The 72089-nt window shown below is 33.9% G+C and overlaps 1 protein-coding gene across 2 annotated transcripts; it reads right to left on the bottom strand.

Annotated features, from left to right (window-relative positions):
- Positions 1 to 14277: 14277 nt before the first annotated feature.
- On the bottom strand, positions 14278 to 70352 carry faf (ubiquitin carboxyl-terminal hydrolase-like faf). Of its 2 annotated transcripts, none has more exons than XM_080174665.1 (58): positions 70298 to 70352; positions 69782 to 69859; positions 69517 to 69640; positions 69117 to 69221; positions 68280 to 68393; positions 67317 to 67446; positions 66325 to 66404; positions 64889 to 65095; positions 62914 to 63075; positions 61178 to 61268; positions 56567 to 56715; positions 55299 to 55392; positions 54156 to 54274; positions 53006 to 53081; positions 52216 to 52305; positions 50721 to 50855; positions 50272 to 50345; positions 49741 to 49852; positions 49258 to 49383; positions 48464 to 48534; positions 47945 to 48068; positions 47242 to 47427; positions 46070 to 46321; positions 45628 to 45707; positions 43779 to 43900; positions 43219 to 43412; positions 40843 to 41000; positions 40493 to 40625; positions 40060 to 40243; positions 39389 to 39483; positions 38488 to 38571; positions 37909 to 38069; positions 37567 to 37673; positions 36938 to 37029; positions 36169 to 36408; positions 35671 to 35762; positions 34607 to 34685; positions 34271 to 34366; positions 33746 to 33866; positions 31045 to 31597; positions 30031 to 30172; positions 28448 to 28666; positions 28038 to 28117; positions 27827 to 27935; positions 26906 to 27022; positions 26260 to 26395; positions 25244 to 25369; positions 24124 to 24260; positions 23663 to 23761; positions 22967 to 23152; positions 22438 to 22506; positions 21879 to 21992; positions 21278 to 21352; positions 20597 to 20793; positions 19941 to 20085; positions 17803 to 18071; positions 17025 to 17452; positions 14278 to 16455 (listed from the first exon to the last, which is right to left on the bottom strand). In XM_080174665.1, the coding sequence occupies exons 2-57, from the start codon at positions 69849 to 69851 to the stop codon at positions 17257 to 17259; spliced, it is 7698 nt and encodes a 2565-aa protein (XP_080030791.1). In that variant the 5' UTR covers positions 69852 to 69859; positions 70298 to 70352; the 3' UTR covers positions 14278 to 16455; positions 17025 to 17256. The 2 variants fall into 2 exon arrangements, with proteins under 2 accessions (XP_080030791.1, XP_080030792.1); XM_080174666.1 differs by having other exon boundaries at positions 49258 to 49380.
- Between the last annotated feature and the right edge of the window lie 1737 nt (positions 70353 to 72089).

Here is a 72089-nt window from a genome sequence, read left to right as displayed (position 1 = left end):
TCTAAAAAGGAAGGATGAGAGGAAAAGTAGGAGAGGAAACCCCTAAAAAGCGATGGATAATAGATGTATTTTTATGACGTCACACATTACACTTTCTGCTGTCCCATTAAAACATCCTAATTCTGTAAAAACTGAAAAGAAAAAGTCTTTCGATATGCCATTGGTATATGTCGACTATTTAAAAGTGGTCGTGGCTGACATATATTCGACAAACTATTATTCAAATGCAAAGGGATAAAATGATGTAAATCCCAAATGATGATACACAAAATTAACCCTTCTGTAGATTACAATTGGTTGTTCAATAGTTTGGACACTCAACTTCATGAATCAACCAATCCAAATTCACTATAAGTCTCCAAAGTTGTTAAGCCAACCAATAAGAAAACTGATTCAAATGACAATTTGCATTACTTATTATTTTTTAAGAGGTCTTGAGAAATAGATAAATAGACAGACAGACAAACATACTACACTTTTCAAGCTTTAGAAAAAAGTAGAATAATTAATTTTATTGCCGAAATGGTTTGATTATTTTTCATTACCAATGTCATGATTAAGAAATTAGCCCCTAGACATTCATTGTCTAAATTTTGCAAGCAAAGCGTTTTAATATTTGTCCGTCCGTCCGTCCATCCGTCCTTCATCTGAAACGGGTAGCGTGCCTGCTTGCTGTCGCGTGGAAGTGTCGAGTTGGAGACGGGACAATATTTTGTCATGCTAGAGATGGTAAAGTTGAAAAACTACTGCAAAGTCTAGCGGAATACCTTGGCCTGAAACAGTCAAAACTCATGCACAGTTAAAACTATCAAATAAAGGTCGTGCAATCCAAGTTTTTATGCAAAATCGCCATTGCCCCCACCCCCCTTCCAATAAAATCCCAGATTACATGATTAAAATATCAGAATAAGCAGCCCTGTTCCTATAATAAGGTAATCATGCCAAAATCATGCATTGTCTATAAATTTTACCAGCATGGCTTTGAAACTGATTTATATCCGCTGGATTAGAACTGGTTCTCAAAAATCATGTGTCCTGTCGAATTATTGACAATTGTTCACGAATAATAAAATAAAAATAATGGACTTATTACCAGTTATGTTGGCCCGGCCTTCGGCCCCTCAGGGTCGACAAAACTTGTCTTGATCTTTAAATTTTTCATTTTACTATCCGCTGAAAGTTGTCTTTAATACAATTCGATAATAACCATAATAATTTGCCCCCGGCATATTTGTAATTTTACAGCTATTTTATTATTGTTTTTGAGAAATAAAATTATATGATATTGTTTTCTGTTAATTTTTGGTCTAGATATATTTTCTTTATACTTTTTAACAGCTTTTCTACAGTTAGTGTTCGTTCAAAGCTTTGTTTATTTAGGAATATTAGAATTAAACTTGGCATGACGATTCCTTAAACATTACGTATGTCCATTTGGTTTCCTAGTCTTTTAGAAAACAATTTATTTTATGTAAACTAAATATCCTTTTTCGCACAAAATTTACCATAAAAAAGAAGGCCTACAAATAATCTGGAATAGTCATTATTCAATAATGAACAGTTAACTCGCAGTGCACATAAATGCGCGAAAACTTATTTTACACTATGTGCGAGTACGACATGTACGTTCAGCCGTTTGACAGTTAGCAGCCTTTAAAGTTAATTGATTTTAAATATAATCGTAACCAGGAGCATTTTGCCGTAAACCGCACTAGATCCGAAATTTTACCTACAGTTGATTGAAAAGAAGAGAGATTGAATCCTACACTTTTAAACAGCAAAACTAAATTATGAATTTAAAATGTAATGTTATTTATTTTTGGTTTATGGGTTCCCATACTCGTGCCTATAATTCTAATTTATAAGTATTTACTCTGCAAATATTACATACAGGCAAATATAATTGTAGAAAAGTTGTACTTTAAGTAACTTTTTAAAGGATAAGGGTTTCTCTAGAATTTCCTTGTCGAATACAGATCCCTCCTTTATTTTGAAAAAGATAATAAGATAGTAGTAGTTTTAAGTGTATTTGTTTTTAGTAGCGAAGCTACTCTATAATTCACAATGTCCGTCCGTCCGTCTGTCCGTCCGTCTGTCCGTCCGTCCGTCTGTCCGTCCGTCTGTCCGTCCGTAATTAATGAATTGGGGGAAACGTGATTTTCTCGGCTCCTTTAAAAGATAGAGAGCTGAATTTTTTTGACAACATTCCCATCATTAAGGAGCACAATTAACTATTAAACATCAATGGCGGTCAGACTGCTTTTTAGCAGGTTTTAGGCTATTTTTTATATATTCCAAATTTTCCCCATATCTTTGGTGTTTATGGTCCGATTTTCAAAATTTTTTAAGTTAAAGATATCAAAATTAAATTTCCCGTCATTTGAAGAAAACAACAATGACGGTCAGACTGCCCTTTTGCAGGTTTTTGGCTATTTTTATATTTTTCACATTTTTCCCCATATCTTTGGTGTTTATGGTCCGATTTTCGAAATTTTTTTAGTTAAAGATATCAAAATTAAATTTCCTGTCGTTTGAAGAAAACAAAAGTGACAGTCAGACTGCCTTTTTGCAGGTTTTTGGCTATTTTTATATTTTTCACATTTTTACCCATATCTTTGGTGCTTATGGTCCAATTTTCATAAATTTTTCAGTTAAAGATATTAAAATAAAATTTCTGGCGTTTTAAGAAAAGAAACAATGGCGGCCAAACTGCCTTTTAGCAGGTTTTTGGCTATTTTTATATGTTGATATATTTCCCCATATCTTTGGCATTTTTAGTCCAATTTTAAAACTTTATTGCATTAACAGTTTCAAAATATTTTTTCCCTTTGTTATGTGCATCTAGTATGTAATTTACTTTAACCATCTTCATCATACAAAATAAAACAAGGTTTCATGTTTATTTTCTCTAATAAATCTATTATTGATTTTTATAAATACACTTTAAATCTACTTCTACGTATTCCCATCCACAATTTTTGTGCTTCGCTACTTATGGATGTTGTCATCCTTGTTTTTATTTTAAGAGAGGGTAGTTTATATTACGTAATGGCTACCCCCAGAGAGTTAATACAATGCAATAAGGCACCATAGTTTTTAGGCCCCTGCAAGGGGCATTAAGACAAACCCCGCAAAGCATCCATATAATTGATTAGAAACTTGTTCATTACAATTTCCCCAAAGTTGTTCATCCAACGAATAAGAAAATGTTGTTATAAAATCTTTAAGACTAATAAACAGCCCAATGTTCCCTCCCTCCCTTTAATTAATTACTATCTACTTACTATTTACGACCTTGTATAAATACGACTTTAACTACAAATACTTTGGTATATGTTTGTTAAGCAAATACTTACTGCTTACTTCCTTTTTTTGTAGCAAAGCTATTCTATAACACTCTTTGTCTGTCCTAAGGGAAGTATTACTTAAGAGACTGCTATTAGAGATAGAGAGTTGTTTTTTATTTGTGATGACAGATAAATATGTAATATAATTCAAAACTCACTTTATCCCGTTTTAGCTATTCTATTAAAGATAATAGTAAATTACTCTGTTGCTTTAAGAGATAGACGGCTGTTTTTTTTTTACTTTTGACCAACAAGCTAATATCTTTTAGCTCTTTTTGTTTGTCGGAAAATCAGTTAAGTTCTGGGTAGAAGGGTCTATATGAGAAATTTGATTGGTTATTATCACAAATAGCAGATATACATATTTTGTGATCAATATTAGTAACAAAGCGCATCAGTGTATTGGGAAAATGCAGGACTCAGCAACCACGAGTCAGCCTCAGTGAAACCGTCATATAATAACTTTAAAATTTAGCTGGTTTTCTAAACCTGTTCCTAAACAGACAATTAATTCTATCAGATTTTATTTGCACACAAAAGGGTTTAAATTTCAGGCTTTGGCGCGGATGCCGAGCCCTGGGGAAATTTGATTCACTTCGATATTGAAGATATGCTTCTGAGTCTTCTCGTAACTATTTTCTTGAGCAATGAGAATCTTCATTTTGTCTGTCCTACTCTTCTTGATATTTAAAATTATCATTGAGCTTCGCTTGTTATGCATTTTGTTATCATTGTTACCTTATTCTTCACAATATTTGAGCAACTCAATTTTAAATTCAATTTCCCGTATGGGTGCTTTGGATACACAAATAGTAATTAAATAAATTGTTATTATCAAAGGGACTTCCAAACTTTTTATTTTGAGTAAAATAAGGTGTTTAAAAGTTTGAGGGAGTTAAATACCCCTTTAACCCCCTTCCCATGACGTCTATTATTAGCAAAGATATTACTTAGAGTTGATGTGTTTTAAAATTTTAAAAACAGCGAACTACTTTTAAAAAGCGAAGCTTTTCCATACCAGGATAGGTTTTTATTTCCGTAAAGGATAGCTTTTGTCCATTTTTTACTCCACCATACCTCAAATTTCCATGCCTCAAATTTTTTCCCCTAAGAGAAAAAATTGATTTTGCAAGGGGGTTAGGTTATTTTTAAATTTATTTGTTATGACACCCCAAATTCCTTTTTTTTTTTTGGGGGGGGGGGGTCACCTCTTTAACCCCCCTTTTACCTTGAACGTCCCTACAAGTAATTTGAATAGCTGACCTAAATTCTAAGTGGAGAAAAAAAATTAATTTTTTCTAATAGAATTTTTTGTAATGGCTAAATAATATAAATACCATATTATATTACTGTGTCTAGGACTAAATGCGCAGCCACTATTAACGGAAGGGGACAAAGTGTCTCAAAAATCAGCCAAGTGACGTCATAAGTATAAGGGAGATGAGAGGAGAAGTGGGAAAGAAACCCCCTAAAAAGAGATGGATAATCGTTCATTTTTATGACGTCATATGGCTGATTTTAGAGACATTTTGTCCTCTTCCCTAATAACAAAGAAGCTACAATACAACAAATGAAGGTGAGATAGAAAAATTTTAACAAGGATAATAATATTTCCAGTATGGCTTCCAAACCGATTAATATCCGCTGGATTAGAACCGGCTAAAAAATTGTGTATAGCGCTTTGGCCCGTCGGGGCAAACAAAGCTGGTTTTAATCTGTTTAATCGGACATTAGATTAAAACACTAGAGGGAGAAATGGTTTAATAACTGTATCTCCCCATCGCAATCAGCTTGTGCAACCTTTCTATTTGGTCATTGAAAAAATAATGGTGTTGCTTATATTAACACAGCCAAGTAGCAGGAAATAATTTAGAAGCAGACGACGAAGGTCGTTGAAAAAGTAAGGAAGGTAGTTGTCTGTATATACATCTATACTATAGATCTGTTTTAATATCCACTGGATTAGAACCAGTTCTCAGCCATACTGAAAAATTGTGTATTGCATCGTATTACAAATAATTTTCCATGAATATTCAAAAAAAAATAATAAAATTAATACCAATTTTGTTAGCTTGGAATTTTGGCCAGTCCGGCCTAACAAAGCTAGTTTTAATCTTATATTTTTCTTCTTATCCGCAGAAAACTGTTAATAATAGTATGAGATGAAAGCACAGAAATAAAAACTAATTTGAAAATGAAATAGTGAAGATATTTCTTGCTCCTTGATAAGGGATTCTTCACCAAAAAAATACCAGCAGTGCATAATTCACATTTTCTATGATTGACAATTTCTTAGCTGTCTATCTTGAATATCAGACGAGAAAATCACCATTCCATTCTATAGCGTTACGGACTAATGGACGGACAGAAAGTGAATTATGGAGTAGCTTAACTACTAAGCGAATCATAGAGTAGCTTTGCCTTGCCTCTAGTAAGTCGGGTTAGGGTGAAATCAATAATGGCAGGAGGAGATATTGGAAGGGGGGGGGGTGCAATCGGAGGGTGAAATTGTATGCGGTGAGATATTGCCGACGGCAATTCACACTTTTTTTCAACACAAATTTAAGACGTCCCTCACTCGAAAGGATACTCTGAATTTTGTGTATTTTTTTACTATTTTCATAGGTGTGGATATTTTCCATAATGAAGTTATGTGGTTGGAGGAAAAGAAAAACATCTTTGTAAAATATACACCATAGACTATTAGACATCTAAGAGTTGGGCTAAAGGGGTGTTACCCCCCCCCCCCCCCTAAAACTTTGAAATATATTATTTCTCCTCACCCCCATAATAAAATGCCTGGACATTTCTAATATACCACCCCTGTTTATCAGCAAATCAACATGTCATTTTTGTAATAAATGTCAACAGACAATACATTAATTTTTTTCTTCCCTATCATTCTAGGTGAAGGGTTGCTTATGGATAATAAAAATAAGAATCGTACTGTCTCTTTGAGTTCTGCCCCTTCTTGTTTTCTGTTGAATTGTCTTTGATTTGTCAAGGCCGACTCACAAACACACACATAAACAAACACGTACACACAGACAAACACACACACAAATACACACACACACAAATACACACTTACACACATACACATACACACACACACAAACACAGATTTGTTTAATTATCTTCAGATTATGTAGTCGTTGTTTAGTAAATTACCAAGCTTTTAATCAAGTATGTTTTACTTACATCAGACAATCCTATTTTGTTTGTCATTTAAGATCCCGCCATAACCATAGAACCAGTTTAAGGGAAACTTTACATAGGATGGTTTTAAACTTTTTGTTCTCGAAATTTAAGTCTATGGATGGTTTTAAGCTGTATTTTTAGCCCCCCTTTTGGATACAGAGCTCCTAAATGTTAGTCTTCTTATAATACAAAGTAGTTATGCTTCTAGGCTCGCAATCGCCCTCCAAAACATTATTAGAATAGGGTCACCATGGTTGGTAAAGGTTTCTGATATTAATCCCAAATATTCTTTATTGGCTGCTTCTGTATATTTCTAAAATTTTGTGTCAGCTTAATGTTTTTTTTCTTTAATTATATGTTTGTGACTGATACAACATACATTTGTACATAATAATATAGCTAAAATTTACATAAAAAAACTGGGATCTAAAGGGATTAGACAATGGCCGATAAACTGATGTACATCCCAATGAATGTATACAAAATTACCCCATCTGTAGATTTCGATTGGTGGTCGAAACTTTTGCACATTCAACTTGCAGAACCAACCAAGTCCCAAAACTTGGTAATCCAACGAATACGAAAACGTTATTTAAAAACTTTGGGGACTAATGTAATTGTCCCCTCCCTCCAATACAATGTAAAAACAGATTCAAATAATCTAAAAATGCTTTAAACTTAATAATAGTTTATACATACATTTTTTTGTTGCATGAATCTGCTTTTTAGCTGCTTAATTGCTTTGACACAATATCATAATTTGAGCTGTATAAAGAAAAATAATACATACAATAAGATTGGAAGTTGAACTGCTTTTGCGAGCTTTGTGGCCGCTTTTATTATTTGCTTCAATTTCAAAATTTTTGTAAATATAAAAAGTACATATACATTATTCCTTGTTTTGATCATAATGTATGATTGTTGATCCACTGAAAATTGATTGCCTATTTCTTCCCTAATTTCCAAAGTTTTACAGCAGATAACCCAACTATTGCAAAACCTATTATCACAGGGAAAAGCGATATAATGCATAAACGATTTATAAATTATACATTAAAAATTTTAATTTTTCAAATTTAGATTTTTTGTGTGTGGAAGTTTGAAGCTATTTTAGCTAGTAGTAAATATTGAGATAGGATGAGGGTGCTGTGTACACAATCGGCAACTCAAATTCAGCTGACCTCATTGTTGGTTTATGTGTCTTGTGTTTTAATGATCGAGTGTGTGTAAACAGGGATCTAAAGGGATAAGACAATGGCCGATACATTGATGTGCATCCCCTATGATAATACACGAAATAACCCCATCTGTAGATTACAATTAGTGGTTGAAAAGTTTGGACACTTAACTAAATAAACCAACCAATTAAAAGTCCCAATTTTGTTATGCCAACGAATAAGAAAACGTTATTAAAAAACTGAGAGAAACTAGTGTAATAAACAGCCCATTGTCCCCTTCCTCCCTGGTATGTATGTGTGTGAGTTTTGAGTCAGGAATAAGGTATAACCAACAAGGGAATTTAATCTAAAATAATATTTGGGGGGCAAATGGAGAGGTCGTCAATTTTACGATGTGTTGGCCCCCAACGACAGCTGAAAAACACGTATAGGTTTCGTGATTTTTTTCCGAATTAATTTCGTTATTGGTATGAGCTGGTTTTGAGTAATTGCTCTTTCAGCTAATTGCCCCCTTTCATTATTCATCAGCCCTGTAATCACCCTTCGCAATGGATAAATTATATAAGTGGATATTTTATTAATAATATAGACCTTATTCATTAATCAGCTCGTTCATCAAGTAGAAGGGGAGGGGATGGGGTAAAGGGGGCAGATGAGGGTATTGTTATTTTAGCCAGATACAAGTATCACTTTTTTAGAGTACAAAAAAATCTGGTGCCATATCCAAGAAACATTACATCGATTACCTTCTCCATTGGGGCAGAATTTTATATTTTTATCAAAAATGTTATGTATACGTATGTGCAACTGAAATTATGCTGAGAATTCTAAAAAAAAATTCTGTGAACAAAAAAAATAGTAAGGTTCTTTTGTCTGTAGCTAAAGATCTATAAATCTGCATGTTGAATTTTTCAGGGGACTTTTATAAGGTTTTAATTGGTTAATTCATCAAGAAAACTGTACAAACGTTTCAACAACTAATTGTAATCTACAAAAGGGGTAATCATTGGGGATATACATTATTTATCGGCCATTGTCTTATCCCTTTAGATCCCTGTTTGACATGACAGTGTATATTAACCCAGGGATCTAAAGGGATAAGACAATGGCCGATAAATTGATGTACATACCCAATGATGGTACATAAAATTCTGTAGATAACAAAAAGTGGTTAAAACGTTTGAACACTCAACTTAGTGAACCAACCAATAAAAATTTAACAAAAGTCTCCAAAGGTATTCTACCAATAATTTATAATAAAACTTTGAAGACTAGTGTAATAAACAGACCATTGTTCCCTTCCTTCCTGATATTAACCGAATGATCCAGATGTGCTGAAAATGGATTGCCTATTTCTTCAATAATTTCCAAAGTTGTACAGCAGATAACCCAACTATTGCAAACGCTATTTTCAGCTACTCCGGTCAAAGGGAAAAGCGATATAATGTTTAAACGATTTATACATTGTACATTGAAAATTTTAAGTTTGAAGCCTTTTTAGCTAGTAGTAAATATTGAGATAGGACGCGGATGCTAGGTACACTTTCGGAAACTAAAATTCAGTACATCATGATCCGCGTATTGATTTAAATTTCTATCATTCGTGTCTTCTGAATTTAACATGACAGAACATCTTATACAGGGAGGGAGGGGACATTGGGCTGTGCATTACAAAGTCACCAAAGTTTTTTTTTAAACTATGAGGACTCTGGTTGTTTCATTAAGTTATATGTATAACCAAACATTTAACCATTAATTATAATTGTAATTTTTTTTATCACTTGGAATTTGAACCCCCAAACTTGCGAACCTAAGACTCTCATCAAATTCTAATCCGGGATCTACAGGGATAAGGCAATGGCTAATAAATTGATGTACATCCCCAATGATGATACACAAATTTACAGCTTCTGTAGATTACAATTAATGGTTCAAATATTTGGACACTCAACTTAATAAACCAGCCATTGAAAATTTAATTAAAATTTTTGAAAGTTGTTGGGCCAACTTATAAGAAAACGTTATTATAAATCTTTGAGGACTAGTGTAATAGTGATACATGGTTGTCATAATGTCAATATAAATATCATGACAGTCAGGTATAAGGTATAACCAACAAGCGAAAAAAAATACAGAATAATATTTGGGGGGGCAAATGGAGAGGTTGTTAATTTTACGATGTGTTGCCCCCCAACAACAGCTGAAAAACACGTATAGGTTTCGTGATTTTTCCCGAATTAATTAAATTGTTGGTATAAGCTGCATGACAGTAGGCACTTGTAGAACTGCATGTAAAAGATATATCAGTAATGAAAATATTATCACCCGCTGCTTCGAGTATTAACTTGGTCTATCATTCGCTAGTGGCGAGACTAGTAGAGGGGGAAGGGTAAGAATGAGTTTAATTGGGGTGTATAAAGTAAAATTGTCAATTCAATGTGATTTTTATAAGGGGTGTTTTTGTTTGTCATTACTGGGGTAGCACATTAATCTATCGTATATCAATTCCCTGATAAATTCTAACATATTGTTTTTAAATATATATACACTTATAACCAGAAAGGGAGGGGACATTGGACTATAAATTATACAGGTACCCAAAGTTTTATTATCATCAAAAACTTTGGTTACTTAGGCTGACTTTTGAATCAAAACTATTAGTGTCTAGACTTTTTAACCAATAATTTTAATTTAATGAAAGGGGTATTCTTTAATAGTATTTGGGGGTGAAAATAAATTTATCAGCCATTGTCTTATCCCTTAAGATCCCTGCTTATAACAGAGATATACCATCAAACAAGATTTGCCGTGACAGGCAACGATGAACTGAAATTAGTTTCCGAATGTGAACACATTTTCCTAGGTGTTTCCCAATCCTATCTCAATATTTGCTACTAGCTAAAAAACCTTCAAACTTAAAAAAAAAAATCAAAATTTGAATGTATAAACGATTTATACATTATACATTCAAAGTTTTAATTTTTCAAATTTAGATTTTTTTTTTGGAAGTTTGAAGGTTTTTTAGCTAGTAGCAAATATTGAGATAGGATTGGGAAACACCTAGGAAAATGTGTTCACATTCGGAAACTAATTTCAGTTCACCCAGGCAACATATAATTGACAGGGATAGAAATTAGCAAATTAAAATTATATTTTGAAAATACACAATGATAGTAAAATATAAATCCATTAAAATTTATCGTTTTTATGTAACTTTTTACAAAAACAATTTTCCTTTTTTAAAAGCGAAGCTTTTCTATAATTAGGGTCTGTCCGTCCGTCCGTACGTCCTAGACGGATAGCTTTCTTGTAAATTTAGGCATGCTAGAATTGTCGTATCGAATTCAAACTTTGCATGGTGATTCCTGTAGTAGTTAGGTACGATTTTAAAAGTGTAGCAACTCTAAAATCTTACCAAAATGTCCGTACGTCCATTTTAAGCATGTTGATTTTTAAACAAATTTTTAAGTGATCTAATTATCCGATTGTTCTGATTTTAGGTTTATTATTCTTAAGACAACAGAACTAAATAGAATTTTATAAGCAAAGCAACTGTATAATAAAAATATAAGTATGTCAGTAAACATTATCCTGTGTCAAGAAGTTTTTCAACAAATTTACTCACAATTTTGCTTTGACTTATATTCATTTATATTCTGATTATTCAGTTCTGACACTATACAAGTGTTAATGCCCTTTTGTCCTACCGTATCAGAGCTTCGCTTTTATGGATGTTGTCATCCTTGTTTATTTATGTAGGGTGATAGGTTATTATTTCAAGAGGCGATATCTCTTGTAAGAGTTGTGGTACCCTCCCTAAAAAAATTCTAAACATTCTTCGGACATGTCAGAAGCTACATTGTACATTCATTGATTAACGAAATCCTAAACATCCTATTACTTATATAAACTTTTTTATGTTTAAATATATTTTAATCTTTTAATTATATGATTTTGAACTTTATCTATATTAGCAGAAAAGTGCAATGGTGGGTGGGGTATCAAGTCAGGGATCTAAAGGGATAAGACAATGGCAAATAAACTAATGTACATCCCTATTGATGATGCACAAAATCACCCCTTTTGTAGATCACAAAAATGTTTGGACTCACAACTTATAATGAACCAACAAATCAAAATCCAAGTCCCCAAAGTTGTTAAGCTATTGAATAAGAAAACGTTGTTATTAAACTTTGGGGTCTGGTGTAATAAACAGCCCAATGACCCCTCCCTCCCTGGTAATGAAATGTTGCCCTTGTTAAAACAGTTTTTACACACAAAAAATTTCCTAAAATAATTTTTTTTCTTCCTCTCGGCGAAGAAACTTTATGATTTACGATGACTTTTACCGTCATACGCGACATGGTTTCTTTTTCGTAGCGCAGCTACTCAACAACTAGGACATATGTTACTCAAAATACTCAAAATTACTCGGCTTTACAAAATGGGGATCTTTTATTGTATTTTAATTGGTTGATTCATTCAGTTGAGTGTCCAAACGCCTCAACCACAAACTCATTGTGATCTAAAAGGGGTAATATTTTAAATTATAATTGGAAATGATTTAACGTTCATTGTCATATCCCTTTAGAGACACACAACACACTGTCCGAAACAACCCAGTTGTTTAAAAACCGCATAAAAGTGTGGTCCCTTGAAATATTTTGCCCCCGGGATATTCTGTGTTAATTACAAGTAAACCCTTTAAATTAACAACCTTTAAAACCATGTTAAAATATGCAGCGATCTAAAGGGATAAGACAATGGCGGATTAATTGATGATCAACACAAAATTACCCATCCAGTAGATTAAAATTGGTGGTTGAAACGTTTGAACTCTCAACTTAATTACCCAACTAATCAAGATTCACTGAAGTCCCCAAAATGTTAATATAAAACTTTGGGGACTCTTTTTCTTTTTTCATATTACTAACCCCTCCTGGGCTAAACAGCGCCTTAAATAACCTAACTAAAAGTTATAAAAACAAGGATGACATCATCTATAGATTGTCAGAACTGAATTAGCAGAATATTAATGCATCAGTACAAACAATATTTTAAGAAAATTTGTTGCAAAACTGCATAAATAGATGATACTGTTTAAGGACATACTTACATTTTTGGGACTTGTTTATAGAGATGCTTCGCTCATAACATTGTACCTTGTTGTAATAGGAATCAGTTTTCAAAACATCAGAAGAATCGGATAATTTTAACATACAAAAATTTGTTGTCAAAAAAGTTAAAAATCGACATGTTTAAAATGGACGTACAGACATTCTGGTATTGTTTATAGAGTTGCTACGCTTTCTTAATTGTACCTAACTACTATAGGAATCATCATGAAAAGTTTGGATTCGATAGGACAATTCTAACCTGTTTAAATTAACGAAAAGAGCTAACTCTCTGTGTCGTACGGACCGACCCTAATTATAGAAAAGCTTCGCTTTTAAAAACAATACCCACCCCCCCTTATTTTCAATTTATTTATAAAATTAGATGGGTTGGGTGGTGCATGGCAGGTACTTTAAGAGAAAGCACCTATCTTAACTTCTCTACAACAGTTACAAGCTATCAAAGGCAGATTTCAACACGAACAAAAATCTTTTAAAATAAATATATATCCTACTATTTGGGCAAAATTAGGAAAAATAGAGGAAAAGACGTTTAGAACTTAAAAAGGTTAACAACATCCTTAAAAGTGAAGCTGAACAAATAAGATAAGGAATATAAAAATATACGTAGAGTAACAATACTTTCTCCGAATCCGGTGGATAGGAACCGGTTCTCATTCATACGAAAAACTATGTCTAGCATCGTATTATATCCAGCTTTCTACGAATATAAAAATGTACAATCATAAGATTAAAACCATTTTTTTAGCCCGTGTCATCGGCACCTCAGGGCTAAAAAAACAGGTTTTAATCTTAAAATTGTTCATTCTATATCCGTGGAAAGCTGTATATAATACGATGCGAGAAATAACTATTAAATATTAAAGTAACGAATTTTTATCACGTAAGCAATTGATATTAATCTTAAAAGGTAGTTTCGTGATTTTTTCGATAATTCATCCTAGATTGACATAAAGCAAGTTACTAAAATATTTAGAAAGATAAAAATTCATATAAAGAACAGATCTATAGTATAGATATATATACAGACAACTACCTCCCTTCCTTTTTTAAAGACCTCTTTCGTCTGCTTCTAAATTATTTTCTGCTACTTGGCTGTGTTAATACAAACGACACCTGCATTGGTTGATTTTCAATGACCCAATGGAAAGGTTGCACAAGGTGGTTGCGATGGAGAGATACAGTTATTCAATCTTTGCTCCCTCTAGTGTTTTACTCTAATATATAATGCATTCTAAAAATAGATGTTAGGAACCGAAATTGATATCGAAAATATAAAAAAAACATATTTTTTACAATTCAGTTATCATTATCTTAGGATTGCTTGCATTTTCTTATTGATTTTCACCATCTGCGGACTAACATACAAATACTTAACAATTATAGAATAGCCATGCTACGAAAAAAGAAAAAAAATCTGGTAATAATCTGTATTTTTGATTAAAACCTAAACAAAGGATTTCATTTATATGAAAGCTAACACAGAAGTTCACACTACTCCCCAGAATTCGTGTTTAAAAAGTGTAAAAGAACCTTCACTAGACAGAGCGATAGGGGACAATGGGCTGTTTATTACATTAGTCTCCAAAGTTTTATAATATCGTTTATTCGTTGGCTTAACAACTTTTGGGACTTTCATAAATTTTGATTGGTTTATTCATTGAGTTGGGTGTCCAAGCGTTTCATCCACTAACTATAATTTTGTGTATCATCTTAGGGGATTTACATCAATTTAGGTCATTGTCTTATCCCTTTAGGTCCCTGAAAAGAACCTTTATTAGGACATTTTTGTTCCAACAATTAGTGTAATTAATCATTTAAATTTAACATTTTTGACCCAAAATAGGAGAATTTTTTAAGTAGTATTTAGTTTTAAGGATTTAAAGGGATAAGACAATGGCCCCATTTATGAAACAAAAAATACACCTTCTGTAGATTAAAATTAGTGGTTGAACCTTTTGAACACTAAACTTAATGAACTAACCAATAAAATTCATTAAAGTCCCCAAAGTTGTTATGCCAACGAGAAAGAAAACGTTATTAAAAATATTTGTGGACTTAAACTGCGTCCCAACTTGGTTTCCTCACACTTTTCAAAAACAAGCTCCAGGAAGGAGTGTTTATCAAATAATAATAATACTAAATAAACTTTATGATGTACGGACGGTTAAACCAGTTTATTAAAACCAGTTTTCGGCCGCAAAATAAAAGTTGTTATCCACATCTTACAAATAATTTTTACTACATTTAATTTTATAAATATCATTTATTTAAACTTCTTTTTCTAATTATAAAATGAAATTATATAAAAAAAAGGTAAATAATAAAGTAAACTAAGGTTAATGATTTGAAAATTTGAAGTATAAATTAGTTTATTACATAAAAAAAACGATTATTTTCTAAAATTTGACTATAAAGACTTCTAAAAGTTTTACCGAAGAAATGATAGTTATTTATAGCATCGTATTATAGACAGATTTCCGCGGATATTAAAATGATAAATTATAAAATTAAACCAGTTTTGTCAGCCACGAGGGGCCAAATGGTGTTAATTTTATGATTATTTTAATATTCGTAAAAATATCTGTAATGCGAGGACATGATTTTTCAGTAAAGCGGAGAACCGGTTCAAATCCAGCGGATATTAATCCGCGGTTTCGAAGCCTTACTGGATAACAAATACTTGATTTACTGTTGAATGTCACTAAAGTCCCATTTAATTACATCTTATTGATATACTAATAAATATTAGATTACAAACCGGAACAAAAATAGAAATTTTTTGATTATCTTTTTTATTTTAAGGTTTTATGACAAATAAAATTTTTTTTTTGTTGTTGTAAAAACCCTTTTTTTTATGAATTAACTGAATGTATAATTAAAGGTTTTTTTTTAGATTAAATTGCAGGGGTGTATATTTTCAAAATTGACCCTGCTCAGGGGGGGGGGGGGAAATAAAAAACTAAAAAAATGTGTGGTAGGAGGGATAAAATAAATAAAATATAGAGTTCTTCAAATATTTTTCCATTTTCTTTTACTTGGTGAGAAAAAACTAGGGGGGGGGGGGGAATTTAAAATTTTGTAGCCGGGGAAAAAAAAAATTCTTGTGCAGAATATACACCCCTGTTAGATTGTAAGAAGCCTAGATAATAATTATGATTTCAAGACTGATTTTTTATTGTTAATTCAAATTATGAAATATCTATCACAAATTGCTTTGTTTTATCATTAAAAATATATAGTTTTTGCGTAGAAAAACGGCAGAAAAAATCTCGAAAAAATACCAATTCATTAATAAATGAAAGAAATAAAAGTCATGCTTAAGTTAGCTTTCAAATATAATTAAAAATTTACTTTAATCTTAGTTGTAAAGAAATAATAATAATGACAATAATTTATTTTTTTTAGCTTACAAAATTTATATTAAGTCTAAAATGACTCTAAAATAATGAAAATCTTTTCTAATAATAAGAAAAATTTAGAAATATTCCAAATAATTATGAAAAATACATAAAATATTACATAAAGTTATACAATATACACAAAACATACCTATTATGTGTTTTTAAGGTTTTTTTTTTTAAATTTAAGTGACTGTATTTTTATATTAGTTATTTAGCTTTCCGCGGATAAATTATCAGATTAAATCAATTTTTGTTAGCCCCGAGGGACCTAAAAACCGGACTAACATAATTTTTCTGTGTGACTGAGAGCCGATAAATAATCCAGCGGTTTTGAAGCCATACTGGAAAGAAATTTACAGTAACCATTACGTCAAAAGGGGTAGTTGCACAAAGTGCATTCAAACATGATTTTAGTGAACAGCATATTTTTTTCTGTTCAAAGATTTAAACTACATTTTTAGTACATATATCTGAAAGAATTTTAATTTTCTACCAGGTAATTTTAAAAATATAAAGACTTGAAAATCATATTTTTTAGATATAAGCAACTTATATTGCTGTCATGTATTCATAAAAACAGCATGACTATTTTAGTGGTGCCTAATAGATTGCTGTTTATAGTAATACAAAATTATTTATGTTAGATAGAATTCTAGTAACTTATGCTTGCAATCAAACTCGTTTAATGCACTTAATGCAACTATCCCTTTCAAAATTGCAACATTTTTTTGGTTGTAGCCAAAATGTGAAGGCAATGACCTGTTTATGGGACAATTCAATATGCTTCGGTGCAATCAAATAATATGAATCTACATCAATTATAAATTACTTAAATTGATCAATAAATAAGAATTTCAATAAAAAAGAAATATGATTACAATAATTATAACTACTACTCTACCATTATATCAAATATTTTTAAGCAACAATCCTCAAAGTGAAGTGAATCAAGCAAAAACAGCTTGGTCGTTTTAGACAATGAACATGTGTGTTAATAATTATCATCAAAATGAGCCTGATGACCGCCCTTCTTTACCCCTCCTCCTCCCGCCCCCGCCTCGCTCTCCTCATCCCCTCTGGGAGCAGCAGCACCCCCCGCCTCTCCTGGACGCTGTCCCCCCGCCCCCGCGTCCTCCCCCTCTTCGGAGTCTTCGGGCAAGAGCTCAAATGCCTTCTCCAAAGTTGATCTAAAAAAGAAAAATTGCATTTGATTTAATAGTTTATAGTTATAGAGAGGCAATTATAAACTTACAAAGAATTTTAGAATTTCCAATACTATGGCAATCCTTTCTTAGGGATCTAAAACGATAAAATAATGTATAAATTTACTTCTTCTGCAGATTAGATTTAGTGGTTGAAATATTAAAACACTCAATTTATTGAACCCACCAATCAAAATTCATTATCGTCCCCAAAGTTGTTAGGCCAACGAATAAGAAAACGTTAATATAAAACTTTAGGAACTAGTGTTATATACAGCCTTATGTTCCCTCCATCTCTGATTCTTGCTTGATGAGTAACAGACGTAATGTGTTACCTGGCAGAGTGGCTGCGCTCCAAGAAATATCCATGCGCCGTCTCATTGCTGCCAGCCGGTGGTGACCAATTACTGTAGTACTGCAGATGAGGGGCGGGATTGCCAGCGCCGCCTCCCTGGTAACCGCCTTGGCCAGGGCCACCGCCGCGGCCTCCAGCACCACCACCACCGCCTCCCCCACCGCGCTCAAGCTCCTCGTGGAGCCACTCGACGCTCCAGCTCCACTTTTTCTTCAGCTCTCCATGGCTCATTAGAATATTCTTAGCAACCTGAAATAATAGATAAGATAGAAATCAATTAGATAATATGCATGAACAGAGGATAGATATTGTCACAGGAGAAAAAATGTCGTCAATTTAGGTTGCTTAGATCCACGATAAAATAAATCCATGAACCTACTTAAATCCTTCAATTACTTACAATGACTGGCAGAGGGTTGGATTATTGTAGTAACTCCAAAAATTCTGGATTAACCCTCTTATTTCAGGAAAACATATTAGAGGCCATTGTTTTAGAGATCCTTGGGGCCATAATTAAACATAATACATATGATGAAAAAAAACTCTTTTTATATTTTTGCAATTTTTTTTCTTCTCGCCTAAAAAAGTGTTCCCTATCATAATACACTAGTCAACAACAAAGATAAGTCAATAGAAGATAATTATACAGGGGTATATATTCTGCACAAAATTCATATTTCCCCCATCTGCATAATAATTCATCCCCCCCCCCCCCCTACCCGTTATTTTTTTCAGTGTTTTCAGTGCTCTTTATTTTATTCATTTTTTTATGCTAAGGGATAATTGAAAAAAAGGATTTTTTTGCCCTTTACTCCCACATATTTATTGTTCCCCCCCCCCTCCCCCCTTTAGCAGAGAATCCAAAGCAGAATATACAGCATGACCCTCGAAAAAGTATTTTTAAGCATCTGCAGCCCTTATTTCTCAATGAATTATTAAAAAATGCATATGTCCTTGTTCTCTATAGTATTCCACGTAAGTAGATATAAAAATATTTTTTTTACCTCCATTAACACCGGAGATTTTTAGTGCTAAAGTTTTGAAAAAGTGACTGAGGAAAAAGTAACTTTTAACATGATACGACTTTTTTAGCAAAATTAAGCTAGAAATCCTTTTATTTTTGTTACTAGCAGAAACTTTATACAAAAATGAAATAAAAAATTTAGTTTTTGAGTAAAAAGCATTTTTTTACACATATTTTTTGAGTCTTTTTAGTTTAATGATATTTTGAAAAACTTACTTATTAGGCAAAATTGTTTAAGATTAAAAAACCAAATAAATCTCTCTGAATATAGCAGGAAAATTGTTTTTGTTTCACAATCCTAACTTTAATAACAAACAAGTTATAAAGAAAATAAAAATAAAACATAATGATTTTTTAGTCTAAAAAGCTTAATTTACCCCTTATTAAATAATTGAGATGTCAGAAAAGTAGGCGGAGCAACTGTCATAATTAATCCTTTTCTATAAATAAGGGTTAATAAATAACCTAAAATTTGCAAATAATCAATTCATTCAGTAGTATTTTTTGCCATTAAAAATTTATATTTTTGGTGGAATAAAAAAGAAATATTTAGTTAACTGGTTTTTTTTGTGTCTCATTATTCAATTGCCAGAAAAACATAATATAACCATCCAAAAAATAAGAGAAACAAAAAAAAATTCTTTTTCTCAGTCACTTTTTCAAAACTTTAGCTCTAAAAATCTCCGGTGTTAATGGAGGTAAAAAAAAATATTTTTATATCTACTTACGTGGAATACTATGGAGAACAAGGACATATGCATTTTTTAATAATTCATTGAGAAATAAGGGCTGCAAAAGCTTAAAAATACTTTTTCGAGGGTCATGCTGTATACCCTTGTAATTATATCTGGCAGGTAGAGATGCACTGGTATGCCCAAGGGAGGGAGGGGACATTAGGCTGTTTATTACACACAATAGTCCCCAAAGTCCCTGGAAAAGTTAATGGAAGATAAATCCTACCTGACAGGTAGAGAATAGGGTGACTGACCAGCATCTTGATGCACTGGTATGCCCAAGGGAGGGAGGGGACATTAGACGGTTTATTACACTAGTCCCCAAAGTCCCTGGATAAGTTAATGAAAGATAAATCCTACCTGGCAGGTAGAGAATAGGGTGACCAGCATCTTGATGCACTGGTACGCCCGCTTCTGGTAATGATTCTTACTCCTCTGGATTGTTTCAAATAATCCATCTCTGGAGGAATGGTCGTCAGGTATCCCCTTCAATGCTTTCAGTATCCTGAAGATATGAATTTAATTGTCTATCAATGAATCCTTTAAATAAACTAAAGTAACAGGGTGGCTCTCTTATGTATTACTTTTACATTTTGTTTCAGTAAAGGTTGTAGGCTTTTGGGAGAAACAACACCTTGCCACCATTTAATTTAACAATATGATTATGCGAGGCGGTAATTCTCCTCTCTTGGGACGAGGCCACTAGTTACTTAGTTATCAGAACAGAATCTAGAATTAAGTTTTTTTTTACAAATCTCAATCTGCATGGATTAAAAGAAAATAATCTTCTTACTCATATAAAGTACTAAGATTTTTTTGTCTGCATCTTAAGATTTCAATAAGTACCTACTAAATAATTGATGTCTCCTTTTTAGGGAATTATCACATAGATCCTGGGGTGTTTTAGGCTATTTTACTTCGATTTAAGCCTTCTAATGGTTTTAAGCTATTTTTCTTCCCCCCTCCATCCGTATTTGCTGGGAGCGCAGCCGCTAGTTGATTAATAAATTGTTTACCTATGATGTTGCCATGAATCCTCAAGTGTGAGCATAGCCAGTAGCAGCTGAAGATAGGGGCGCAGCTCATGTGTATACGCGAAAGCTATCTGCCACAGCAGCTCGTACAGGACTGTGTGCGAGAAGGTGGGGTTCTCCCAGGAACAAAATTGTAACAGTTTCTTTGTGTCTTCGGTACTGTTCGCGTCTTCTATCACCTGGAATAATTTATAGAGGGAATCTTCACAAAAAAATCCAGCCCTCTATCTTGAATTGCAGCATTTCCACCATAGCGTTACAGACTGACGGATAAATTAAATGTATTAAAGAGTAGCTTCGCTTAAGAAAAATTTTATAAAATAAAGAGTGAGTGGGAAAATACAATATAAGGAACATTTTTTTAACAAACCAAAGTTCTCTAGATATATTTGTAAGAAAAGATTTATATTTAACTTGTGGATGCAACCATGTCATATATAGGCTATGTATTCAAAGAGGGATTGAAGGCAGGAATAATAGCCTAAAGCCATCCAAAAGCTTGAATTTAAAATTAAAATTATCTATCTATACTTGAACATAAATGAAAATTTCCTAAAATGAAGACACAATCAGTTCAGCGGTTGGCAAGATCTTAAGGGCCAAAAAATACCTTTCTGCTTTACCTAATAGGCTAAGAAAAATACATAAAATAATAAGTCTTACCTTCTTAAGATAGGCTGATCTTTGGAATAGCTGTTCAGCCACTATGAGTGGGATGGGCATGATGTAGGAACCCTGTACCAAACACTTCAATTAATTTTTAAATAAAAACAATGAATTTATCATTAATATGATCTTACACCAGATTATCATGTTCTCTAATAAAGTGAAACTTGTAGCTGGCCAAATTAACGATCCTCCCCACATCCACACCCTCTTTATCCAATCCCCTGCCCTCTTACTACATGACCAATAAATAAAGTCCGTGTCAGCAACCCAAATTAACGACAATGTTCCCCCTGTCATAATATCAACTTATATACTATATCCATTTCCAAAACACATATGATATGATAACAGGTTTAGGTTAAAAGAAAAAAATGTATGCTCCCCCCAATATAAAAAATTTGCTAAATCTGCTATAAATAATTACCTACACGGACCCCCCCCCCTCCCTTACTTTTCAAAAAAATTAAAAATAATGTGGGAAATTCTTATGCATAAACCCTTATATATGGAGGGAAGGTTTCAGGGTTTGACAAGGCACTTCTGTGGAAATTTACAAAGTTGTGAAAGAAAAGCGTAATTGAAGTGCAAGTTCCTGATTGTGTTGTTGAAGACTTGACTCTAGGTAAGGGTTGGGTAGTGGCTCCCCTCCCTCCTGGGAGCTCTGGGTAACACAGGACACATCACAACAACGCACCAGGTTAGATACAACCTGAAACAAGAATAGATTTCATGAAAACTGATGCCTTTTTGAACTTAAACAATAAGGTTTTGTCTTTTTAAGCATGACCGACAGACAGACAAAAAATGCGCATAAATTAAAATAATAGGAATTCAATAAAAGTCCCCAAAATAAAAAAGAAAACATTATCATTAAGCTTTGGGGACTAGTGTATTAAACAGTCCAATTTCATGTCCCCTTCCTCCCTGCTTTAAACCTCTTATCTAATATACAAATATGAACGTACAAAAGCAGAGACTCAAGCAAATTCATTGGCTAATATTTTTTTGTAAAAGAGCTTCACTACTGTCGAACACTATCATCCTTTTTTTATGACTGATATAAAAAAACGGATCATGGAAAGAAAACAAAGTAGCGGGTTTCATCTTATTTTTTCACTACTTCGTTTTATTTCCATGATATAAAACAAACTAACCTGATACAATTTACCAAGCTCAGCATACTGATACTTTATAGAGGGTCCAGGACCATCATCCAGAGATACCTACAAAATCATTTTTATACATTTTCAGTAACTATTACATACAATCCGACCACATTATTGGTTGGAAAGAATACACAATTGGATACTGAAAGACAGTTTATTTCCATTTAATTAAATTAATAAGTTATCTTTAGATAAAGCTTATATTAAATTGTCAAAAGAACGTTAGGTACTCGTATCATGGGGTTGCATCAACATGTGACTAAATAAAAAAAATCTTTGTCTGCTAGAATTTTATTTAGGAGTGATTATCTTTAGTGCCTAAATGACCACCTAAGATCATCATTTTACCATTTAAAGTTTCAAAATTGTCCAAATTATGTCCCGGTCTGATGTTAATTTTAGTTTTTTTTTTATTTTTATTTTGAAAATTGACTGTAATACGATGCTATACATGATTTCTGAGTATAGTGAGAACCGGTTCTAATCCAGCGGTAATTAAACGGTTTCGAAGCCTTACCTGGATGAAAATAGCCGGAACGGACAGATTCAAGAGTTGCGCCTTCTCCTTGACCCCCAAGGTTATGTACATGACAAAGAGTCCAAAGTATTGGGCGAGGTTACGCCCGTAGTCGGCCACCTCGGACCACAGCAACGAGAGGACGGCCAACAGCAAGTGGTCCGACAGGTTTGTGGCCACTGGCGTCTGAAATATAATACATAAGGATAATGAACCAAGAATAAAGGTCGAGTTATTAAGGGACACTTAAAAATTTCCTTGTTTAATTGTGATGAAACTCTACACAAATATTAAATGAAAGCATAGAGGCAATAAGATTAGTTTTCATAGAAACTGGTGCCTTTTTGAAATAAAAAAAGATTACTTTTCTTTTGTGTTAAGACATACAAACATAAAACATCAAGAACCTTTTTAGAGGTCTCATGCGTAATACAAGACGAAAAAGCATTGCATAATATTTTTGAATTTGTGGAAGAAGTGAATACTATATGCCTTTTTTTCTCAAAAGGCATAAAAAGTAGAGTTAAAAATTCAGGAATAAGGCATAGCCAACAAGCGAAATAAATAATATTTGGTAGACAGATAGAGGTCGTAAATTCTACTGTGTTTTCCCCCAACGACAGCTAAAAACCACGTATATGTTTCGTGATTTTTTTCGAATGAATTTCGTTGTTGGTATAAGCTGTTAAAAGTTACCTCTGGAATATTTTGCAGCCATCTTGGTGGGGGCGTGGGACTATCTGGAAGGGAGAAATGCGCACAGAAAACTATCAGCTTGGCAAAGGCTTGTCTCACCTGATAATTAAAAAAATTTCCAGTATTGCTTCGTAAACGGTTAATATCCATTTTTATTTATTGGAGTCATGGTTATGTTTACCAAGGGGTCTAAATGTATTAGAAAATGGCCGATAAACTGATGTACATCCCCAATGATTATACACTAAATTACCCCTTTTTTAGATTACAATTAACCAACCAATTAAAATTTAAAGTTCCCAAAGTTGTCTAGAAACGTTTATATAAAACTTTGGGGACAAGATATTTTGGGAACACTAGTCCCCAAAGTTTTATAATAACGTTTTCTTATTCGTTGGCTTTAATTAGTTGATAAATTTATTGAGTGTTTAAACGTTTCAACCACTAATTTTAATGTTTACCTCGGGTGCTGGACACTCTAGAAGATATTGTGGGAACCTGCTGGGATGGGCAAACAGGACGTTGTTACAGAACCAGATCCTGGCCACCTTGGTACGCAGGTGCACAGATAATATATCATACCATTCCATTGCATTTCCTGTCATAATAAAAAAAAGTTTGGATCATGGAAAGATCATGAAAAGTTGCGGGTTTCGTCGTATTTTTACAGTACCTTATAATAGGTTATTCAAGGTTATGTAAATATTAGAACATTGTAGGGTTAGGAAATTGGCATAGCAGGATAAGAGGAGCCCTCCGCAGGGCTAGAAATAGGAGAAAAGATACTGTGAAAATTAGGGATGGGCCCGATATCCGGTGTGGACGGATATCCGGCCATTTTAAATATTAGGCCGGATAGCCGGATATTTGCCGGATATCCGGCCCAACCCTAGTGAAAATACGACGAAACCCACTACTTTGTTTTCTTCTTATGTTCAAAAAGTTTAAGACAAAATATTCGTGGAGATTATGACAGGGGAAAAATTGTCGTTATTTTAGGTTGCTGTCTAGTAGGATGGTAGGGAATGGGAGGTATTGTTGTTTCAGCCTGCTACAATTTTCACTTTATTAGAGTAAATAATAATCTGGTATAAAGTCTAAGTAATGACAAATCCATTGTTGAAAGGACAGTTTTAAACATAATAAAATAAATGATGCTTAATGAAATATATCTAAATTATAAGAGTATCTAAGTAATATTAGTACATAATGAATCCTATTATATATGTTATTTTCTTGCTAACCACTAAACCACTGATTGAGTTCTACATTTCAGGGAAGCTTTTGATGACAAAGATTGTCTGTAAGATTTTCTATTTTCTAAATTATGCTCAATACGGTATGTCTGATAATTTCTATTAACTTCAATTATGACGCGGTTTGTGTCGAAAATTAAACCTATCAACTACCTATACTAGCTAAAGGTACAGGTAAAAACTATAATAAACTTTTCTTTAAAAAGGGGTAATTTTTTTCGCATATTTTCCGTAAAGTTTGGTAAAACCTTTTAGTCAAACGCTCTTATTTAGAACCCAAGTTTGCGGATTATACGCGAAAAAATTGACCCCCTTAATCACAAACCTCTGACAGATTTCTTTGTATGAAATCCAATGGTGAAGAGGAAAGCCGAGGCAAGCTTGACTGTGGCTAGACTCATTTCCTCCTGCTCCTTGGTTGGACTCTCATCTGGCTGTACCGTTACATAACCTATAATCAATTGATACAGACATATGTCAACAAATGTCTTAGGAGAATCCACAAGATCTTTTGGCCTTATAAGATAAAAAATGCTGAGCTTTTAGAGCGCAGTGATATGTCAGACATCAAACTGACAATAAAACAGAGAAAATGGAGATGGTTGGGGCACACTCTAAGGAAAGGGCATGATTTAACCAATCAAGCCTTGACTTGGAACTCCTTCACGGGAAAGAGAAAACCAGGTAGACCAAAAACAACCTGGAGGAGGGAATTCCTGGAAGACTGAAAGAGAAGAATCTATCATCTTTCAATGATGCCTCTACTGAGGCCCAATTAAAAAAAAAATGGAGAACCATAGTGCGTGGCCTATGCTCTGAAAAGAAGAGATAATTGCCGATTATGATGAATTAATAGATATAAAATATGTGGATATATTGGCAGGGAAAAATTTGTCGTCAAATTAGATTGGTAATATGGACCTCAATTTTTGTTCACTTCGATCATTCAGTAGGAGGAGAGATATTAGGGTAAAAGAGGGTCAGTCAGGGTATCGTTATTTTAGCCAGCTGGGAGTTTTACTTTAAGAGTATAAAAATCTGTTTTAACATCCAAGTAATAATATATGGATTTCATATTTTAAGTAGTGAAGGTTTACTTCATATGACATTTGTATCTGGCTATCCGTGGAAAACGTTCAAGATATTATATATGTATATAAAAAAAACTATGGTTAGCTAAATCTATGTACCACGAAATAATGTACGAAATACCCTAAATCCTTACTTGGATAAGCAGAATCTTTTTTTTGAAGGAATAAAATGTAGATTCAAATTCGCTTTATCAAAATCATAAAATTTCTTCGTCCTTAATCTAATGATTGAAAAAAAAGTACAACTTACCAGTATTACATGATATCAATCTCTTAATAAAATTAAAATATTCAGCTGAGAAACCATTTCTGTTGTGTAAAAATCTGACGTTCTGTTTAACTATAGATTTCTCTATCGGCAAGGGCATCTTTAACCGTTTTCTTTCCTGAACATAATTTAAGGTTACATCGATTACAAGGACAATTAGGTACAAAATCAGCCCAACAATAATGAGTAGGCCTTATTCAAAATGAAAAAAAAACCAGCAAAATATATTACAGTCAAAGTAGTACTTTAATTAGTCGTACTAGCGATAAAGTCGACCCCGCCAATTTAAAATTTTAGTTTTAACAAGAAAAAGTCGGTGAAAAATTCCTTTTTTTTATTGGGGGTTCATTTTTTTCGGAGGTTGGTGGAACACTCCTCAAAAATAGTTATAAACCTTCACGGACCTATCAGAATATACATTGTAAAATTGTAAAGGAGAACCATATCTAATCAGCGGTTAGCCTTAAAAATCAATAGGTATATAGGCTCATTTTCGCCACACAACCACAAAATAATTCGAATCAACCAATCGTTCAGAGAGAAAAACAGCCAACTGGCGACAGTTGCACATTTAATCTTCATGTAGAAAGATTTTTTAAAGGTCTTCAGGACCAAATAAAAAACTTACCATTATATTAGCAGTAGCTTGAATATCTAAGTCTTGTCTGGCATAGAAAAGCATGTAGGCATTCCACCATCTCTTCTGGCGTCGGAAGGACATCTTCTTTACTACATGGTCAAATACCTAAATTTAAATATGATATGTAGTTTTGATATCAGCAAAGCTTTTGATGCTATAATATACAAATAACTAGCTGCTAATACCAAAGGGCCCCTATTGTATTATAGACTGCTTTCCGTGGATAGTAAAGCGGAAAATTATAAAAGGAATTGCATTCTTTAGGCCACGTAGGGCAGGCGTAGGCCAACAAACCTGGTACCTATTGATCTAAAAGGTTTTTATTTTATACTGTTTAATCCATAATTTTTTAGTACGGCTATGAACCAAATTTAATCCAGCGGATATTAATCGGCTTTGAAGCCTAACTGGTAATTAAAATTATAAAGACTGAAAGCCAGAGACACAGAGATATATAATTGGAGAGAAAAATAAAAATATACCCAGGGATCTTAAGAGATAAGACAATGACCGATAAATTGATACAATCTAATGATGATACACAAAAATAACCTGTAGACTAAAATTAATGGTTGAAATATTTGAACACTCAACTTAATAAATCAACCAATCAATATTCATTAAAAGTCCCTAAAGTTGTAGAAAACGTTAAAATAAAACTTTGGGGACTAGTGTAATAAACAGCAAAATGTCCCATCCCTCCCTGTCAATATACCTTTGACAAATATTCTCGTAATAATATTCGTAGAAAATTGTTTATAATACTTAATAATTAAGTAAGGCTTAGAAACGGTACTAATCCACCAAATATCAATCGGTTTTGAAGCCATACTGAAAAATGCGACTTAATATTACGTTGTCTCATAGACACATAGATGAACAAATCAATGGGAGAAAAATTAAACATACCTCTGACAAATATTCTCCACCCCAGCACTGATTCTTCAGTTCTTCATCATCCTCCATTGAAACCTCGGTCACGTCACCATCATCAAATTTATACCACTTTTCTCCTTGCCTAAACATTAAAGCGGGTCAAATTTTTGCGCATTTCCGTAAAGTTGTGTGATACTGTTTAGTCAAATGCACTTATTAGGTCAAACTGTTATAATTTATTTACCTAATATAAGAGTAGTAGTGACCGCCGCTAGCCTGACCGCTATGGACAACCATTCCACGTAAGTTATATTTTCGGACAATCTAAAAAAAGAAAATTTGTTATTGCCAAAAAATACAGAAGGTTTCAGGAAGAAAATTAAGTTAGTTTGGTTAAAAAATACATTGATTATGTCTGTTAAATGATTAAATTGTTATCTAAAAGAAATTGAAGCTTTAAAAATTTCACTTAAAACAATTTCGGTAAAACGGATATTTATTTATAGCAACGTATTATAGAAATCTGGAAATATTTAAATATTATTGAAAAATTGTAATACTATGATGCGATACATGATATTTTAGTACAGCTCAGAACCGGTTCTAACCCAGCAGATAATAAACGGTTTCGAAGCCCAAAAACACAACTCTTACATTTGGATCTAAATCTTCCGGTTCAAAATCCACGGCTTCGTTCTCTCTTTTGGCCAGTCCTGCCACCGTGTACGGCTCCATGTCGAGCTCGCGCGGAAACTCGAAATAGTCGTTGAACTTGACCGTGGTGTCTCTCTCATGGTCGTACTGGAACCTGTTGAGCTGGATGACAAGGATGGGGGGCAGCTTCTTGATGCACAGACGTTTCACGGTGTCCACCTACATGAAATTACTATTTTTTAAAGGATCTAAAGGAATACAACAATGTCCAATATATATCATGTACATCCCCAATGATAATTCACAAAATTATCCGTCCTGTAGATTAAAATTAATGGTTGAAATGTTTGGATAATTAACCTAATGAACCAAAATTCTATAAAAGTCCCAAAAAATTTTAGGACATCGTATAAGAAAACATTATTATAAAACTTTGGTAACTTAACTAGAGTAATAAACAGCCCATTGTTCCCTCCCTCCCTGATTTTTACACAAAAACAATGTTTGGAGATCATTGTTTTGAGGGTACCAAGGGCCTTGAAATGACGGGATAACTAGTGGCTGCGTCCCATTGTGTCAAAAACATACTCTAGATCCATCAAGTTTAAATCTGACATAAAATAGCCTAAAACTACCCTGGGTGCCTATGTGATACTTCTCTGAAAAGGAGAACTCAATCACAGTTCAATAGCTCTTAAGTTTTAGAAAATAAAACACCTTACTACTATATACATTAGTATTGTTGTAAAATGTAGACACTGATCAAAAAAACATAAAATTAATTCAAGTGCAGTTCATGGTAAAATATTTCTGGTAGCGAATGCTTCCTGGTTCCTGGGATTATTACTAGGTTCTTGGATCCAGTAGCACAAATATTCCCATAAATCCTAGGTTCCTGTATTATTTCTTGGAATTCTAGATCTAGGAACCTTGTAATAATCCTTGAAACCAGAAAGCGTTCGTCACCAGCAATATTTCACCATGAATTGTACTTGACCTAAAAGAGGAATATCCACGAGCGAGAGCAAGTAATTCTAAGCACCTTCCAGCATTGATCCATAGTATTTTTATAGTGAATATTTATTTGGTTTATCAACTAACAAGTTGAGTTTTACCATGGTTTTTATATAAAAAAAAACTTTAAAATGTAAATCGTTTTTTGATATGCAATATCATCAAATGCTTTGTTGAGTTCAAAGGACAAAATAAAATAACACGGCAGAAAAGCATCAAATGCTATAAATTGCAAACGTACTTTAATTCAACTGGTTACAATATTACAATCTACCAACCCTTTTTCTAAATGTACATTTTGAATCAAAATAATATACTATTGTGTCAAAGCTTATAAAAAACAGTTTGAACTCATCAAAACATTCGATGATATTGCACCAAAAAATGCTTCACTTTTCAAAGTTCTTTTCATATAAAACCATGGTGAAACCTAACTTTTTAGTAGATAAACCAAATATTAAACATAAACCTAGTATATTCACTAAAAAAAAACTATAGATCAATGCTGGAAGGTGCTTAGAATCACTTGCTCTCGTTCGTGGATAGTTCCCTTTTAATAAATCCCTGACCTTTTTATCACATTGTTCACAGTAGTAGGCATTCTCTGTTTCCAGCAGCTCTCCCTTGGTGTACTCTGCCAGGCTGTCCGCCAGGTTGCTGTGGTGCTGCACATCCACGGGGATCACGGAGCTCGGCGCCTGGGTGCTGTATCTGAATCAAGGGACTTTGAAGTATTTGCAAGTAAATTAAACAGTAATTCAATTGGGAATTCTCATAAAATAGATAATAGTTATTTTTCGCATTGTATTATAAACAGCTTTCCACGGATTTAAAAATTTTTAAAATCAGTTTTGTCAGCCCCGATATGTCAAAGGCACCGGCTAACAAAACTAGTTTTAATATTATGATTGTACATTTTTATATTCATGGAAAACTGGATATAATACAATACGAAACATGATTTTTCAGTATGGCTGAGAAACGGATTTTATCCACTAGATTTTAATTGGTTTTGAAGCCATACTGGAATAAGTATTACAAGTAAAACAGTAAATCAATTGGGAATTCTCAGAAAATGGAGAACATATTTTCGTGGTGAGACTTTTGGGATTTAATATCAGGGATCTAAAGGAATAAGACAATGGCCGATAAATTGGTCTACATCACCAATGATGATACTCAACATTTATTTCAAATAGTGGTTGAAACTTTTTGACACTCAACTTTATGAACCAACAAATCAAAATTCACAAAAGTCCCCGATGTTGTTAAGAAAACGTTATTATAAAACTTTGGGGACTAGTGTAAATAGCTCAATGTCCCCTCCCTCCCTGAATAATACATAAACTTAACTTCAATGTAAATTTGGCTAAAATAACATACATCATACATTACAATACTAAATAGGAGAAAAAAGAATTCACTAAATAGGTAATCTTTATTTTAATATCTATGAGAATCTTAATATAGCTTAAACTCAAGTTTTTTCTTTTCATCTTTTTAGATTTCATATGCATACTAAAAAATAAAATTCAGAGCTTAAGATGTATAGAACACAATTTGTGAGGAAAAGAAAATCTTACCTATGAGGACAAGTTTTACAAATCTTCTGATCCGACAATATACCACCAAGAACCTGACTACAAATCTGTGGGTGGCCCAGATGTTTCAACGCCTCATCAAGGTTATCAATCAGGGTCATGAGAAACTCGACGGCATCCTGCTGCTCGCGTAGGTTCACCGGCTCCCCACTCATCCGGAAATGCTTCCACAGCCCCTTGGGCACGTAATACTGTAGCTGTGTCTCGGCCAGATGACCAAAAATTGCCTGGATCTGCTTTAAAATTGTCACATTGTATTCATTTCTGTCCCCAGTTTCTTCTGGCATATCATCATCCATTCTTTCATCAACAGAAAAGTCCTCATTTGGATCTTTGCATGCGCCGTCGGCAGCAAGAATGCCGCGTTGCAGGTTTTCTAACATAAACAGTTGCTGCAGTACAGAGTTCATATAGCATGTGGCTCCCGCATTTTTTAGGCCGACAAATCCATCCTTAGGGCGAGGTCCCACGGGGGGTAAATAGTCCCATTCTGACAAGGCAGAGCCTTCATTGTAGAACATCTCAAACAACATCCCTAAATTGTAAAGGTAACATAAATATATAAAAAAAATATCTTAAGTAAAACAATAGGAAAGATTAGAAAAAGAGAACAAATAAAAATAAAAATGAAGTGAGAAAACATTTTGTAAATAATAGGCAAATGAAAAAACATATCTATAATACAAAGTAGAACGATGTCTATTTGTCTGTCCGTCTGACAATCAGTCCCTAAAGATCTCGGTAACCACTGAACCGATCGGATTCTACTCTTCAGGGTATATACCTATTGGTCCTGTGGGGGTTTTATGCTATTTTAGTGGGGGGTGGGACACCCCCAACCCCCTAAAAACTGAAAATCCCCCCCCCCCCCAAAAAAAAAATTGCTTTTAGGCACTGAGGCAGTTACTTCACAATAAATGGCAGCACCAGAAATACTTTTTTTTCACCTCTTGGGGCAAAGCCCCTAGAGGCTAGGGGCGCAGCAGTTTGTTTTCTAAAAGTTAGGGAAATTTTATTTTCAATGAACGGAAAAGTTTATTTTGATTAGGGTAAGGCGGGGGAAGTTTCGGTAAGGGGCTATTTTCGGTAATTTCGACCTACTTTCATTAAATGACCCTTTTCTCCATGTTCCTTTCAAATGACAGAAAAAAAACATAAAAGCAAATTTGTTCCTTATTAAATTGCCTACAAAAAAGTATAAAATTTTTTGTGAGATGAATATTAAGGGTACTTATTGGGTCTCAAAGTCGGACGAAAAATTTTTTTTTCCAAAAATTTTTTAGTAGGTGTGTAAAGATCGACGTACACAAAAATTGGTAAGACCTAGAGCTGATCTGTAAAAACCTTTTGAACTAAGAATTGCCCGCTCTTTCCAAATCTGTTGAGAGCTTTAAAATCGGGGTAATATTTTTTTCAAAAATGACCAAAGTTGGCGCTGGGGGAAATTTCGGTAATTTCAAAAGAAATTAAAATTCAACTTATAAGTTATGTTTTCATGTTTTCTTTTGTCAAATCTATTATTCCATATGGACTTTTTAAGAATTAGGCCTAAAAATGAATAGAACAGATAAGAAACAAAAAAAAATTAATTTTATTTTTTGAAGCAAATTTTTGCGGGGAAAAAATCAAAATTTCTGGTCCTTTGAAAAAAAATATTTTTGACATAGGAGGAATAGTCCGATCTTTATGGATTTTTTTGTGGTTAATCCCAATAACCTATACTAATTATGATTTTTTACGCTTATTTGGTCGTTTGGCCTTTTTTTCATCGATTTTTTTAAGGTTAAAATGCAGTCAAGATTTTTTGCAAAGATGACACTTTTGCTTCAAATTCGATTATTGAGGTCAATTTTTAATCAATTTTCATGTTTTTTGGTCTAAATCTATAGTTCAATGTGAGCTTTTTTAGGATCAGGCCTAAAAAGTAATAAAATACGTTCTTTTTTTATATAAATTTTAAGTTATTAAAAAAAAAAATTTTCGAAAAAAAATCGAAAATTCGCGTCTTTCAAAAAAATTCATTTTTAACATAGAAGGAATAGTCCGATCATTATGAATTTTTTTGTGGATAATCCCTATAACCTATACTAATTATGATTATTTATGTTCGACTGGCCGTTTGGCCGATTTTCATCGATTTTTTTAGGTTGAAAAAAAATTACCGAAAATTCCCCCGCTGGTGGGGAATTTTCGATAACTTTTTTTGCGGTCAATTTCGGCAAACTTCTAAAAGTCCTAGGATAACGTCCTTTTAGGACCTGATAGTCCTTTCCATAAGCTTTCTACCGGTCTTGGTTTCATTTGAAAATATTAATATTTACCCCATTTTAAAAAAAAACCGAAAAAATACCGAAATTTCCCCCCCCCCCTTACCCTATATCTTAACGTTTATGTCATTCACAGGGATTTAAAGGGATAAGACAATGGAAAAGAAGTTAATGTTCTTCCCATTTAATGATTTTAAAAATTTCCTTTTTATAGATCAGAATTAATGGTATAAAAGTTCAGACACTGCCTTTTTGAACAATCCAACTAAAAAGCAAAAGTACATAGGTAAAGTTGTTTGTTTAGCCAACGAATGAGGAAATAATTTTGATCTCTATGAAAGAAATTTTGTAGGTATGCCTTTCGAAAAAAAGGCATTTATTGTTTGGTTCTTCTAAATTTTTTGAACAAATCTTACCAGACAGATGTTCCAGATTAGCATGGCAGCCAGTGCAGAGAGCCACCAGCAGTTCAAATGCAGCAGCCGTGGTGCAGGGGGTCTGACACACGGCAACTCGGTTCTCAGGAATATCTCCCTTCTGAAAAAAAGTATGCTTTACCCAGGGATCTAAAGGGATAAGACAATGGGCGATTGATTGATGCAGATCCCCAATGATTGTACACTAAATTACCCTTTCTGTAGGAAACAAGTTGTAAAGCTAAATAAGTTGAGTCATTTGAAAAAGCTAATTATCATGTGTTATGTTAGATTTACGTGGGTAATTTTCAAGTATATACAGATCATTATTTTCAGATTACAATACCTCAACGATAATCTGCAATAAGTCAAAAATAACCTATGTATTTCAGAGCATATAAATTGTCTTTAATACGGAACAATACATGTTTTTTTTTCATTATGGCATAGAACCGGTTCTAATCCAGCGGATATTAATCGGTTTCGAATCCCATATTAAAAATTAAAATTCTACTTAAAACTAACCTGCTTGAATATGAGCCAAAGTTTGCTGGCTGGGAAAATCCAATCCTCCACCAACTCACGGATAAGATTACACTTGGCCCCACTGCCAACTTCCTCCTAAAAATATTCAGGGATCTAAAGGGATAAGTCACTAGCCGATAAATTGATTTACAACCACAATGATGATACACAAAATTACCCCTTCAGTATGTTACAATTAGTGGTTGAAACTCTAGGACACTCAACTTAATGAACTAACCTATCAAATTCACTAAAGTTCCCAATGTTGTTAAGAAAACGTTGTTATAAAACTTTGGGGACTAGTGTAATAAAAATCCTTTCTGCATATGTACATACCTTTCGTTCAGGTGGTAGGAACATGACAAGTTCTCTGGTGATACAAAGATGACCCTCCAGCAGTGTATTTGACATACCTACAGTCACATTCCCAATGAAAATAAATGAAGTTCCTATTAAATATTGGCTACAAGTCCAAATATTTTACACTTGTTTTAGCAAACTAAAAAAAGGTATCTCTCTGTGTAATAGTCTGTATTTAAGAGGGGGGGGGGGGGGGGGGAGTTTGTACACTTAAAGGAAATTAAATTTTAGTATAAATTTTTGCCCTCGACGTTCTGGCTTGTTTTTATAGTTGTCAATCCAATTCTTTTTGTAAAATGTCTCATATGATTGGATCTACCTATAAAACTTTGAAAATTGAATTTAGGCACTTTCCTTCTGGAGCCTAGTGAGGCAAAACAAAACATCCCCCCCCCCCCAAAAAAAAACAACTAAAATTTTAAGTACTGAACTTTTTAAAAAGGGTATCGAGCAGTTTTTTTTATTGAAAACTATTTTCACAAAACTGAAATTAGTAGTAACTACAGATTTCATTTATGTAGTTTCCTTATAGGGGCTTTTAGGGTAAAACAACCACCCTTAAAAAAATAAGTTTTGAGCTTACAAGCCCCTAGAAGTAAAGTGCAAAAATGAAATAAGTGGTGGCTAATGAACTCATATATGTAAAAAAGGTTCCATTAAAAAAAAACAGCTCGATATCTCCATGGCAAATTTTATTCTAAAATTTAATTTCTTGTAAGTGTACGAACTCCCCCCCCCCCCCCCCCTCAATGGAACCACCATTATCTCAACCCTTCACACAATTGTTGTTGTATAGTATTTGGTTCTGAAATCATAAGAAAATTTGGCTCTAACATACACAGTACCCTCTTAAGCACAGATAACTCCTTCGCCCCGACAATGTTATTTTGAAATAAATTGACAATAAGGGTTCTTATTTTTTAGTTTGATTGTTTATTTTTTTTATTTTCGTTTATTAAAAAATAAGGGAGAGATATTTTCGGTGCTTAACCGGCCATATGTGGGAAAGTATTGTTTTATTTTCAAAGGTGTAAATTCCTGGTTCAAGAGTTTCAGCCATCTGTTTGCGTACACGGCTCAGCAGGTCTATTTGTTGGCTCAACAAGGCTTGGATGTTATTTATTGATATCCTTCAAGGCAGTTCAATTATTAGATTTTGGAAATTCTATGTTGTGATATTTTGGTGGCATTGCAAGTAGTATTGGGAGGAAAAAAGGTTGTAGATTTAAGAGAAAGATGAATTTATCCTTTATATAAAAGTATCCGTCTGTCTGTGTGTATCGAAGGATATCACTAACTACTGACCCGACATGGTTCTCTTTAACAATGAAGCAGGGAAGGTTTATACATATTTTGTGGGAGAGTACAATCACCCTACCAAAAGGAAAATGATCCGGCGGCCGCCTGCCAAGTGTTTTTACTTTTCTTAAAAAAAAAGTTGAGGGTCGACTCGACTCAAACCCCCTCTCTTCCCTGAGATGCCCCTAAAGACCTCTTGGTCTAAAATATTAAAAGACATGAAAATGTAATAATTTCCTATGGCTGCTGAGAAAGCTGAGTAGCCGGGAGATAAGATGGAAATATTCCGAGCTCTGCTGCTCATGCTCCGCGACCAGAGAGTTGATGACTGTAAACAGCAGCGTGTTCATCATTTTCACGTGAGCCGTTTCGCCGGTCGCACGGGTAACTATGAGGAGCATTTGCTCGGCCGCGGCCAGCCGGATTGTCGGCTCGCGGCAGAGTAACACCATGTCAACTACAAAACCATGCCAAACCTTTTTATATATATAATTGCATTATGATAAAGTAACAGGATGTTTTTCTGTCTGTTTGTACCAAAGGTCCTGGGAAGGTTTATAAACATTTTGGGTTATTGTATACTAGCGGTTGCGCCCCTAGCATCTAGGAGCTCTGTTTTCTAGCAAATAGGGAAAACAGAAAAAAAGCCAAAACCCAACCAAGACTTAATTCCAAAAATCAAGTAGACTAAAACCATACTGGGACCTATGTAAAGCTTCCAAACAATGAAAAACTCGATCGGTTCAGTAGTTATCGCATTTTAATCTACAGACAAAAAAACCTTACAACTTTTTAGTATAATCCTTATAATAAAGTAAAAGGATTTCTGTCTGTGCATACCAAAGGATCTCGCTGAACCAATATTATGTGGTTCTCCTTTTCAGGGTAGGTTCTCATAGGTCCTTTGAAGTATTGTTACTATTTTTGGGGAGGGTATCACCAACCTCCCGAGATATATAGGGTCGTAGCCGCTGGTTTTAATAAAAGTTGGTAATGCAATTATTCCTTGTCTTTAGCAAGAGACTCCATTGCGTCAGGATGGAGAGCAATTGTCAGTGTCAACACTTCCACAGCCTCTTTAGCAACTGAGCACAGGTTTCCTAGAAAATAACAAGAATGGTCAGGGTCAATACTTCCACAGCCTCTTAGTCTTTAGCAACTGAGCACAGGTTTCCTAGAAAATAACAAGAATGGTCAGGGTCAACACTTCTAAAGCCCTGGTTTTTGGACAGAAAAGAAGACATTTGGCACCCCTTAGTTTAGTTATTCTGGGTTGCTGTACCTGACGTTTGAGTGTCATAAACAGCATCCCTGCCTGTATGAGTTAGGTAAGGATGAACATTTAGAAGCTAAAATGTTGTGAAAAAATGAAAGTTACATACAGGCATATTCAAATATGTTGCTGTATTTCTGAGTGACCAGTCTTGTATTGTAGCTAATAACTCAAAAAAAAGTGGACTAACGTCTAATTTTCTTATGGATAAATCATAAATAGAAATTGTGTCATTTTTTACGTATTTTCTCTATAGTTGGGTGTAAGCTTTCAGTCAAATGTTTTTATTGAGTCAAGCTGTTCTTAAGAGCATTTGACCCAACTTTAGAGAAAACACGTGAAAAAATTACTCCTTAACACAGACCTGTAACACCTTCTGAGGTCATAATAGAAGTTCTAAGTTGCTCTGGCAGGGCCTGGTGGAGCAGGATATCACCAGCAGCTGCACTCCATGCCAAACGGTATACAAATCTAAATATTTCAAAAATAAAGAAGTAGCTTTAAACCTGCCAAATAAGAGTCCGAGCGCCATGGGTGCTTTTACTGAATTATGCTCCATAATGATTGGAATGTTGACAAGAAGTTTCACTCGCCTATCTTTTAAAAACGTTTCAGACAGAAGGCCAGACGGACACTTTGTTATAAAACTTTGGGGACTAGTGCTATAAACAGCCCAATGTCCCCTCCCTTCCTGGAAGTTTTATACCTGACATGCTGAATATCGGGCAAAGTGCCAGCTCCCTTGGTGAGCAGATGTTGTCCAAGCCTGAGGGCAGCCTGACGGACCAGAACCTCGCCAGGACAGGGTATGGCCGCCTGGATAGCGTGCTGCAACTGTACAGCATGGTTGTGGGTTGATGTGGAAACCTTAAAGAACAAATACGTTTAAATATATGTAAAATGTTCAGCTGTTTCCCTAAAAGTGCTTACCTAATCGAGTAGAGACGTAAATTGAAAATGTAGGAAGGAAAGAAGAGGTGGAAATTTTTGTGTATTTGTATTTTACTTCAGGTATAGGAAAGCCTCGCAGGTTGGGGAACCACAAGAATAGGTCCCACAGCGCTACTGCTCCCTGCAAGGGTTATGCAGATAAAATTGATTAATTATATGGGGTATAAAAAATTTCAAAATTGAAAAAAAATTTCTAAGATATTAACGCCAAATTCCCATAAGTTAAAAAAATAAAGGACAACACTTACATGTCTACATTAACCATAACCTAACTGTTACGGGCGGAATGATAGAATCTAAGCTCCTCTACTAGTAATGATATAATATTTATTACCTTGATATTACTGTTGCTTGACTGAGCCTCTACGACCATGTACAGCAGGGAGTTGGCTACCACCAGCAACAAGAATTTGTTCACCTTAAAAATATTCTTTATTACATTAGTTCCCATAGTTTTTAATAACGTTTTATTATTCGTTGGCTGAATCTTATTGATTTGTTGATTCATTAAGTTGAGTGAACAAACGTTTTAACCAGAAATTTTAATCTAGAGAAGAGGGAAATTTTTTGTATCATCATTGGGGATGTACATTGTACATCAATTTATCTGAATCCATCCCAGAGATACTAATGGACATAATTAAGAATATTTACCTTAAGAAGAACAAGGTATGTTGGTAAGGTAAGGGCTGAATCCATCCCAGAGATACTAATGGACATAATTAAGAATATTTACCTTAAGAAGAACCAGGTATGCTGGCAAGGTCAGGGCTGGATCCATCCCAGAGATACTAATGGACATAATTAAGAATATTCAGTATTTACCTTAAGAAGAACCAGGTAAGTTGGCAAGGTCAGGGCTGGATCCATCCCGGAGATACTAATGGACATAATTAAGAATATTTACCTTAAGAAGAACCAGGTATGTTTGCAAGGTCAGGGCTGGATCCATCCCGGAAATACTAATGGACATAATTGAGAATAGTTACCTTAAGAAGAACCAGGTATGTTGGCAAAGTTAGGGCTGGATCCATCCCAGAGATAATAATGTACATAATTAAGAATATTTACCTTAAGAAGAACCAGGTATGCTGGCAAGGTAAGGGCTGAGTCCATCCCAGAGATACTAATGGACATAATTAAGAATATTTACCTTAAGAAGAACCAGGTATGTTGGCAAGGTAAGGGCTGAATCCATCCCAGAGATACTAATGGACATAATTAAGAATATTTACCTTAAGAAGAACCAGATATGTTGGCAAGGTCAGGGCTGAATCCATCCCAGAGATACTCGGGGATATCAACAGGTTTAAAAAGATTCGAACACCACCTTGAAAATAAAATTAATCTTAGTTCCTTCAAGTAAAGATTAAAATTAAATTTAAAAATTTTCTTATTTTATTTGAATGTTAAAATGTTAAACAAATATGCATACCTACTTAGTTGGTACCTAAAGTAAACACAAAATCTTTTCGTTTTCAATTGACAACCTATCCCTTTCAACCAATATGAGCAAAAAAAAGGAACACTACGGCGAATTATTGGTAAGAACGTGTACACATTTGGTACGAAAGGAGTTTTTTTTTTCATTTCATCCATAAATGTAAGTCAGCTTTGAATAAATTAATTTCTAATGATAAAGCCATCTTTCGGAAAATTAATAAGCAAATTGTCGAAAATTTTCGTCGACTATATTGAAATGAATCATATGTGACATACGTAAACAATTTTTTTCTTTATCAAGAAATGCCTTTTAAAAGTTTGGCGGATATGTGCCTGACTTGCCCATCTATGCAGCAAAAATAGTTCTAGAGCAGTCCACAGTATAAAATTCCTGGGAACGATTATCTCCAAAACTTAAAGAACTTTAAACTGTACTACACCCGCAAAAAAACACTAGGTATACCTGCAAGAATAAAACTATTTTGAAACTTGAGCGCTGTGTCGCTGAGTATATCCGGGTGTGCAGCCCCGGGCATGAGGAGGGAGTGTATGACCACCAGGTGGTACAGCGTGTAGGAGGGGGGCAGCCCCATCAGATATTCCTCAACAACGTTTCTGTTGCGCTGCTGTTGCTGATGTTGATGACCCTGAATTAATTTTTTTATCAATCTTTTTTTTTGTATAAACCTTAACTAACCTAAACTGGTCTAAAAGTAGAATTATAAATACATTTTCAATCAACAATGTTTGATAACTCATAAAGTTTCAGACTGTCATGTCAAGCCTTTTATTTTTTATTATTTTTATACCGATATCTTCCCCCCCCCCCCCCCTCTAATATACCTACTTATTTCAGAATACAAAATATATCATATAAAATATAAATATAGACTAACCTCAATACATTTTTGTTTGATGATTCTAACAACCTCGGCATCCGCGGGTAGGAGCTTGAGCATGTTGAGGGCGGACTCCTGCAGGGTTGTATCCCCCAGCTGCACACCAAGATCACACAGCGCAGAGAAAAATCTAGACAATGAACATTGCATTGAATTATTAACAGCTGATATCCACGGATATAAAAATGTACAATTTTAATATTAAAACCAGTTATACATTTTTATATTTGTAAAAAACTATAGGTATGTGATACGATACGCTCCATGATTTTTCAGTAAGGCTTAGAACCCATTCTAATCCAGCGGATATTAATCGGTTTCGAAGCCAGATACTGGAAAGTTATTACCTGGAATGATTTCCCTCTGAGCTGAGAATAACACCGGGTAGACAGGACTCTGCCTCAGGGTTGGGCCCCTCGTACAGATTATGCTGGGGCGAACCAGTGCTAGAGTCTGAGCTGGAGTCGGGGCTGCTTGCCCCACCCCCTCCACCCCCGCTTCCAACCTAAATATTACGCAAAATTACATTATTGGTCCAAAAACTCATAGATCATTTGTTCAAAGATTTTGATCTATTTTGGAGGCACTTATTATATTTTCAGAACAGATTTTTGTTAATAAAATAAATTGATTTTTAAATAGAGAAAATTAAATTAAGTTTCTTAGGTATATTGATAAAATTTTTATTGGTATCATTCTAAAATAAAGGCGTTTAAAAATGTTATTGTGTCTACATGTTTTAAACTATCGCTAATCAGTAATGCTCTCTTGTTTTAGATAACCAAGAAGAACCGTCATGATGTAAATATCACAAATATAATCAAAGCTTATATTGATGTTATTTAGGATGAAGAAGACTTACAAGATGATGATTGATATGATGATAACAAGATTGATGATACCAAGAATGATGATGATGATGATAATAATAATGATGATGAATATATGATGCAAGAAGATCTCAATGACAAATTAGCATGATCAGAAATAAACATGAAGATCTTTACAATAAATGCCTCATCAATAATAAGCTCCAAGTCATCATCAATAAATACAATTTCTAATTCAATATTCATTTCAAACTATCAGCATAAGTATTTTAATATTTATTGATAAACAGTCTTCTTCATAATGATTTTATTGGACTTTTATAAGTGATTTTAATGGACTTTTATATAATCATTTTATAAACATTTTATCTAAAGTTTTATCAAAATCCTCAAGCAATTTTATCAATAAAAATAAACATACATTCTTGGCCTCATGTATGTAAGCAATGAATAAGTCTTCCAATTATTAGAAATATTTATTTGTCGCCTGGAGTGCTCCCATGAATATGTGATTGACTAAAGTGATATGTATTGCCATGTGTTCAATCTGATTGTGAACTTTATTATCAAGATTATTGTCATATGTCTCTTGTTCAACAATCATTCACACTATTCACGGAAACACTCAAGGCTCACTAACGCATCTCTTTTAGAGTCGGAGCTTGCGGTTTACATCACTGCTTGACTCAACAAAGATGAACTGAGATCAGAGGCTCAACAGGTGAGCTACCATACGAATCCCACCGCTGCCACCACGTATGGTAGCTCACCTGTTGAGCCTCTGATCTCAGTTCATCTTTGTTGAGTCAAGCAGTGATGTAAACCGCAAGCTCCGACTCTAAAAGAGATGCGTTAGTGAGCCTTGAGTGTTTCCGTGAATAGTGTGAATGATTGTTGAACAAGAGACATATGACAATAATCTTGATAATAAAGTTCACAATCAGATTGAACACATGGCAATACATATCACTTTAGTCAATCACATATTCATGGGAGCACTCCAGGCGACAAATAAATATTTCTAATAATTGGAAGACTTATTCATTGCTTACATACATGAGGCCAAGAATGTATGTTTATTTTTATTGATAAAATTGCTTGAGGATTTTGATAAAACTTTAGATAAAATGTTTATAAAATGATTATATAAAAGTCCATTAAAATCACTTATAAAAGTCCAATAAAATCATTATGAAGAAGACTGTTTATCAATAAATATTAAAATACTTATGCTGATAGTTTGAAATGAATATTGAATTAGAAATTGTATTTATTGATGATGACTTGGAGCTTATTATTGATGAGGCATTTATTGTAAAGATCTTCATGTTTATTTCTGATCATGCTAATTTGTCATTGAGATCTTCTTGCATCATATATTCATCATCATTATTATTATCATCATCATCATCATTCTTGGTATCATCAATCTTGTTATCATCATATCAATCATCATCTTGTAAGTCTTCTTCATCCTAAATAACATCAATATAAGCTTTGATTATATTTGTGATATTTACATCATGACGAACCATCAACTGACTATCAAAGGCGTTGATAAAGTCAAAGAAACAATAAATGGATTATATATTAAAGTCAAGAATATTTTACAAAGACTCACAAAGCAATCTGCATATAAGAGACATACAAAACCTACATATCAGGATAACGCTTATTTTTCTTATATGTCTATTGGATGTATAAACTAATGTATTATGGAGGTATCAAGTATGTTGTTGCTTTCAGAACAAGCTTTTTATAATTACCGGATGAATATAGTTTTTGTCGCTCTTATTTATTTAGGAAGAAAGAACCTAAGGGACATACATTTTTTTTAACAGAAAAAAAGTTGGAGACACAAATATTTTTTTAAAAAAGAATGAGTATCCCTACCTGACTAAGCTTAGCATTGAGAACAGCCTTGTCCCTGACGCCCAGGTGCGAAAGTGTGTGCCTGTCCAAGGAGGTTTCCAGCGGCTCCTGACCGTTGGCTAGCTCCAGTCTCAGGGAGCAGGGAGACGCCTTCAGCTTGACAAATACGTTCCTACGCAGGCTAGCAAGTGTCTCGTTGTCATGCATACTTAGTTCTGAATAAAACAGAAAAATTATAAAATTATCAAAAAAGGTTCTAAGTTAGTACATTTGTTCCAAAAGTTGTTTAAAAACTTTAATTTTTTGATCTTTGGGTACTTTCATTGATTTTAACCAATTTCAGTCTACAAGAGGGGAAATTAGCTTCTCATCATTAGTGATATATATAAAATTATTGTCAATTGTCTCATCCTCCCAGACCATTGGCAACCAAAGATTATTTATTTAAAACCAAAGCAAGGAACTTAAACCCTAAATTTGTTTTTAAAACGTAAAAAAAATAAAACATATATTGCCTTTGCTTGTAACATTTTTTATAATAAAAAATTCCTAAATATTATCTAAAATTATGCAACATTTACCCATATCATCAATAGGTCTGCCAGGATTATGGTATCTGATGGTTATAAACACTTGTTTTCCTCTGGCTGCTCTGTACAGTGGTAGGATGCTACGCTCACCGGGGTAATAATCATCACATTCCCTAGAAAGACGACATTTTACTTTTCATAATTGTAAGCGGTAATCACATACCAATACCATGCTTTACAATCAGCTGATTGGCAGTATGCTACGCTCACCGTGGTAATAATCATCACATTCCCTATGCAACAAGGTCTATTATATCCAGATACAATAAAAACTAAACGCAATTTAGAAAAATGAATTGTTTGATTTTTGGACATAACCCCGACCAGATAGCAATTCCCCTCAGAGAGCCTTACTGAGAAAAAAATATCCATCTCCCTTATTTTTGTAATAATTTTTTAAAGTAAGTTGGATCTTGAGAAGGAGTAGGTTGTTTTTGTTTGTTTGTATTAGGGATGGCAATCTGTAATATTTTTGGACCGGATTTGGATTCTTATAAGAATCCGTCCAAAAATGGCGGATTCTCGGGGATTCCGGATTCTTATTTTAGGTGGATTCCGGATTCGGATTCTGGATTCTAGCAATATTTTATAAAGTAAGTTGGATCTTGAGAAGGAGTAGGTTGTTTTTGTTTGTTTGTATTAGGGATGGCAATCTGTAATATTTTTGGACCGGATTTGGATTCTTATAAGAATCCGTCCAAAAATGGCGGATTCTCGGGGATTCCGGATTCTTATTTTAGGTGGATTCCGGATTCGGATTCTGGATTCTAGCAATATTTTATAAAGTAAGTTGGATCTTGAGAAGGAGTAGGTTGTTTTTGTTTGTTTGTATTAGGGATGGCAATCTGTAATATTTTTGGACCGGATTTGGATTCTTATAAGAATCCGTCCAAAAATGGCGGATTCTCGGGGATTCCGGATTCTTATTTTAGGTGGATTCCGGATTCGGATTCTGGATTCTAGCAATATTTTATAAAGTAAGTTGGATCTTGAGAAGGAGTAGGTTGTTTTTGTTTGTTTGTATTAGGGATGGCAATCTGTAATATTTTTGGACCGGATTTGGATTCTTATAAGAATCCGTCCAAAAATGGCGGATTCTCGGGGATTCCGGATTCTTATTTTAGGTGGATTCCGGATTCGGATTCTGGATTCTAGCAATATTTTATAAGGCTTTTTATTTAATTCAAAAATTTAAGTGCTACATATGTCCTAAAAATTAATGTTCCTGGTGTTCTCTATAATTCACTTCTGAGAATCGAACCAAAAGATATTATATATTTATAATGATGATAATCTTTGCCTTCAAAAATGGGGAGTTGAAATAAAAAACTCAAAACGCTAACTTTAGCCTACCGATTAAGAATCCCAATCCGCTATTAAAAACGGATTAGGATTCCAAAATTGGCCAAAAATTGGGCAGATTCCGGATTTGGATTGCCAACCCTAGTTTGTATAATACTGAAGTCAGGTCAGGTTTGGGCTGCTGAGGGGATAATGCATATAAAAACAACTAATCCCGTCTACCCCAGATACTTTGAAGGAAGGCATCCCCCAGTTTCAATAAACTTCAAGCAGAAGTTTTGCTCTTGTAATTTGAATAATTTATATGAATATCTAGCACTGGGGGAGGGAGAGAACATTAGACTGAAAATTAATTTTTTAACAATATTTTCTAAGTTGTTGGTTCAATTGTGTTGGTTGCTTCCAAACAAGTTTTGGCCAAACTTTTAACCAAAAATAATTCTACAAGATAAGTAATTTTGTTAATCATCAGTAGGGTTGTACATCTATTTATCGTCCATTGTTCTTTCCCTTTATAAAAATCGTCTGAAACATTTACCTAATATATTCATGTAGGACTTTTAATGTTCTACAAAGTTTCTGCGTCAAATCTTTAACTTTTCCCTTGTCTTTCTGATCCTAATAAAATTAGAATTAGTGGTTGGAATATTTAAAAACAAACTAAGTTAATGGTCTATATAACATATGAATTTAATAAATTTCTTATTGTAGATATTCTATTCAACTCATAGTTTAACATATTGTCTATCAAAAAAAATATTTTTTTTTCAATTTAAGAATTATTTTTCATCTCTTTTTGACATAACTTCATTAAAAAATTAATCCAAATTGTGTTTCAATTACATTTTACCATTAAACATAATAAGTCAGAGTATTCAGCTCATATTTTGTCATTTAATTACCAAATGGACAGACTAAAAGGAGGTAACAAGACTTGTAATGTAGCCCCGCTGTTATAAATAGCATAAAACCACACTAACCTTCATCACAGATAATGTATCATGAGCAGACTTGAGAATATTCAGGCAATGGCCGTTGAAATCCTCGTGTATAATAGTCTGCTGTGCCTGAAGCTTGGGCCCGAGGTTGGTGAAGGTCTCTTTCATCAGCTCAATGGCCTTCTTGGCGACCTCATCCGACCCCTTGGCAATTACCTTCCAGAGGTACTCGAGGCCGATGAGCTCCGTGTCCTCCATCATGCAGGAGCGTCGCTTAGCGGTCAATTTTCCTTCCTACAAACATATATTAGTTTGTAACATGGAAAGAAAACGAAGTAGCGGGTTTCGTCGTATTTTCACAGTAGCTTTTGATACGTTATTTTAGCTAATGTTAATGATTGCCCCACATGATTAGGAAATTGGCCCCGCAAGGGTTAGGAATAGGAGAAAAGCTACTTTAAAAAAACAACAAAACTCGCTACTTCATTTTCTTTCCATGATCCGATAGTTTTTACATTCTAATATTCGAGCCTCAGCCGTCAGACTAAAAGATTCAAGGCTTTTTGAAATCTCTAAAGATAAGCAAGCATTCATAATTCAGTTCTGTAAAAGGGAGATTTTATAAAACTTGAATTAAATTAATAATACATTTGGGCAGTGTTTCGGAGCCGGAGCCGCCATATTTTGCTGGAGCCGGAGCCGTAATTTTCGTTAAAAAACGGCTTCGGACTAGATAAATAAAGAAATTTTTTATAAATTATAATTTGGTAACTCTGTTTTGTCATGTGCAAATACCCTTTTAAAGTTTTTCAAGTCCATTTTTATCAAAAATTGAACTTTTAAAACCTTCAAAAGTCAAAAATAAAAAATATTTTTTTATAGGGAAAAAATATATGTCCAGTTTTTCTTGATTTTAGGTTGGAGCCGGAGCCGAAGCTGGAGCCGCACCAAAATCAAACGGCTCCGAAACACTGCATTTGGGGGAGGTGCTCTTAGCTACTAAATTGATTTTTCCCCTGAATTATACTTAATTCTTAAACCAAGGGGGGCGGGGCGGGGGGATATTTTTTGCAGCTGGGGAAAAAAATAATCTTGTGCAGAAAAAACACCCATTTACATCATATAATGTCAATTATCCTATAACTGTATTTCTAACTACCAGTTAAGTATCTAAGTTCGACTACAAAAATCGTCGAAAGTTTCCTAATCATTACCTTAATATTAACTGTCTTGAAGAACCGTTCAAAGCACTTGATACCGGCCTCCGTTAGCAGACTCGGTTCCAACTCCAGGATGTTGGACTTGAAGAAGTCCTTGTTGATGTCAGGATCCAGGTCGGGCTCGTCGCCCATCAGCTTGGAGAACCATTTGAAGCACTGCTCACGGTCGCTGGCAAATACCTAAAGAAAAAGTGTTTAACATACCAACGCCGAAAAACACGGAAAACACAAATCTAGCGATTTTGATCGGTTTGAATAATATTAATGGATATATTATTACTTGGATGTTACACAAAATTTTCAAGTGAAACTCGTAGCGGGATATAATATACTGCTACTAGATGAACGAACTGACCAATAAATGAGGTGTATGTTAAATATTATAAATTATACAACATTTCCAAATATAATTAAAATTACAGCATTATTCTTACCCAGGGAACTAATAACTAAATTAAAGGGATAAGACTGTGTTGACAATGACCGTAAATTGATGTACATGCCCAATAATGATACACAAAATTTCCTCTTCTGTAGATTACAATTAGTGGTTGACTTAACTTAATGCACCAAACAATCAAAATTCGATAAAAAAAGTCCCCAAAGTTGTTAAGCCAACGAATAAGAAAACGTTATTATAAACTTTGAGGACTTGTGTAATAAACAGACCAATGCCCCCTCCCTCCCAGATTCTTACCGCATTTTCAGCGAGGCAGGTCCAAATTTGCTTGGCCTGCGGGGCACACAGCCACAGCTGGCCGTCGCGCAGCAAGAACCGCAGGAAATTCAGCCGCTCAGAGACTTGAAGGTTGTGGTTGTACCTAAAAAAAAGAGCAATTGTGTCACAAGTAACGCAGAATAACTATTAAATATATACACTGTAAGAATGTATGCATGAAAAATAAACTTTTATAACATTCTCAGTAAATGTAATGTTTAAACGACAAATCGTGCACTTTTGCGCACTTGTATAGTGGTAGTATATGTCGATTGTCGAAAGACTATCGACGGTGAATAGACTGCGTCGAGACTTATTATATAAATGATCTAACATTAAAAACAAAAAAATATTTGAGCAACAAACAAAAAGAAAATTAGGGGTTACTTCTTGGCTTTTAATGAGGTAGGTAGTCAATTTCCCGAGCAGGTGTCTAAAACCTGCTCAAAATTCTGAGGATAACAGAAAATTATAGGCCATCAAAACTTAATAATTCACCTGTTATCCGGCAGAAACTCAGCCGGGTCAATTTTGTCAACGTTTTCCATTCTCCGTATTCTATCCATGTACTAAAAAGAAACATTATTTCTTCAAATCACTGGCTATACTCAAAAAACGCCTATCTCAAAAAATGCTCATCTCAGAAAACGCCTATCTCAAAAAACGCCCATCTCAGAAAACGTTTTTTGGGCGTTTTTTGAGATAGGCGTTTTCTGAGATGGGCGTTTTTTGAGATAGACGTTTTCTGAGATAGGTGTTTTTTGAAATGACCCCAAAAACTATATAATCCAGGGATCTTCAGGGATAAATTGGTGAATATCTCAATTGATGCTACAAAAAATTACCCCATCTGTAGATTACAATTAATGGTTGAAACGTGTACACTCTACTTGATGAACCAACCAATCTAAATTCAATAAAATTCCCCAAAGTTGTTAAGCCAACGAATAAGAAAACGTTAAAAACTTTGGGGACTAGTGCAACTAATTTTGACATTAGATACTTTTATTGGATTTTTTTGTCCTAAACGTAATTTTTATCCATTTCATGTTAATTTCTGCTTCCTCCATACAGATCACTTTATAGCTCTTTATTTATATATGTTTGAAAATTTACAGTGGTGTGCGGTAGGGAATTGTCAATCCCTCCTTAAAATCTGAATTTTAGAGGCCCGTCTTCCATTTTTTCATCCCCTAATGAATGATTTCACACCCCATTTGTGAATTTCTGCGCACGCCACTGAAAATAAGTGGTATATTTTTATACCTACCGAAAATAAAATGAAAACTTACATCAGTAAGATTGTTAGCAATAAGTATGACTAGGGCATGATTCTTCTGGAGGCGGTTGATAACTTCATGGCGGTAGTGGGCGGGATTGGCGGGTGTCCGTTGATTACCACTGGCCGGCTGCTCCTGCTAATTAAATACATGATTAAGATTTTAATTAGGAATTTTTTTGTGTGAACTTTTTGGGGTGCTTTCATATCGAGCAATACGACTCTTCCCCAATTTAAAAAAAAGGCTTAGTTAGTTCTATGTCTCTAATCCTGCAGGGCTACCCAGTACCCAATATAACATATCCTAATCTGACCTAAAAAGATAAACAACATTAGGTCCCGGTAGATTAAAACCTTGGAATGGTTTATAACTGGGTATTTTTCTACCCACTACTTACTTTACCCTTTGAATACATAGCCCTTATATGCTAGGGGCGCAGCCGCTAGTTTTAATGAACAATAACATGGACAATACCACTTGGAAAGAAATGCTTACATGATAAAGTGAACAGATGTCCTTAATCTGTCTGAGGGCAGGTATCACCCAAGCATCATTGGCTTTCAACTCCACCACACATTGGTCCAACCACCGGTGCTTCTGTCCATCCCTGGAGAAATAAAACTAGTATAAAATTATGACTCCCAAAATTCAAAGCGTAACCTATCTTTTAAAGATTAAAAGTTAATCCTATCATATAAAGTTTTTAGGTTGTCTGAAGCTTAAAATCTCACTAACTACTAAAATTTAAAAAGTCCTGTGATGGATTGAGGCTTTTTTCTTGCCCTCCCTTCTTTGAAATACAGAGCCCCTAGATGCTAGGGGTATAGTTGATAGTTTATATAAAACATAATGAAAATTCGTTTAAATTCTTACTACTTATGTACTGTAGTCAAAACTAACATTTTAATATTTTTACAGAAAAAAAAACATGTTTTATGACAATAGTTCGAGGGGAGAGACCTTTTTCCCCTGTCGTAATATCCTCGTATATCCTACATCCATTTGTTCTAGTTAAGAGTGATATACCTGTTCTGAGTACAGCTATAGTCTAGAATCTTGACATGTGCCTTCAGTGCTTGGTCCATAATTTCAACGTTATCCTGTTCGATTATACAAGCATTACTACACCAGTGTAATAGAATATTTGTATTTTTTATAGCCAGTTTTTTTAGCTATATCGTATAGGTATACAGTAATGTGTATACTGTACAGATTTAGGTAGGAAAAGGCATAAAGTTTTTTTAATTGTTCGCATAAAGAGTCAGCTTATAATATTCGCATTTCTTAGATAACGCTTTTCTTTGGTAGATTATATCGTGTAAAGCACGCCTATCAAAACATAGTAAGTTAGCTAGAGCTAGGATAAAGGTAGCTTTATAGAAATTATATCGGCGAAAAATTGGTCGATTGTAAACTAAAATGGTACTATGTCTATTACTAAAGTGAAATAGTAACAAAGTAATGCAGGTGTATGCCTGAATGTGGGCCAGGTTCCAGAACAGCTTCAGCACCTTCTCTGCCATGTCTCCGTCTTTATCATCCTCTGCCAGCCGTCTGATAAGCTCCAGCAGCTTTTCGCGCTGCTTAGTTGAAGCTGTTGTGAAACTTGACTAGAATAAAAACATGCTTTACAGCTAGTGTAGGAATTATAATGTACTTTTGACTTAAGAAATACATTTGACTTTTTAAAAAAACAAAATTTTCTTGAAAAAAACCTTCTCAAATTACTCTAATTGAAAATAGACTATAAACGTAATTTATTATAGGTTAAGAATAAGCAATGATTATGAGAGCCACAATGGGATACAACTCTTAGCAAGGGCTAAAAAACGCGATTGGAAAAGTTGAAAATAAGAGCGCAGGTGTTTCTGTAGTACGATAGTCGGTTTGAGGGATCATACTGAGAATAAATTTTTAAGAAAAGTATTTCCAAAATAATAAATTGATAAAAATCTACCTAAATATTTTACAAACAAATTCCAAGAATATATTTAAAATACTTATTTAGTAGAATATTTAGACAAAATAACTAATATATTTCCTAGTATTATACAATTTTATATTTATGTAGTTAATTTTGTAAATTAAACTAAATATGATAATGTCCAACATAATATTTTACAATTTTATATTATTTAAGTTTCGTGTCATCTTTTATGTTATGACCGTAAGCGGCAAAAAAATTTTAAACTTTCTTTGGAATAGTGTAATATAAACTAAAATTAATATGTATTTCATTAAAATTCATGTGCTACAATCCCCCATCGCCCTTCCCATATAAATTGGGGAAAAAATCAAATAAAGAAGGTTAAGGGGGAAGGAAATTAAACTAGGTTGAAAAATGTACAGTACACTAATATTAAAATTCATTAAAAATCCGCTTTAAAATAGTAAATGAAATTCAAGTTAATGGAACTAATAATAACAACTAACTTATCAACCATCTCGTAATCAATGATTAAATGGCACTTAGAATTCGAATTTTGATCTGAAATTTTGCATGAGTAATCCTTGGTAGGTCTATTTTCCCTAAATCGAACAAAAATTTGGAAAAGTAACGGCTGGCGGCTCAGTCGTTTAGCCGTTGTTTTGCCTATTTTAAGGGCAGATTCATCATTAATTACGTAGAATCAACTTTTTAAAACATTTTTTTGGTTTAATTCATGTTAAATGATAGCAATAACCATTTTTAAAATTTCTAGTACCAACAGCTACCGGCTAGAACCGTATGATAAGGTTTTTAAGCGACAAAAAGTATTATGTGGAGATAGGTTTCGTAACTAATTTGCTCTTGTAATAGCAAAAAATGGCAAAACGGCCAGCCGTTAGCCGTTACTTTTCCAACTTCGATTTAGGGAAAAAAGACCTTCCAAGGATTATTCATGCAATATTTCAGATCGAAATTCGAATTCTCAGTGCCATTTAATCATTGATTACGAGATGGTTGCATTAACCCCCCCCCCCCCTTACCTGGAAACACTCAAACAAATGATCCAGTTGGTCCGGAGAAAAGTCCCAAGCAAGTTTGGCCAATAGGTCCTGAACATTCTTCACGATTGCCTGAAAAAATATACTTTGAATTATATATCCTAACACAAAAGTTAGTAACAGGATGTTAGTCTGTAGCGATGGATCACATTAACTGTTCTAAAAACTTCTTGTAGTTTTATAACTATTTACCTATTCTATTTTCAAGTACAAATCTGATTTAACTTGGTATGGTTAAGCAGAAATATCGCAGCCAAATGAAAGTGCTTAAAACTGACTCTGTAAGGTAACAGCCAAATATCACGGTAATGTATGTTCCATAGGCGTCCAAGAGTGGTGGTAAAGGGGTGTTTAAGCTTTCAAACTCCTCATTTAACCCCTTCAAAAAAAATTAAAAAAACAGTAGATCAAACCCTCTCAAACCTTTGAAAGCCCTCATTTTACTGCCTTATAATAAAAAGCTTGGACGTCCCTGGTAAGGTCATTATAAAAAAAAATCCGTGAAACGTCAATTTACCCAGAGAGAGAAGGGACAATAGGCTGTTTATTACACTAGTCCCCAAAGTTTTATAATAACGTTTTCTTATTTATTAGCTCACAAACTCTGGGGACTTCCAATGAATTTTGATTAGTTGGTTACTAAGTTGAGTGTTCAAACGTTTGAACCATTAATTTTAATCTTCAGAAGGGGTAATAATTATGTGTGTCATCATTGAGTATGTACATCAATTTATCAGCCATAGTCTTATCACTTTAAATCCCTGCAACTTACCTCGTGCTTTCCAACTTGAGCAATCCAAATATCATCCAGGTCCGAAAGGGTTAGTGCCTTCTCTTTAATAATAAACCTAAACAGAGAGTTATTTATTGCCTCGTTTCATAGACAGTTTTCCGCGGATAGTAAAATTAAAAACTTTATTCCAGTTTTGTTAGCCTCGATCGAGGGGCCAAAGATATGGGCTAACAGAGTATTTATTTTAGGATTTTTATTTCATTATTCATGGAAAATCCATGTTTTATTTGCAGTATGGCTAAGAAACGGTTCTAATCGAGCGGATATCAATAGGTTTCGAAACCAAACTGAAAATCCAAGACCTATTAGGCATAAAACAGGAGGGCGATAAGAGTTGTTACTTAATTTATTTAATCCATTTAAGTCCTATCAGAGTTTTATGATTTCATGATTTTCTATCCGATAATTTACAAGATAATCTGCTTAATTCTTGGAAAAGTAATACATTTTTTAGAAGCAAAGATATCTTATAAATAGCAGGGAGAAAAAGGTCATTGGACTGTAAATAAAATGATTCTGGTACCCAAAGTTTTATAACCACTTTATCTTATAAATTGGCTCAAATACTTAGAGTAATTATATTGAATTTTGATTGGTTGGTTGAAAGCTAGTAATATCCAAACTATTAAACCAATAATTTAAAACATAAGAAGATGTTAATCATCATTGGGGATGTATATCAATTTATCGTCTATTGTCTTATCCCTTACGAAGTTATGATCCCTGATAGAGAAAGTCATCTCTCGGTAAGAACAACTTTAATTTCATGCCGAAATTTATACCTAATTAACATGATTATTGATTTGCTTCAAACAGATGAGTTAACGAAAATATCGTATTATGTGATTTATTTACATTATACATAAATGACATTGGCTAATCTTTTCCTACTCCATTAAAAAATATTTTTTTAGATCTACAGACGTATTATTTGTTCTTGTTAGATTTTCTTCATTTCACATTCGTTGGAAAATAGAAAAATGGAAGACCAACTAAAAATGTAAAAATTATTAGTATTATTGAGTAGGTATGTGTACTACTTAAACAGTAAAATAACTAATGAGTATGTACGTCGAAGAGAGCATCTTCTGGAGTAGCTGCGCTACCCAAAAACAAAAAAAACACTTGCCTGATAATTTTCTCCATTTTATCGACATATTGAGGTTGATGTAGACAATCTCTTAGCATAATCTTAATAAGGTTGTTCTCTTTTGCCCACTGAACCATTCGCTCGGGACTCAACCAATCCTAAATAAGAGATGTTAAGACTTTAGGGGGCTTGGTGTAGCTTCGGGTACTAGGTAACTAGACCTCTCTCCACGCACCTTGAAACATACTCCGCTTATGAATGCGGTGTAAAGCGTCCAATCGCCCATCAGACAACCAACTCTCTGAGATGCACGACCTTTGTCTGAGAAGCCCCGACTGTGCATGGTAACAAGTTGCGCCTGTTTTCGGCCAAGGCATTCCCCCCACTCTAACTATTTACGTCGCGCATCTGACATAGTAGCAGTGGGAACCATTTTTAACGTCTTTAGTTATGACGCGGTGTCGGACCGAGATTCGTACCTATCACCTTCTCGACGACGAGCAGATGCGCTACGTGTTGAGCCACGATCGCGGGTTACCAATCCTAAATACATGACATGTTGGTTTCAAAAAACAAAGGTGAATAGTTGACCACAGAAACCCTTCATTCTAATTTAAAAATGAATTGAAAATAAGAGGGAAGGGGGTATTAGTTTTAAATGTGTTAGTTTCAACTTTAGGTTACTTTAGGATACATGGTAACCCCGCATGAAGGAACAAACTATCGTCCTTCCTATTTAAAAGATTCGGGGGTGGGTGCGTTGTGCTTGGTAGGCACTTTAATGTAAAGCACCCAAATAGTTGTTAGTAGATTTAGTCACATTGTAATTTCTGAAAATGATGCTTTGACTACACGGCTAAAATATTTAGGAGTTCATCTAAAAGCCAAACATATTACATAAATCATTTTCAAATTGGGCAATAGAAAGATAGCATTAAGATAATTGGATGTCTTTGGAGTATTTTTTTCTCAATGTTTTTCAGTTCGAAGATTTCATTTTAATTAATTGAAAAAATATTTAAGGTAAAACATTGAAAACTTTGCAAAACATTGAAAAAATACATTGAAAACCTATTTACTAAATTTTTTTAAGTTATTTCAAAAATATATTAACCGTACAGTTAAAATTATTACATAACGATTAAGTAACTTTAACTTTTCAACGAGACTAAGTGACCTAACCTCATAATCAGAATTGAAGGAAGGATATCTGGCAGTTGTCATCCTACTGCCACACAAAGCTTTGTTCACCTCGTTCAAGGCTGACATTTTACCACTAGAAAATTAAAATAAAAGTTATTTGGATATCTTATTACATGGATGTTACACCAGATTTTCATTTTCTTTAATTAAATGAAACTAACAGCGGGCTATAATAACTTTACACACCCATTACCCTTTTCCTCTTCTTATATTGGATGAACCAACTGAACAATAAATGAGTTTCATGTTAGCAACCTAAAGTGACAACAATATTTCCCTTGTAATAATATCCACGTATATTCTATACCTAGTATCCATTGTTATTGATTTGTCGAATATAAAAACAAATTTTATTTCATTTTGTTAGCTACCTAAGTAACCAAATACCCTACAGATGTTAAATACATGTATATTCTACATGGGATCCCCGGCTCAGGGGGGGGGGGGGAATAAAAAATAAGGGGAGGGGGAAAAAATGTAAAAATTAAGAAAACTGAAACATTTTTTCCATTTCCCCCCCTCCTTGGTGAAAAAAAACTAAAAAAATGTGTGGTAGGAGGGATAAAATAAAAAAAAATAAAGTTCTTTAAAAAAACTAGGGGGGGGGGGGGAAATAAAAAATTTTGTAGCCGGGGAAAAAAATAAATCTTGTGCTTTATATTGGCGCTTCTTGTGTGTTGAAAGGCTTTTTCATTATAAAAAAAAATCCCTTCCTCTAATATGTTAACATACAACTGTAGACACACTAAATAATACTAGGAACGTTAAAATATAAAAATATAAGTTAAATATTATCAGTCAGGGGTGTATATTCTGAACAAGATTCATTTTTTCCCCTGCTGCAAAATTTTTTATTTTTCCGCCTCATATTTTTTTTCAAGCAAGGAAGGGGGAAAATAGAAAATAATTTCAGAACTCTTTATCTTATTTATATTATCCCCCATCCAACACATTATTTTAGTTTTTTCACCAAGGAGGGGAGAAAAATGGAAAAAAATGTTATCATTTCTGTTAATTTTTTCATTTATTTCCCCCAAACAAGGTATTTTTTTTACCCCCTCCCCCCCTTAGCAGGGTCAATTTTGCAGAATATACACCCCTGTATTATCTTATGTACGGCGCTATAAATCAATGTCTTCCAGACAAGTTCTTTACTATTAAAAAGTTGTCAGTTGGGAGTTACCTTACTTAATACTAGATCTTTAAGACCTCCGTGTAAAATGTAGTATTGAAATAAACTTAAATACCTGAAATTTGAAATCTGTAGCTGTCTGAGCAACATTTTAAGCCTGAACATTTCCAGGTTTCTGACCAGCTCCTCCTTTCCCGGCACCATACTGCACAATTTCTTTAATCCTTTCACCACTCCACTAATTGTGTCGTACTTGTTCTCATTCTAGAATAAATAGTAATGGATGGACGGACAAAGAGATTTGAAGAGCATAAGTTCAGTAATCCAAAATTAAGTAATATAAAATATCTAACGATTTAGGGAAAATATACCTACCAAGTATTAGTTATGCCAAGATTCATAACAAAATTTGGATTCTAAGTGCCATTTGTGCCCTGACACGCTTTTCCTCAACAGTTTAGCGGATTTAAAACCAACACGCATCAAGCGGTCAATGGATCCTATAAATATACACATTTGCTGAATCAAAACTGGTTTTACCTAAATTGTATCTGATCCTTCTTCGTGTCTATAGTATTTCAAAGATTTTTAATAAAAATATGTGATTATTTGACTTTAAAATAACCTTTAATCAAAAATCATCTTATAATTTAAAGCTTGTAAATATAATTTTGTCATATTTGTTGAGGCTTTAAAACAATATTTTTATAGACAATTCAACACTGCATATTTAGGATGTATAACAGTGGTTATTTTATGCATTATTAGTGATATAAAAAGTCATATAAAAAGCACTAATCCTAATTGATTAGATACTTAGCCGTTTATTACACAAAAGTCTATCTTTTCTGTTCTAAACCATTTTAAATTTTATATTGATAAAATTTTGATATAATGAAACAGTAAGTAGGTTAATATATGACACAAAAGGTTCATTTAAAAACATTACTTTAAAAGATTTACTTGAATACACTTCATTTACCATTTTATTACTTAATAGTTACTAGGTAAAGTAAATGTTTTTTAATTTTAATTGCATTAAAGTTGACAAAAATTTGATAATGATCATCTGATATGTTTTGTATGTAAACAGTATGTATTTTATCTGTAGCTTAAGATTTCGATAGCTGATTTAGTTCTACACTCTAGGAAAGCCTCACGTACATAGGACCCAGGATGGGTTCAGGCTATTCGATTTTTAGATTTAAGTCTCTGGATGATTTTATGCCTTACCCCTTAGAAAACAGACCAACTAGATGCTAGGGGCACAATCGCTATTTTTTTATATAGAGATATATATAGTATATTTTAATTTAACATCAAATTAATGTCTGGTGTATTAAAGATCATTTAGCAATTGAAAACAATTTTTATTTAATTTTGCATCTTATTTAAGACATGGCAAATGTGATCATAATCTACATAGGTCAAAGATGTTGGTCGTTGTGGATCTATAATTATAATATATATAAAAAAAACAAGACTTTTTCTGATGCTTGATTTTAATAGTAAAGCTTTTCTTTATTAAGGGTTGGTCTGTCTGTCCATAACGGATAGCTCTTATTATTAATTTAGGCCTTTTATAATTGTACTATTGATTTCATACTTGGCATGGTTATTCCTTTAGTAGTAAGGTACGATTTAGAAAGCATAGCAATTCTATAAAAAGTTTTAAACCTTTTTGTAATAAATACTACAACAAGGTACAACGTTATAAACAAGGCACATCTATAATAAAGTCTTAAAAATGTAGGAATGTCCTTAAACAGTATGTTGTATTTTGCAACAAATTTACTTAATAGTAAAACTATTTAATGTATAATGAACTATTCAGTTTTTAACTAATTAGACTATACTTATTAATAACTTTCCTTTGATATAATCAATTAAATGCCTAATTTCTTCAACAATCTATTGTTTATGTGTTTGATAACTTATACTATTGTGCTTTTCATACAAAATTCGAGTGTTAAATTGCTTATTGTTTCTATATAAACAAGGATGAAAACATCCATAAAACCAAGCTATGAAACCTTGGGACAAACGAACATTATTAATTGTAAAGTTTCAGAACTGAATAATCAGAATATAAATGTATTAAAGTCTAAACAAAATTATGAGTAAATTTTTAAAAAACTGTTTAAATACAAGTTAATGTTTAAGGACATAATTACATTTTTAGGACTTGATAAAGAGATGCATCGCTTATAACATTGTACTTTGTTGTCCTAGGAATCAGTATCCCAAAATTCAGTTCAATCGGATAATTTAATCACATAAAAATATGTTGTTTTAAAATTTTTTTAAATCAACAGTTTAAATTGGGCGTTATGAAATTCTGGTAAAGATTTTAGAGTAGCTACACTTTCTAAGTCGTACCTAAATACTACAGGAATAACCTTGCAAAGTTTGAAATCGATAGGACAATTCTAAATTAAGGGAAAAAAGCTAACCGTTCCACTAAGAAAGCTAACATTTCCACCTTCAAATATAACTTTTACTGACGGACAGACGGACGTACGGACTGACCGACCCTAATTATAGAAAAGCTTAGCTTTTAATAACAGTAAATATGTTGTAAATCAATTCTGTCAGTATTTTTAAAAGCGAAGCTTTTCTATAATTAGGGTCGGTCCGTCCGTACGTCCTTCACAAACGGATAGCTTTTTTCGTTAATTTAGACATGTATAATCATTACAAGAATGTCCGTACATCCATTTTAAACATATTGATTTTTTTACTTTTTAAACAACAAATTTTTATGTGATCTAATCATCCGATTGATCTGATTTTTGGTATGCTGATTCCTGGGACAACAAAGTATAATGTTATAAGCGAAGCAACTCTATAAGTCATAAAAATGTAAGTATGTCCATAAACATTATCCTGAATCAAGCAGTTTTCAACAAATTTACTTACAATTTTGCTTCGACTCTTATACATTTATATTCTGATTATTCAGTTCTGACACTATATAAGTGTTAATGTCCGTTTGTCCTACCGTTTCAGTGCTTCGCTTTTATGGATGTTGTCATAATTGTTTAGTTAAATAATATGTTGGTTTTTTTATTAGGTACTGTTTTTACTTTTTAAGTGTAAGATTTCAAGGTAATTTGAAGAAAAAAAGCATTAATTAAAACCAGAAGGTACCGCCGTCGACAATTTCATGAGTTATAATTAATCTACAAAAAAAAATTTTAAAACAACTACTGCTTTCATGTGTTAGAGGTAATATACATTTTACATCAAAGGCTATTTTAAAGTCAAATTATCACACATTTTTAGTCAAATTCTTAAAAATTCTATAATCCGGAAGAAGGAGCAGATACAATTTAGCTAAAACCAGTTTTGATTTTGCAAATATGTCTATTTATAGGATCCATTGACCGCTTGTTGCGTGTTGGTCTTAAATCCGCTAAACTGTTGAGGAAAAGTGTGCTGATAACGAGATGGTTGCATTTAAAGCCCCCCCCCCCCCCCTTAACCAACAAATAAAACTAAATAAAAAGACCCCAAAAATTGTTAATCCAACAAATAGCCAACATTTTTATCTAACTTGATTAATCCTAATATATAAAGTAATTAGCTTTTTTGACTTTAGCGAAAGATCTCGCTAACCGCTGAACCAAGGGGGGGGGGGGGTTAATGCAACCATCTCGTAATCAATGAGCAAATGGCACTTAGAATTCGAATTCCCATCTGAAAATTTGCATGAGTAATCCTTGGTAGGTCTATTTTCTCTAATACGAACAAAAAGTTGGAAAAGTAACAGCTAACGGCTGGCGGCTCAGTCGTTTAGCCATTTTTTGGATATCTATATTGCCAATTAGTCACGAAACCTATCTCCACACAATCCCCTTTTCACTCCAAAACGCTATCAAACGGTTCTAGACGGTAACTGTTGGTACTAGAAGTTTTAAAAATGGTTATTGCTATCATTTAAAATGAATTAAACAAGTATGTTTTAAAAAGTTTATTTTTACGTAATTGATGATGGATTTACCCTGAAAATAGGCAAAAAACGGCTTAACGGCTGAGCCGCCAGCCGTTACTTTTCCAACTTTTTGTTCGATTTAGGGAAAATAGACCTACCAAGTATTAGTTATGCCAAGTTTAATAACAAAATTTGGATTCTAAGTGCCACTTGTGCACTGATTACGAGATGGTTGCATTAAAAGCCCCCCCCCCCCCCCCCTAACCAACAAATAAAATACCCCAAAAATTGTTAATCCAACAAATAGCCAACATTTTTATCTAACTTGATTAATCCTAATATAAAAAGTAATAAGCTTTTTTGACTTCAGCGAAAGATCTCGCTAACCGCTGAACCATGGGGGGGGGGGGGTTAATGCAACCATCTCGTAATCAGTGAGCAAATTTGCAATATAGATATCCAAAAAATAGCCGCCAGCCGTTAGCTGTTAATTTTCCTACTTTTTGTTCGATATAGGCAAAATAGACCAACCAAGGATTACTCATGCAAAAGTTCAGATCGAAATTCGAATTATAAGTGCCATTTGCTTACTGATTACAAGATGGTTGCATCAAACCCCCCCCCCCCCCTCCCCCCTTTGGTCCTCCTTTACAGTGGAACTTATTATCGGTCCCGAGATAGAATCTGGGTATGATTTTTAGCTATTTTTCTGCCCTTCCATATACCTTCGAATATAGAGCCCCTAGATGCTAGTGTTCAGGCGCTATTTTCTTTCTAAAATGCAAATGTTACCTTGGTTTCTTTTTTTAATTCTTCATCTGTAAGATTTTCTAAAAACTTTGGTATTGTATCAACAAGGGGAAGGAAATATTCCTCAATTGTCCTGCAAAAAACATTTTTTAAAATTGTAAAATGTTATAAATATAATACCGGTTAAGTTGTAAAAGAAACCAGAAATGTGATTCTGACAACAACTCTCAACCCCCTTCCCTTTTTTATCCCCTTCTTATCCACTTTTCTTTCTGTTGCACCAAAAAACAAGTTTTACTCGAACTTTACTCCAACAAAATATTTAATTTTTAGCAGCCCAAGGAAACTAATAAATAGTCAGCAGTAGCAGAAAAAAAAATACTTTTTTTAGGTGGTACAATAAAATTATCTGTAAATATTGTTTGATAAAATTGAAAAAAGAGATTAGGTATTATGAAAAAATTTTAATTATTACAAATATCTTTTGTGATAGAAATAACATTTATTAGTAAACTTTGGGTTTCCCCTAATTGCTATGAAACAATCCTCCATTAGTTTAAAATAAAGGGAGGGGGCGGAAGTGACACATTTTGAAACCAAAACTATAAGTCAAAAGAACTCAACTAAATAAAGAGTTAGAGCTCTTAGATTTGACATGGCAGTTGCTTTTAAAAGGTACAATATGAAGAAATGACGGTGGAACCGCCGAAAACCGCCGTTTCCCGACGACATTTTTATGCCTTTTTCGGCAAATTATACAAGTTTCAATTATCTGAGATAAACTTTTTTTTCATAAAATTTCTCGTATAGTTTCAATTGAAATTGTAATATTTCAAATATGTCAATATTAAAAAAAATCGCAAGTGTCAAGTGCAAATATATTGAACGGCATCATACTTCTAGTAAAACCAAACTTTCTTTACAGTTCCATATTGTACCTCTTTAAAACAACTGCCATGCCAGATCTAAGAGCTGTAACTCTTTATTTAGTTGAGTTCCTTTGTTTTGGTTTTAAAAAGTGTCACTTCCGCCTTCCCCCTTTAAAATAAGTGAGATATGGGAAGCAAGGGGGTCGTATATTGAGTAGAGTAGCCCCGTTGGTTTAGGGCATGTCAGGTTTGGGCCCCGCAGGGTTTAGTCACAACACTGCCTCCCCCCCCCTAGATATACCACACTTTTCTGGGATCTTGCCGAGTCAAGTATCAACTGTGAGGAATACCAAAGGATGACTCAATGCAAAATTTGAGCCGGATCCGGTTTATCAGTTTTTCCCCTTAAAGGAGGGGAAGGAGTCGTTTTAGGGACTTCAAGCATCTCTGTGATGTTGAACAACTGTTTGAGGCAGACATTTCTTTACTTATGCTTGATTCGCCTCCTGCTGACCGTTTAGCCGTTATTCGCCGCCGAAGGCTTGATTTTTGGCGATTTTAGCGGTTTCCGAGGTTTTAATGGACATTTAGGAGGGGAAAGAGTTGTCCAATCAAGTTGATGATGAAGTACATTTTTGTAGGCAATTGCATTGGCTAAATTTCATTTTGCTCCAGCTGAATCGATTTACATATACCCTCTAAAAACCGGAAAAAAAACCGGTTTTATATAAAATCTCGGCCGGTTTTGGCCGGATCCGGCTCAAATTTTGCATGGAGTCATCCTTTGGTATTCCCTACAGTTGATACTTGACTCGGCAAAATCCCAGAAAAGTGTGGTATATCTACCCCCCCCCCCCTCCTTATATTCAAAATATTTACCTAACACTGAAATTACTTTTCTAAACCTACCTAAGAGTGAGAAACTCATGGCAGAGTCCGAATGGTCTAGCCAGGCAGAAAATAAGATGGATGGAGAGGTTTCTACCCGACAGGATTCGGTCTCTCAGCTTCTGGAAGCCATGGCATTCCCCAAACAGGTTTAAAAGGTCAACTAGCCACCCGCGAGGCATGCTAAAAATAAATTAGATTCAAAATTTTGTTTTGCGCTATTGTGTCCTTATTACTATATATATATACTAGCGGCTACGCCCCTAGAGGCATCTAGTGGCACTTTAAATGTTTTTGTTTGATAAAGTCTCTACTATAATTTTTTACGTACGATACCTCTTCATTTGACGTTTAAGTCTCCTAAACGTTTTTTAAAATTTCGATTTTTTTGTCATTTCTCTTGGGAGGGTGGTGGTACCCTCCCCCAAAATAGTTAAAAACCTTCCCGGGACTTATGAGAAGCTACCCTGTTAAGGAGAACCCGATCGGTTCAGCGGTTAGCGAGATCCTTCGGTACACACAGACAGACACACAGACAGACAGACAGACAAACATCCTGTTACTTTAGTATAAGGATACTAGCGGCTACGCCCCCTTGAGGCCTCTAGGGGCACTTGAGGAGGAGAGAGTCGAATTTAATAACCTAATTTCTTATAAATTTTATATTTTAGAAGAAAAAGTCAACCAAAAAAATTTGAGGGGGGCGAAATTATTTTTTTTTTTTTGGGGGGGGGAGGTGCCCCCTCTCATTTTTAATTTTAGTTTTAAAAAAATAAAAATTTCGGGGGGGGGGGGATTTTTCATTTTTGGGGGGGGTTGGGGGTGTCCTACCCAAGAAAATAGTTATAAACCTTCCCGGACCTATGAGAAGCTACCCTGTTAAGGAGAACCTGATCGGTTCAGTGGTTAGCGAGATCCTTCGGTACAGACACACAAACACACAGACATCCTGTTACTTTAGTATAAGGATTCAGGTTGGGAATGTCAATTGTAAAAAACAGTGTCTGATCCCAGAGTTTTATAATCTTATTAGTTTGCTTAAAAATTTAGAATATTTTTATAGAATTTTGATGGCTTGGTGTACAACTATTAGTTTCCAATTTTTTTGTGAATATTCGTCATACCAATAAACATCAAACACATTATTTAATTGGTCCGTTGACCTGTCGGTCATGCTATGAAAATAAAAAATATTGAAACATTATATGTGAGAGGTTTCGTGACTCTATCTTCTATAGGTAAGTATTTTATATGTATGACAATGACGAATGAACAACTCTTAAATATCCTTGTCCGTCATAGGTTTCTTTTTGTGCTTCGCTACTCATAAATGTTGTCATTCGTTCTTGTTTTGAGGATCAGAAATTAAGGACAAGGAGCCTTATCGTGTTTCAGAATACAGACATAAAGGGAACTATCCACGAACGAGAGCAAGTGATTCTAAGCACCTTCCAGCATTGACCCATAGTATTTTTTTAGTGAATATACTAGGCTTATGTTTAATATTTGGTTTAGCAACTAAAAAGTTGGGTTTTACCATGGTTTTATATGAAAAAACTTTGAAATGTAAATAGTTTTTTGGTGCAAAATCATCTAATGCTTTGTTGAGTTCAAAGAGCAAAATAAAATACCACGGCAGAAAAGCATTAAATGCTGTAAATTGAAAAAGTATTTTAATTAAACTGTTTACAATATTACAAGTTATCAACACTTTTTTTAAATATACATTTTTAATCAAAATAATATTCTTTTGTGTCAAAGCTTTTAAAAAACAGATTGAACTCATCAAAACATTTGATGATATTGCACCAAAAAATGCTTTACTTTTCAAAGTTTTTTTCATATAAAACCATACCTAGTGAAACCTGACTTTTTAGTCGATAAAGCAAATATTAAACATAAACCTAGCATATTCACTAAAAAAATACTATGGGCCAATGCTGGAAGGCGCTTAGAATCACTTGCTCTCGTGCGTGGATAGTTCCCCTTTATTAACCTGGGATGATGTGACTGTGCAAAAATCTTTTGTTCCTCCTGCTGCTCCTCTTGGGGCGGGACAGCTGCGTCAACAGTATCTCCGCCAGCTGCCAATACTGCCGCACCCTCACCGCCGGCAGCTGAGACTACCTGAATCTGGGGCGCGGGATTTTGTTGGGCCGGTGGCTGCTGCTGAGGGGGAATACGGTTGCTGGTTTTGCTTGGTCTGAAAAAAAATCATTCTTAATCAAACGGGTACTACGTATTTTTGTATCAAATGATCTGGATAGGTAACCGTTTTGATTACGCTTAAAAGTTAAGTACAATAAAGGTTTTTTGTAGGGATGGTAGACTATTTCAATGAAAATTGACAAATTTTATATGCGTTTAATGATAGTATCCCTCAAGTGCCTTGCTTAACACCCCCCTTATGTTGGAATAAGGATGAGTGTAGTTTTTGTTATTCTATGTCAGATTATTTGGGTACTTTTTAGTCCCGCAGGGTTCGGGCACAACAGGTATAGGTCCTGGTTGAGAACCTCGCTGGGGTCAGACATAGAGAAAAAAAAATATTAGAAAAGGGATGGGTCCAGTGCTCGATAGGGAATTTGAAAGAAATCACCCGTTCTAATAATTGGGAGGGAGCGGAAGTGACTCTTTTTAAAATAAAAACTAAAAGTCAAAAGAACTCAACTAAAAAGGTAAAGAGTTACAGCTCTTAGATTTGGTATGACATTTGCATTAAAGAGGTACAATGGAACTATGAAGAAACGGCGGTGAAACCGGAGCTCTCGCCGAAAGCCGCCGTTTCCCGCTGAATTTTTTTGCCTTTTCTCGCCTAATTAGAAAATTTTTAATCGCATGAGAAAAACCTTGACACTTGTGATATTTAAAATATGTCGATAAAGTCGGACAGGCAAACATTCCAGCACTTTTTATATATAATATAATGTAGAAATATTTAAAAAGGGCGTCGTTTTTTATTTTTTTTATTTATTTTGTAGAAAATTTTAAAAAGGGGCGTCGTAGCTCAGTGGTAACGCACTGAGTTACGATGGTAAGAGTTCGAGTTCAAGTTCCCATATGGCAACTCGAATTTCTGAGTCGCAATTCATTCACGCAACTTCACCTTGGTTGTGTAAAAAGGGTGATAATTAGGTAGTTTGGATACTCAATAATCAAGTACATAATATTAGTGCAACCCTTGCCCAAGCTCCTCTGAGGAGAGCGTTATTCATTACGGTGACTTAATTTGGGACACCTGCCATACTCGGCGAGGGTGAGGTAATAAAGAGTAGGTCCCTTGAGACAGCGGGTCAAATATTTGTACTTGAGCGTGGACCTTGAGCTGGCCCTGGTGCTAGCATACAAAAGTGTCTTGTCCTACTCCATGACTACTTAGGTCCAAACACTAAGAAGCTATGGCTACACACACACACAGAAATTTTTAATTACCTTGCAGAGTTATGAACATGAAATTTATTATTTGGATTGAATATCAGGTGGAGTAGATCTAGCAAAGGGTACCAATCATCCTAAAATTATATTATTTTATTCGTAGCGAAGCTACGCTGTAATTTACTATGTATTTTTCAGGAGTTTTTATAACAAGTTCTTTCATATAAAAGTGTGGATTAAACTAGAAATTTCCCTTTAATTCTCACATCAATAGGGGGGGGGGGGGGGTGAGTCTTGACATATTTGCGTAAACCTGGCACTTAGGCTTTATCTTTGGACTGAGAGGATAGGTTATTAATGATAAAATCATTCTTATATGATGAATTTCACGAAGTTTTAAGATTTTTTAGATAGGCCTCCAGGTTCCGGAGCTCCAGGCCTCCATGTGGTCTCTGTACAGGTAAAGATGAAAAAAATTTTTTTTTTTAAAGTTACAGGTCAACTAATAAAACAAAATATGCATCTTTTTTAATATTATTCACATATTTGAAGTAAAAAGATGCATATTTTATTTTATAAGTTGATTTGTATCTTAAAATTTTTTTTTTTTCATTTTGAAGGCCTGGAGCTCCGGAACCTGAAGGCCTATCCAAAATATCTTAAAACTTCGTGAAATTCATCATATAAGAATGATTTTATCATTAATAACCTATCCTCTCAGTCCAAAGATAAAGTCTGGGTGCCACGTTTACGCAAATGTGTCAAAACTCCCCCCCCCCCCCTTATATCGTTATAATTTTAGCCATTGTGTCTCGTTGCAACAAGGAACGACTACGATAGGTATGTGATTAAATTTCTATACTTTGTAGACATACTGGAAAAGATTATAGAATTGCTACGTTTTCTAAATCGTATCTAACTGATCAATTCTAAACCTTTTTATAAAAAAGCTTTGCTATTAAATAATAAAATACTTTTCGTTGTTTTAACTTAGGGTCTGTTCATATCTGTTATTTTTGCTAACTTTTATATAAAGAAACAATACTTACATCCAGTTTTGCACAGATGAGCATGATTAGAAGTTCTGTATTCTTTTTAATTCCTTTGTGAGTGTCCAGAGCCCAAGTAGAGACGGCATCATCCGTCATTATGCGGGTGAAACTTATTGACAATGACTCCCTGAAAAATTGATTTATCATTACTTGGATATGATCCTACACCCGGATTTTATGTTCTTTAAAACTTTTTGACTGTTTATGAAACTTGCAGCGGGCTGAAATTAGGGTTGGGCCGGATACTTTTTTGGCCGGATACCGGATATCCGGCTGATTTCAAATGGTTATCCGGCCAAATTACCGGATATCCGGCCGGATAACCGGCCAAATTACCAGATATTATAGTAAAAAAAAATTTCTTCAGAAATCTTATATAAATTTACATAAAGCTAAACTTATTCAGAAAAAATGTTCTTCTAGCTTCAATAATAAGAAAATTATAGCCATTTAAGATTTTAAAAAGCAGAGATTTTTGGTGTAAAGTATAAAAAATATTAGAGCCGGACATCCGGCCGGATAGTTTCAATATCCGGTATCCGGCCGGATATTGAAAATGGCCGGATATCCGGCCCAACCCTAGCTGAAATAACGATCCTTCAATCCAACCCATTTACCCCATCCCCCACCATCTTACTGGATTAACGAACTGACCAAATAACGAGTTCCATTTTGGCAAGCTAAACTGATTGCAATTTTTCCCCATCATAATATAATAAGTACATTCTACGTCAGAAAGTAAAGTTATTGAGTATGTTTTCATATTTTGGTCCAACTACGTAAGAAATAAAGAAAGATTTTGTATTATAATTGAACAAACAAAAAAACTACCTAGCGTTTTTACTAACATTTTAATTTCTTTCTAATTTCTTATTATGAAATAGAAAATCATGTTTAAAAAATGGCCCATCACCCATCCCCTTTACAAGTTAAAGTACGGGATATGAAAGTAAGTAATACCTGTAAAATCTCTGAACGTGTTCTAGTTGAGTATCTACGCCCCTCTTGGCGAGGTCTATACAATATTCTAGCAAAATCTCCAGCTGTCCACCAGGTAATACGGGGATCATCCATCTAGGAAAAATATATAGGTATAGATTTATAACCCAGACAACCACATGGATCCCCCTATTGGGGACCTTTTCGTCTGCTTGCAAATTTCTTTCTGCCTTTTAGTAGCGACTTCAGACTGTGTTAATATTTCCGACGCTATTGGCTGATATTCAAAGACAAGATCTAAAGTCGGCACATGGTCCCCACCCCGTAAACATTCAGTTATTTAACCCCAGTCCCCTCTTTTTTTTTTTACTCTAATAATCTATGTATTTCAACATGATAACAAGTACTCTCATACAGGGGTGTTGTATATTTTACGAAAACATTTTTAAAAAGGTAATATTTCGTAAAATAAATTGGGGAAAGAAACAGATGAGGGGGGGTGCAGGAAGAAATTTATCTAGGATTGAAAATATACACCCCTGCTCTCATGTGAAAAAAGAAGGATGGCAGATTGAAAGTCTGATTCAAGTTGTGTAATAACTTGCTAAATATCTCATTTCTTATTAAGTATGTCCATCACATTGAATGTTGACACATCTTTTATCTTTATATAAGAGTAAAATGACTCTAGGGGCGTAGCCGCTAGTTATAAATGAGGAGGGACACCATTCCCTGTAAACCAAGCTTGTAGGTAGAACATTTAAAAGATCATTTTAATCTTTGAACGACGTTAGAAATAATGGTTCTTTTTTAAAAAATTTAATGTCCTCGTTTTTTAATTTAAATAAACTTTCTTACCGTATCAATGAAATTAATTCTTCTAGTTTATTTAATTTTTCAATTGGAAAATTAGCCAACGCTTCTTCATTGGAAATTGGGGTAGGTTCACGAACAACATTCTGTAGTTTGTACTTTTCATAAATATAGATATAGTTTTTATTTGGCATGACCAACAAACCGACGGATCAAGTAAGTTGTAAACTCTTTGAAAAGGAGTATAATTACAACAACAAAAAATCATCAGTTTATCTCAAATGGTAGCAGAAAAAAATTTCCTTGGGTATAGTATTACAAAAAAGAATGAATTTGAATAGTAACAGAAAAGTGTTAAAATATAAGAATGTCTGAGGTTTCCTAAAAATAGGCGATTCAAAACTGCTGTGATGCCAGGATAAGTTACTGAAAAGCACAATCCTGTTGTTGATTATCTGGTTGCGGTTGTGAAGGTTGTTGTTGCTGTTGTTGTGTTGAAGATGATGTGTTTCTAGCTGTGGGAGGAGTTGTGGAGCGAGGTGGGTCAGATAGGTCAACCTGTTGGACACCTAAAAACAAACATTTGATATAAAAAGACATTCAAAATTCAAACATGATAGGAACATGGTCTTAGTGAATAAAAAGTCTACCTGTAAATTCGAAACATTGGGCGGATTGCCAACCCTAATGGTCATAGTGAAGAAGTGTACCTGTAACAATATCCTTGACCTCTGGTATCATCTCTCCGCTCTCTCCCTCCACAAGCTCTGCTACCACCATCCTCTAATCTAAAACAGTAATACTTATAAAAACTAGCGGTTGCGCTTCTAGCATATAGGAGCAAGAAATAAGTAAGGAATGAGTAAGGAAAGTAGGAATAACCTAAAACCTATCTCAGATAATAAAATTAAATTGTCTAAACATCCAGGGAACTCTATAAAAAGCTCCTGAAAAATGGAAAACTCAATCGGTTCAGTAGTTAAATAAATCTTGAGGTACAGACAAAAAACCTTACTACTATATAATAGGACAATTTTAGAATTTAAAAAATTCTAGTATTAAAATATTTATACATATTTATCCGTGTAAAAATTATCCTTTTTTAACTGACAGATAGACGTGCAAACATACTCATAATTTTGTAGAGTAACTGTATTACAAAAGAAATATCTAGATATACGTAATGTAATTGAACCAGAAAAATCAAAAATCAAAATAACACTTACCTATGGACGTTCTTGTCCTTATAAAATTCATTAATTAAATCTGAAAATAAAACAGTTATAATTATAAACCTTTAGCGTTTTAAAATATTACTTTTAATTCAAACATTAAAGAATTACCAAGGTAAAAAGTCACAAATACCTTACATCTAAAATTGTCAATAATAATTTTCTCAGCGTCTATATGAGAACGACTGTTTTTAAAAGCGAAGCTTTTCTATAATTGGGGTCGGTCCGTCCGTACGTCCGTAACGAATAGCTTTTTTCGCTAATTTAGGCATGTTAGAATTGTTCTATTTATTCTAAACTTTGCATGGTGATTCCTATAGTAGTTAGGTACGATTAAGAAAGCGTAGCAACTCTATAATCAATACCAGAATGTCCGTACGTCCATTTTAAACATGTTGATTTATCTACTTTATTAACATGCAACAAATTTTTATGTGATCTAATTATCCAATTGATCTGATTTTTGGAATACTGATTCCTGGGACAACAAAGTACAATAGTATAAGCGAAGCAACTCTATAATCAAGTCCAAAAATTGTAAGTATGTCCATATATGAACATTATTCTGTATCAAGCAATTTTTCAACAATTTTACTTACAATTTTGCTTCGACATTTATACATATATATTATGATTATTCAGTTCTGACACTATTCAAGTGTTAGTTTCCATTTGTCCTACCATTTCAGTGCTTCGCTTTTATGTTGTCATCCTTGTTTTACTTTTATTATATAGCTAGATAACATACCCTTATATATGAAAAGCGCATCCCGTAATTCTGTCAGTCATAATTATGACCCAAATTCTTTATCTTATTTACATAACTGCTTTTCGCTACTTTTGGATGTTGTCATCTTTGTTTTTATGGCTATTAATACATATAAACAAAAAGATTATATTTTTCGACATTTTTTAACACCTTAACATCGCCATAGCAGAATATTCAATTTTAATAAATTTGACTTAAATATAAAAGGCAAATTATTTATTAACATCACTATTTAAATTGTTATGAAACGCACCGAAAATTTTGGTAAATAAAAAGTGCCTTTCTTTTTATTTTTTTAAGCTGCCTAGTTAGTCAGCTAGAGGAGAGGCTAAAAAGCTGCCTTGCGCAGAATGCCGTTACACATTTTGAAGGCGGTCTCAATCATGGAGCAAGGGACAGTTAATAAAATATTCCGATTGGATTAAAAACTGGTCGTGAAACTGGTTCTCATCCATACTGAAAAATCATGTAAAGTTTAATATTATACACATTTTGAAGGCGGTCTCAATCATGGAGTAAGGGACAGTTAATAAAATATTTCGATTGGATTAGGGACCATATTTTTATAGGAATATTGGTGCTTAAAAGAAAATCTATTAATTTTTCTATAAAAAAAATATAGGATTACAAAAATGTTAGTGGTTAATGTTATTGTATTAAGCTAAAGCTTCTACATGGATGCTACAAGAACGATATTAGCTTGCCATACCCTTTAATATATTATGAAATATAGAAACCGATTTTTATAGAGAAGGGCAAATATTTGTTTTGCCACTTCGACCCCTCCCTACCAAAACCAATAAAAAAAATTTAAAATTGAAATTGGATTGTTATCCCCCCCCCCCCCGCATGACATTTCTCCGTAGAGTCGCCTACGAGCTCGTGCAATATATGTACGGAGTCCTATGCTACCTCGAAACCCATTTGCCATGAATTAACACCTAATTTTTTGGCGAACAACGTTGAAAAATCATCCTTTCAAGCAAAAGGTAGCATGCGAGTTCGCCATCGATATCG

This window comes from Acartia tonsa, chromosome 10 (assembly GCF_053477335.1).
Source record: "Acartia tonsa isolate MP-2025a chromosome 10, ASM5347733v1, whole genome shotgun sequence".
Classification (NCBI taxonomy): Eukaryota; Metazoa; Arthropoda; class Copepoda; order Calanoida; family Acartiidae; genus Acartia; species Acartia tonsa.
The sequence above is the reverse complement of the archived record's forward strand: the minus strand, read 5'-3'. Positions and strand labels throughout refer to the sequence as shown.

What these genes read in the sequence shown, in the direction of transcription:
- faf (XM_080174665.1), bottom strand. Translation starts at nt 69,851, where the DNA reads ATGGTGGTAGCAGAGCTTGTGGAGGGAGAGAGCGGAGAGATGATACCA. An exon ending in GAGTTTCTGCCGGATAACAG is followed by an intron (nt 48,069 to 48,463) that starts GTGAATTATTAA and finishes TCTTTTTTTTAG; the next exon opens with GTACAACCACAACCTTCAAG. An exon ending in CAGACCTATTGATGATATGG is followed by an intron (nt 43,413 to 43,778) that starts GTAAATGTTGCA and finishes TGTTTTATTCAG; the next exon opens with AACTAAGTATGCATGACAAC.